This window comes from Zingiber officinale, chromosome 8A, assembly GCF_018446385.1.
Source record: "Zingiber officinale cultivar Zhangliang chromosome 8A, Zo_v1.1, whole genome shotgun sequence".
NCBI classification, from domain to species: domain Eukaryota; kingdom Viridiplantae; phylum Streptophyta; class Magnoliopsida; order Zingiberales; family Zingiberaceae; genus Zingiber; species Zingiber officinale.
The window spans coordinates 137,124,357-137,196,445 of NC_056000.1; the positions used below are offsets into that span (position 1 = coordinate 137,124,357).

Consider the following 72,089-nt stretch of genomic DNA (forward strand, 5'->3'; position numbering starts at 1 on the left):
ACCATAACAAATATACATCATTGTATAATAGGAGATTGGACATAATAAAGTAGAAGAATTCATATAGCTAACCTTATTTATTATTATTATTTTTTGATAATGCAGGTATCTGGGCTATCCAAAAATATCCGAGGAGTAGAATACCTTGTTGATGTACCATATTGGAGGAGCAGCCGATCTTATTTACTACGATAAAGACTTAGTAGTTATTAATGTTAGTTATGTTAACTTCAAATTTGATCACTCGTACGGTAATAAAGGTGGACCCCCAAGAACGAGTTAAAATGGGGAAGACTGGCTGAGATGGTGGTCAAAGTCAAGAAGAAGTCAAAGATATTAATAATATTAGTGGTGTGGCCAAGCTTACCATAGGGACGGTTAGGCGTGAGTGCCCGCCCAGACCTCTCGCCCGGACGAACTTCCTATCTTGACTCATGTATCGAGTGACATGACCGACCATCTCAATTAAGCGGGGAAGATGTCCGATCAGTCACTCATTCCAACGAGCAGACATGGTTTCACCCAGTCTGCCACCTATCCGATCGAAGCTAAGGGTCGATCAGACATATGACTTCTCGATAGAATGAAGGGTCGAGTGAAGAACGAACAGTTGACCGCATTCTGTGGGGCCAAGCAATCGATCCACTAGCCGAGTGGTGGTTGGTCGGCTCAATGTGGACCCTATGGGTCTGCGGTACCGTACTCTTTTGGAAGTTTATGTCGCCGACAACAGAGAATGTCCAGCAGGTAAGTCGTACTTTAGAAACTTCTATCCTGTTATATTATAGGGATTTATGTGCTCGTTTAAGGAAATGTGTCAGACACACTTTTTGCCTTATCTTTTTTTAAGTAGACTTTGGAAAATATGCATATGCTTTGGGATACATGCATAGGCGCTACAGTTACACTATAAAAGGAGATCTCTATTTACATAGACTTGAGAGGGAGGTTTGTGATGCAATGGTAAAGGAGGGGGCCCACCTAATGAGAGTCAAAGAGGACAACAATCGCTAGTGTGGAGGTCAAAGTCAAAAAGAGCAGTTCAGGCGGTCAACAAGCATGGTTATAGCAGCCGAACAGGTTAGCAATGACCTCTTCAAAGAGGCCTGATCAGCATGATGGTGTTACGCTCCGCAAGTGTACGGAAATGTCGCAAGTAATATAAAAGATTATCGTATTCATAGGGACTGGAATAAGCACTAGAAATGTCTCAATGCGAATTAGCTAAACAACTATCCAATCGTTTCAAAAGCAAAGTAAAGGTAAGCAAATCTAATATTAAAGATCAACAAACAAGAGTTTAGTGTTTTGGGTTATGATAAAGGGAGATTCTAGGAGTTTCGGTTTCTTTATAAGATTTCTTGAATGTAAATGGTTCACCAATTCTTATTCCTCAATTACCAAACATGTAGAAAGTTGTCGGTTCCCTCTTGCAATAGACAACCGGCTAAGGACTGAGAAATGTATCTAAATAGGATTAATGAGACATGAACCTACGTTGTCCTTACACAGAAGCGCACCTATTACTATGCCTTCCTCGGATATCAACATAGAAGCCCACAACTTATTAATCTATAAAGATACAAGAAGCTAATCATAGAATCCATCCTACTCTCTTGAATATTCCTATTTCCCCTTCAAGATTATCTCTCAAACGTCCTTACACGGGCTTGCACCTGTCACATGGATCCCTCGGATGATCGAGTGAGAGTTTATCCTTACCAAGTCCATAAGAAATCCAAACAATCAATCAAGAATGAGAATTAAGCACAAACCACCATCAATCATTCAAGATCTAATTGATACAAGCAAGATAATTTCATTGAAGCAAGAAAATGGCAAATCCATAAGAGATTACATCAATTCATCTTACAAATACTCCCTTAATCCTAGAATACAAGATCTACTCCATGAATCGAGGAAGAAAATCCGAAGAAATAGAGATTACAAGCATTCTTTGAATCCCCAATCCAAGAAAACAAGAAGAGGGGGAAAGAGAAAGCTTATCTATGAAGAAGCCTTGTCTTCGGATCCAATCCTCGCTCCGGAGTCGAAATCGTCGAGATCTCCCTTAGAATCGCCCAGAATTCCTCCCAAGAATGGGAGGAAACCACCAAATCTTGCTTTCTCCCAAAGGGGGAGAGATCCCCTTTCAATTCATGAAGAAGGGTTTAAATAGAGGAGGGAATCGGGCGCCACACGGCCCCGTGACACGGCCGTGTGAGATTCACACGCCATGTCCTCTTCAAGCTGCACGGCAGTGTGACTCACACGGCCAGAACCCCTCTCTCGAAATGCTACACGGCCGTGGTGCACACGCCACACCGCTTGGTCTCGGAATGCCGCACGTGTGGTGCACACCCACACCGCTTGGTCTCGGAAGTCTCACACTAGATCCACACGCCATGTAAGGCTTTTGCTCGGTTGGCTTTGACACGGTAGTGTGAGGTTCACGCGCCATGTCATCTTTCTCTCTCGGTGCCAAACCCACACACCCGAGCTCCATACAACGCAGGCCGTGTGAGGTACACTACCGGTGCTTTCTCCCTTTGTTTCCAAGGCTTGCCCAAAGATATAAATTCTTCACCAAATCGACTCCTGCGTACAGTACAAAAAGCGATCTCCGAACCAAAAGAGTAAATATGCTAAAAGGAAAGTGAAGTATACAAATGCATAGATCAAGCATGCTCAAAGTATGTAAATGTGCGTAAAAACATGCATAAAAGAGTATATAATCTACGCACATCACACCCCCAGACTTAAACCTTTGCTTGTCCTCAAGCAAAATGCTGCAGTCTAAATTCATATGTTCTACAACACATTCATAAAACCCAGTGCACTTTCCTAACTCTATCAAAAAGTTTCATTAACAAGCTTGATCATGGAAACAAGTAAAGTATGGTTCAAGCATAAGAATCCTGTGCGCAGTGTAAAAGTAACTCAACACCCTTCAAGTTTCAATCCATGTCCTAGTCAAGTCGTCATCAAATTTGAATTCCTAGTGTTCCCAGTGAAAGACAAGTAACCAGTGATAGGCACTTACTCACCATTCACTTGGTTCATATTTCTCAACTAACCCAAGGTCTCAAAGGTGTGCTCAATCTCAAGGGAAGCTAAGCAGTCATTTCCCCAGTAACCTAACTCGGTCTCAAAGGGGTGACTTGCTAGATTCCACTCATGATAACTGTTTTTTATATCCCTTATTGTTCATTTTTTTCATTTTTTTTTTAATAAGTGTTTGCATTGTGCAAAACTTATTCACAAATGTACTTTTAGCACACATATTGGGATATTTTGATTTTTCCAAATGAGCTTTAATGATTTGAGCCTCATCTAGTAACCAAAATGAAAGTTGAGAAATCACCATGGAAACCAAGTACTAAGCAAACAAGATGAATCATGACTATTTCAATGACATCAACTATTCAAGCATCAAGCACAAGTGTAGTGTAAGTAAGATTCTTAAGGTCAAGCCAAGACTAAAATTCATCTCCATATGATTCTTAACTTGTTTCATGCTACCCAAGATAGAGAAAAGAACTACATAAAGTTTACTACTCGCATCATTCGAACATCATGAATCAAGACAATAATCGTGCTAACATTTCACTTGAATCCAAGAAAGCATATAAGTGAAGATTTGATGTTCTCAAAAATTTTTTTGCCATGATTATTTCAAAAACAAGCAAAATAAGGCAACAAGCAATGAAAATAAGAACCAACATGAAAAACTAATCAAAAACTAAAACTGAAAACCAAACTAAACAATACATGACACCCCCCCAGACTTAAACTTTTCATCGTCTCGATGAAATCAGTATGGTGGAGGAGGTGGAGGTGGACGAGGGAAAGGAGGTCTACGACGTGGTTGGCCAATAGGAAAACTAGGAAAACCTGGAATCTCACCCAAGGATCTATGATACTCATATAAAGCATCAACTTGTTGGCTAGTAAGCGTCATACTCTGCATAAAATCTCTCATCCTAGCCTGATCAGTATCATAATCCTGCACAAACTCGGCCACTTGACCTTGAAAATTCCTCGTAAACTGAAAATGATTTTGTACCTCCCTAAACTGATCATCAGATAAAGAGAAGCGCCCCTCCAACATTTTTCGTTGGGAATCTTGCTTCTCATGAAGTGATTCTAGAGACGTACGAAAATCTGAAAAATCGAACCTAGAAGATCCCGTGCCATATGCAAAAGAATGCCTAGCAGGCTCCATAAAACTAGAAGGTTGCGTATGTCCAGATGACGAGGGTTCATAATGTGGCTCAGTGTCTCCAGGTATAGAAGGGTTATCCTCAAAATCTAACTCAGAAATTATCCAATTAGCCTGGTTGCGAATAGTAGTTCGTTCAGGAAAAGGAAGGGGTAAAGGAGAACCACTCCTCCTAGGAAACGCGAAACCATTCTCATCCCGAACGATCATTTTCATAGCAAGACATGTATCAATGTCAATCATGTCATTACCATGAATTATTTCCAACCCATCAACATCAAGATTTAAATTACAAGCTATTCGGGTAATCAAACCACCAAAAACAATTGATCCCGATGATGCCCTAGCTGATCGCAATAAGGTTTGAACAAAATGAAAACCAGAGTCAAATTCAACCTTGTAAAGCATATCCCATAAAGCATAAAGCTCTATCTTCTTAACTACTCCATCACTCTCTCCCCTACCAAAAATAGTTTTACTCATGACTCTATGTAGATACCTAAAGATGGGGTTTTGCATATGGGAGGCCTTAGCTCTTGAAGGCTCATAAGGTTGATCTAACCCAGTTATTGCATTCCAAAAATGATTCCAATTAAACCTTGGGTCAAACCTACGAGGGCTACCGGTGGTTATTCCAAAACAAGAATTAAAGTCACTAAATGCCCATAGAAATTCTTGATTCATTAATCTAAAAGAGATTTTTCCAAAATAATCATCTTCATTAGTAAAATGGACATCCAATGAACTTAAAAATTCCAAAACAAGACGAGGATATGTAGGCAAATGTGTGTACATAATATCACTCCAATCCAAAAATCCAATCATCAAATCTACATCTTCCCTAATTCCAAGCATATCAAGAACAGTTGGGTCCATATATCTAGTACACACTATCTTTCTATTGACAAGAATTGCAAATCTAGTTACTTGATCATCATTTCTGAACACAATATTGAATTCATTGTCATTACCTTCGTTGCGTGAAGTCCTTTTGCCTTTGCCCTTCACTGGTTGTTTTCCTTTGTCTCTTGATGGCTCCTTCTCTTTGTCTCCACTAGATCCACCACCTCCTTTGCGTAATCTCTTCAAAATATTGGACATCTTGATGAGTTTAGATAGGGGAAGAATTATTTAGAGTTGTGGAACTTCAAAGAACAAAACTTCAAAGAACAAAAGATCTTAGGTTAAGAGAATGAAAAGTCCAAGTCTTAGAGAGGAGGAGAATCGGATCTAAGAGATCTTGAGAGATTAGAGAGGAGTTTTTAAGAAATTGGGAGAGAAAGATATGTTTTGGAGAGTTGGGGGTGTGCGGAACAGGGCCAAGATCTGGCCGTGTGAGGTACGAGGTAAACTTTAGTAGTTCTCCTACACGGGCCGTGTAGATCTACACGGCCTCCCCATCTTTCCTCTCGGGATTCTTTGTACGGGCCGTGTAGATCCACACGGCCTCCCCCTCTTCCTTCTCTGGATTCTTCGCACGGCCGTGTCTGGGACACGGCCTCTCCATCTTTCCTCTCGGGATTCTTTGCACGGCCGTGTCTATGACACGGCCTATTCCTTTTTCCTCTCGGGAGATCCCACACGGCCGTGTCTGGATGACACGGCCCAAACACTTCCCTTCTCTGCAACCTTTGCCTGGCCGTGTATAGCACACGGCCCGACTCTGTTTTGCACCTAACCTGAAAACAGAATCAAAAGAATGCATCAAACTAAAAGAAATTACAACACAAATCAAAACTAACTAAAAGAACCCTTGGGTTGCCTCCCAAGAAGCGCTTGTTTAAGGTCTTTAGCTCGACCAAACTTAATCATTCGCTCCTTTTCCTCGCCCTTGGAGGACAGATATACTTTTCGTTTCCGTTGGGAGATCTTCTCCCAACATCTTCCACCACATTGTCTCCTTCATTTGGTGGCCTTCCATGAGGATGGAAATTCCATTCCTCAAGTTTATAAATGCTTGTCCTGCTACAAGCATTTAAAAGAGACGAGACATGGTTAGAGATATTAGATAAATCATATTCCAACTTTTCCTTACCAATTACCAAAGAAAGCTTATGATTTTTGACATCAATTATAGCTCCAGCTGTAGCAAGGAAAGGTCTTCCTAATATGATAGGAATCCTAGGGTCCTCTCCCATGTCCAACACGACAAAATCTGTGGGAATTACATTCCCATCCACCTCTACCGGCACATCCTCTATAATACCCAAAGGGTACCTGCAGGAATGATCGGCAAGTTGAAGTGTCATGGTAGTAAGTTTAATGTTTTTGAGACCTAATTTATTACAAATTGAATAGGGAATGAGGCTAACACTCGCCCCCAAATCACAAAAAGCTTTTTCAAAAAATTCCTTCCCTATGTTGCAAGGAATATAAAAGCTTCCTGGGTCCTTCAGTTTTGGAGAAGTGTTCTTCTCAAAAATAGCACTACACTCCTCACTAAGCGCAATGGTCTCGACCTCTCCTCTTCTTCTCTTATTTGACATGAGATCCTTCAGGAATTTGGCAAATCTAGGCATTTGTAGAATGTCATCAATAAGAGGTACCTCTACACAAATTTCCTTAACTTTTTCTAGGAACTTGCCAAATTCTTCATCCTTCTTGAGCATTGTAAGTCTCTGAGGAAAAGGGACAGCTTTGCTCTGATGGTTCAGTGGAAGAGTCTCTTCAACCTCAATGGTACTCTCCTCATTAGCTTGAATCTGATTTGGTATAGGAGGAGAGAGCTCTTCTTCTTTTTGTTTCCCTTTTGAAGCAGTCACTTGGGAGTCTCCCAAGGTCCGTCCGCTCCTAAGCTCAATCCTATTACAATGCTCCATAGGATTCACATCAGGTTTTCCTGGAAGCTGTCCTGGTGCTCTGGATGATGAGGAAGCTAGTTGGGCAATTTGACTGTTCTGGATCTTTTGATGCTTTTCAGAATTATCCATTCTCTGAATGAGCTTTGCTAAATCTTGCTTCATTTCATTCTGATTTGAGATAATTTCTTTAAGCATCTTTTCAACATTTGACTTTGGTAAGCCTTGAGAAGATAAATGTTGAAAATTTTGTTGCCCAGCTTGAAAATTTGGTCTTGCCCCCATAGATGGTCCTTGATCTTGATTGTTTCTGTAAGAAAAATTTGGATGACTCTTCCATCCAGGGTTATAAGTATTTGAGTATGGGTTGTTCTGCCTTTGATTGTAGCTCATGATTGCATCGCATTGTTCAAGTTGATTGATTTGTGCAGTGATAGCCCCCAATGGACATGAGTCATTCGAATGCTCTGAACTCCCACATACTTCACAAGATGTACTAATAGCATTGACCATATTAGCATTAGTCCCCATGTTCTCAAATTTCTTTGTAAGAGCATCCAATTTTGCAGACAAAAGAGTGGCTGCATCTACATCAAACTTCCCTGATGCTTTAATTGTTGGGTTTACAGAGGAGTAGCCACCACTTCTTTCATTTGCCCATTGATGATGATTTTGTGCTACACTTTCAATGATTTCTTCGGCTTCATCTAAATTTTTATTCATAAGTGCCCCTCCAGCAGCTGAATCAAGGGACACTTTGGTATGATAATTGATACCATTATAAAAAGTGTGCAACACTAACCATCTTTCCAACCCATGATGTGGGCATTGTCTGAGCATACTATTATATCTATCCCATGCTTCAAAAAGAGATTCTGAGTCAGTTTGCTTGAAGCTTGCAATTAAATTCCTCATATGAGCTGTTTTGCTTGGTGGGTAGAACTTATCAAGAAACTGTTGCTCGCACTGCTCCCAAGTGGTGATGCTATTAGGGGCCAAAGAATTCAGCCATTGCTTTGCCCTATCTCTTAGAGAAAACCCAAATAACAGTAATCTAACTGCATCTGAAGGAACTCCATTCATTTTCATGGTCCCACATATTTCATAAAAGACCTCTAAATGTTGATTGGGGTCTTCATGAGGTCCTCCACAAAATTGGTTCTGCTGCACCATAGATATGATTGCGGGTTTGATCTCAAAGTTATTAGCCTCCATTGAAGGTCTTGAAATACTAGATCGGAAACCTCTTGCATAGGGTGCTGCATAGTCCTTGAGTGGTCTATTTGCCATGTTCAAATGTTCCTGTTCTTCAATTTGCCTTTGCAGAATTCTTCTTTTATGGAAAGTTCTATCAATCTCAGGGTCAAAAGGAAAGAATTCCCCTGCAAAGTTAGATTTTCGCATACACAAGAACAAGATAGCAGATAGCAATTCGACACAAAAAGGAAAATAGAAGAATCAAAAATGCAGAATTGAGTTTGTACAAAAAGAAATTAACAAGAAGTGAAAGTTATACAAGTAAGTAAAAAAAAATAGAAATCTAATGATTAGTTACAACTATGCAATATGAAAGGAAAACAAATGTTATGTTTAGTCTAGCTCAATTGATAATTCCTAATGTTATAGCGCAGTCCCCGGCAACGGCGCCAAAAACTTGTTACGGAAATGTCGCAAGTAATATAAAAAATTATCGTATCCACAGGGACTGGAATAAGCACTAAAAATGTCTCAATGCGAATTAGCTAAACAACTATCCAATCGTTTCAAAAGCAAAGTAAAGGTAAGCAAATCTAATATTAAAGATCAACAAACAAGAGTTTAGTATTTTGGGTTATGATAAAGGGAGATTCTAGGAGTTTCGGTTTCTTTATAAGATTTCTTGAATGTAAATGGTTCACCAATTCTTATTCCTCAATTACCAAACATGTAGAAAGTTGCCGGTTCCCTCTTGCAATAGACAACCGGCTAAGGACTGAGAAATGTATCTAAATAGGATTAATGAGACATGAACCTACGTTGTCCTTACACAGAAGCGCACCTATTACTATGCCTTCCTCGGATATCAACATAGAAGCCCACAACTTATTAATCTATAAAGATACAAGAAGCTAATCATACCATCCTACTCTCTTGAATATTCCTATTTCCCCTTCAAGATTATCTCTCAAACGTCCTTACACGGTCTTGCACCTGTCACATGGATCCCTCGGATGATCGAGTGAGAGTTTATCCTTACCAAGTCCATAAGAAATCCAAACAATCAATCAAGAATGAGAATTAAGCACAAACCACCATCAATCATTCAAGATCTAATTGATACAAGCAAGATAATGTCATTGAAGCAAGAAAATGGCAAATCCATAAGAGATTACATCAATCCATCTTACAAATACTCCCTTAATCCTAGAATACAAGATCTACTCCATGAATCGAGGAAGAAAATCCGAAGAAATAGAGATTACAAGCATTCTTTGAATCCCCAATCCAAGAAAACAAGAAGAGGGGGAAAGAGAAAGCTTATCTACGAAGAAGCCTTGTCTTCGGATCCAATCCTCGCTCCGGAGTCAAAATCGTCGAGATCTCCCATAGAATCGCCCAGAATTCCTCCCAAGAATGGGAGGAAACCACCAAATCTTGCTTTCTCCCAAAGGGGGAGAGATCCCCTTTCAATTCATGAAGAAGGGTTTAAATAGAGGAGGGAATCGGGCGCCACACGGCCCCGTGACACGGCCGTGTGAGATTCACACGGCCATGTCCAGTTCCCTCTCTGCCAAACCTGCACGGCCGGCCAGAACCCTTCTGCTCTCTGGAAATGCTACACGGTCGTGTGGTGCACACGGCCACAGCCTGCTTGGTCTCTGGAAATGCTGCACGGCCGTGTGGTGCACACGGCCACAGCCTGCTTGGTCTCTGGAAGTCTCACACGGCCGTGTAGATCCACACGGCTATGTAAGTGTTGGTGCAATATCCCTCAGGTCAAGGTTGACCTGGGTAACCAAGCTGAGTCTTGGTTTGTGTTTAGATGTTTGACAATAAGATATTGATTGAAGAAGAGTCAAGTAGGTCAAGGTTGACTGGATACTTGACTGGGAAGTCCTAACTGGGATGTTAGGCAAAATGAAAGTCCTAGTGAGTGAAGCTAGGCAGATGGAAAACCCTAGTGAGTGAAGCTAGGTGAAAGCCCTGGTGAGTGAAGCCAGGTGAAAGTCCTAGTGAGTGAAGCTAGGCAGATGGAAACCCTGGTGAGTGAAGCCAGGTGAAAGTCCTAGTGAGTGAAGCTAGGTGAAAGCCCTGGTGAGTGAAGCCAGGTGAAAGTCCTAGTGAGTGAAGCTAGGCAGATGGAAACCCTGGTGAGTGAAGCCAGGTGAAAGTCCTAGTGAGTGAAGCTAGGCAGATGGAAAACCCTAGTGAGTGAAGCTAGGTGAAAGCCCTGGTGAGTGAAGCCAGGCAAGGGAAAATCCAGATGGATCAAGGATGATCGGACATCTGGTGCTGGGAAGTCCAAGTAGGTCAAAGGATTGACTGGATACTTGGCAAGGAAGGAAGTCCAGATGGGTCAAGGTTGACCAGACATCTGGTGGAAGTCCAAGTAGGTCAATGGAGTGACCGGATACTTGGCACGACGAGTAAAAGTCCAAGTGGGTCAAAGGGATTGACCGGACACTTGGTGGGGAGTCCTGGCAGGTCAATGGAGGGACCAGATGCGAGGCATGATGTACCAACAGGTCAAGGTTGACCGGATGTTGGTTAGGGAGGTTTGGAACTTGGTTTTGGGCAAAAACCAAGTGCTGGATCGATCCGTGGATCGATCCAGGCTGTGGATCGATCAGTGGATCGATCTAGATTCTTCCCAGCGAACAGAAAGCTTCTGGATCGATCCGTGGATCGATCCAGAGGTCCCGATCGATCGGCCGATCGATCGGGACGATGCTGCTTCGCGCGATAAGCGCTGGATCGATCCGTGGATCGATCCAGGCACATTTCCTGAGCACAGAGGCGCTCTGGATCGATCCGTGGATCGATCCAAAGCCTCCCCGATCGATTCGGAACATTCGAATCGATCGGGATCCGACCGTTGCGTCGGGTTTAAAGCCGCAGGCGAGCGTGGTCTTCGGTATCTCTTTACGAGCTCTTCTCAGATTCATTCCAGCTCCTCCACAGCTCTCTACAAGCACGTGATCGCCAGTTCTTGAAGGTTCTTGGAGGCTTTCCAAGTCAAGAGGCGGATCTATTGCAAGAGGAAGAAGTTAGGGTTAGGGTTTTTACGGCATATCTTGTAAGCTTTTGCTTAACTTGTATTTCCCTTTCTTCTTCTTGTATTGAGAGTATTGTAGGGCTTCTCCGCCTTTGGTAGTTACCATAAAGGAGTGTTATTCATAGTGGAGGGTGTGTGCGTTGGTGTGGATCCTTGGATTAGTCACCTCTTGTGAGGTGGATACCAAGTAAAATCCTAGTGTTAGCGTGTTTGTGTTTGTTTCTGTATTTTCCGCTGCACATCTTGAAGAAACAAGCAACACCGAGCAACGAGCACGCGACGAGCTATTCACCCCCCCCCCCCTCTAGCTACTTTTGGTCCTAACAAGTGGTATCAGAGCGAGGCCGCTCTTCACCGGAATCATCGCCGGAAGGGTCAAGCATATCAAGAAAAGCTAGAGGGTGAAGAAGTTCGAGCAAATTCTTCAAGTTCAAGACTTTATCAAGCTCAACTTCAAGATGCAATTCCAAGATGGACTTGGATTTGACACAAGGGTGGCTCCACCATACACATCCACAAGCTTCGATTCTTGGAAATCAAGAATTGAAAATTTTCTTATGATGGAGATAGAGCAATGGTTTGCTCTAATGGAAGGCTTCAAAGCTCCAACAAACTCCAAGGGCAAGCCTCTCAAGAAAAGCAAATGGAGCTTGGAGCAAATTCAAAGGAGCAAGGCAAATGATAAAGTGACCAAGCTTTTGGTCAACCTATTGCCTAGCCACATTTTGGCTCAAATCGGAGAATTCAACGATGCCAAGGAGCTTTGGAGCAAATTGGCAACAATCCATGAAGAACCCTCCACTGTACCGAATCAAGAGGAATCCAAAGAGGGCGACTCATTGGAGCAAGATCAAGAGGAGGACTCCGAAGTTGAGAGATGCTCAACTTTCGAAGAAGAGGAAGTCCAAGAAGCTTCATCCTCAAAGGAGTGCAATCAAAAGAGCAAGGAAGGAGCATATTCCTTGTTTCATCTTCAAGAGGATGAGGAAGAACGTGAAGCCTCCACCTCTAGGATTGAGGGGGAGCAATCTTCATTGACACCGGAGCAAGAGCAAGAAGAATCCTCCACATCCGGGTCAAGAGAAGATGAGGATGAAGAAGCTTCCACCTTCGCAAGTCAAGCAAAATCGAATGGAGGAATATCTTCGGATCAAGAGGAAGCTTCTACCTCTGGATCAAAAGGAGAAGATGTCACCCCTACAAGCAAAGGTATAAACATTTCAATTAATAATAAAAATCATATCATATGCTTTGAATGTAGGGAACATGGGCATTACAAAAGTAAATGCCCTAAATTGGCCAAGAAGAAGGGCCAAGTGGCACAAAAGGGCAAGGTGAAGCCCAAGGAGACCATCCCCAATACAAAGAAGAGCAAGGAGCATATTATATGCTTCTCTTGCAATCAAAAGGGGCATTACCGAAGTCAATGCCCCAAGGGGAAGAAGATGGTCAAGGCTCAAGGAGGAAGCTCAATTCAAGGGGGAGCCTCCAAGGTAAAAAGAAAGGTAACTTTTATTGAGCCTACTCCTCTACATTATGGTAAAAAGCATGATAGTTCAAATTTATATCATTTTAATGCTATTTACCATGAAAATAGAAAGCATGATAGTGTTAAAGAAAAACATATAGCTTTTCATGCTAAAACTACTACACCTAAGGCTAGGATTGTAGGTAAAAATCTAGGCGAAAACTCTAAGGATTTTAGATACAAGCCTAGAAACAAAAATGCTCATGGGTCAAATACTAAGGACTTGGAGAGAGAAAATCAAGTCTTGAGGTCAAGACTTGATAAAATGGAAAAGACCCTAAAAAGGATGGAAAATATCCTATTAGGGCAAAATGAGCATAACCTAGGTTTAGGGGTACAAAAGCCATCCAATGGCCATAGAGGTTTGGGATACAAACCAAAGGCTAAGAAGGATGTGCCCTCTTACCATAGAGTTCCATATAGTTATGGAACAAACCCTAGGTCTAGTGGTCAAGCCAAAAATACTAGGGAAGTCATCCCTAAGAGTATTTTTGCAATAAATGTGACTAAGACTTCTAAGAAGTCTAAGAAAGTCACAAACAAGGTCACAAGGGAGGTTATCCCTAGAGTTGACCTAGAAAATGTGACCAAGGCTTCTAAGAAGTCCAACAAGGTCACTAGGAAGGTATCTAGGGAAGTTATCCCTAGTGAGTACCTAGAGCATCCAAGGAGCACCAATAGGTGTTGGGTTCCTAGGAGCATCTTCTCTACCCCATAGATGGGTTAGAGAGTGTCAACTCCGATTAGAAGGGTAGTTAACCCAACTTTGAGGAAATTGACACTCAAGGAGCATTTTCAAGGTTTTAGTTAACCTTTGAAAATGAAATGGAATTAATGATTACTCCTTGAAAGAGTAAATGTGCCAAATTGGAGAAGTATTGATTTTATCTTAAATGGCACATATTGGAAAATTAATAAGAACTATCAAGTTGGGTTTATGGTATGTTCTTAGGCAATTTAAGGCAATCCGGGCCTTAAATTTAAAAGTGCTACTCTTGAGGAAAAATGAAATATGCCAACATTTGAGGACATGTTTATTTTAATTGGCATAAATTAATCAAGGGAATAAGAAATGCAAACTTAGGCTTTGGCATTTTCTTGAAGCACTTTAGGGCAATCTAGGGTTTAAGTTTTAGGATTAGCTAAGATTAATGATACTTAGATAGGTAATCTAGGTATATTTTATTTATGCTAAACCATGCCATGATTGTTTGCTCATAATATGCCATGACATCATATTTTATCTTATTTGGATTTTGCATTCATGACTTATCATGAAAAATACAAAAATACCATGTCATGCCATACATACATCATGTAGTTATAGAAATCTTTCTTTTGAAAGCTATTTTATTTTGATGTATGCCATAACATAATCATGCATTAAGTTTAATTCCTTGTAATTAAGGACGAATGGCATTAACAACACTTATTAACAAGTGACATCCTAGGTGGATGTCTAATATCTCTAAAATGCCTAGATAGATATGCATGATCCCTAGATTAGGGCAAAACCAAAATCTACATCTCACAAAGACTATAAGGTGACTTATATGTGTTTTAGTGCACATTAGATACAAGTGAGATGTTAGGATGATGAACAAAACTCAAGATGCTGATTTAGTGCATTCTTTTGAGTTTTAAGTTCATCAAAACACATAGTTATGTGTTTTCCCATCATTGGGAAAGCTAATGTACAAGTCATGTGCATTATGCCCAAGGAACATGATGGGATATTGGTTTTGAAAATGTTTTTAAAATGTTTTTGGAAAACCTTGGTGAAGGCTATCTTTTGATAGTAATCACCATTGAATAGTTAGACACAAACTTGAAGAAAAACACTAAAGTTTTTACAAGTTTTCAAGTTTGTGTCAATCTTTGAAAATATGATGTATTTTCATAGAAAACTATTTTTCCATGATTAAGTATGCCCTAAATAATGTCTACACGAAATTTCATAATTTTTGAATTTTTGTAGAATTTTCTAGGGTTTCTGAAGAAATGGAATTTCAGCAACTATCAGAGCTCCGATCGATCCATGGATCGATTGGAGTTCCTGAATCGATCCATGGATCGATTCAAACGGCAATTCCCGCGAGCAGAAGCTCGCTGGATCGATCAGCCGATCGATCCAGGGAGTCTGAATCGATCCGTGGATCGATTCAGAAAGGTTCAATCGATTGGAACCCAACTCCAATCGATCCAAGTTGCTGATTTTGGCTGGGAAGGCCTGATTTCAGCATCTTTGAACCTATTTTAGTCTAGGTAACCATTCCAAACCCCTTAAATACATTTGTATACATACAAAGGGTGTTTTCATGTTGAAAACAAGGATGGATTGGTTAACGAAGACTAAGTAGAAGTTTCGGTTGAGGTTGTTTCAAATTTTGAATATTTGAACCTCAAAACTTCTAAATTTGGGTTTCCTAAAGGTTTAGGGATTCCAAGTCATTGTTGGTGCAATGACAGAAGTTACCACCATGTCTTTAGGGGGAGGGACTCTTTAAAGACATGAAAATTATTTTTCATGAACCTTGGAAGGTGGTTAACCTTCTGTTGTGAACTTGCTCAAGGTTGAGCATTTAAACTTGAAATGGGGAGAAATGGGGAGTGGATATCCTCATTATTTCAAGTGGACACTCATGTGGTAGATAATGCTCAAGGTTGGGTAGTTGTCTACATTGAGGGAGAAGTTAAGGATAAATGAAGGGTATGGGACCTTCATTATCGTGTTGATCACAACGAGTGATGTTGTGAACAACGATGAGCAACTCTTCAGGGGGAGAGTCTTCAACAAATGGATTTGTTGAAGTGTGCCCAGAATTGGAGCATAGGTTGATGTGTGTCCAACGATGGGTTGATGTGTGCCAATAGGGGGAGAATGTATGGTTAAGCTTAGTCCTTCATTACCTATGGGAAGGTCATAGGGGGAGAATGAAAGGACTCATGAAAGGGAGTAAGTTAGGCTTTCATTACCTAGAGGGAGTTTGCCCTCTTAGGGGGAGAATGAAGAGCTTAATTTATGCTTTCATTACCTAGTGGCATGAAGAAGGAGGCTATGGGATTAGCCTAACTTACATATGGGATTGTAAGTGTTATTGTGGTATTGTCAAACATCAAAAAGGGGGAGATTGTTGGTGCAATATCCCTCAGGTCAAGGTTGACCTGGGTAACCAAGCTGAGTCTTGGTTTGGGTTTAGATGTTTGACAATAAGATATTGATTGAAGAAGAGTCAAGTAGGTCAAGGTTGACTGGATACTTGACTGGGAAGTCCTAACTGGGATGTTAGGCAAAATGAAAGTCCTAGTGAGTGAAGCTAGGCAGATGGAAAACCCTAGTGAGTGAAGCTAGGTGAAAGCCCTGGTGAGTGAAGCCAGGTGAAAGTCCTAGTGAGTGAAGCTAGGCAGATGGAAACCCTGGTGAGTGAAGCCAGGTGAAAGTCCTAGTGAGTGAAGCTAGATGAAAGCCCTGGTGAGTGAAGCCAGGTGAAAGTCCTAGTGAGTGAAGCTAGGCAGATGGAAACCCTGGTGAGTGAAGCCAGGTGAAAGTCCTAGTGAGTGAAGCTAGGCAGATGGAAAACCCTAGTGAGTGAAGCTAGGTGAAAGCCCTGGTGAGTGAAGCCAGGCAAGGGAAAATCCAGATGGATCAAGGATGATCGGACATCTGGTGCTGGGAAGTCCAAGTAAGTCAAAGGATTGACTGGATACTTGGCAAGGAAGGAAGTCCAGATGGGTCAAGGTTGACCAGACATCTGGTGGAAGTCCAAGTAGGTCAATGGAGTGACCGGATACTTGGCACGACGAGTAAAAGTCCAAGTGGGTCAAAGGGATTGACCGGACACTTGGTGGGGAGTCCTGGCAGGTCAATGGAGGGACCAGATGCGAGGCATGATGTACCAACAGTCAAGGTTGACCGGATGTTGGTTAGGGAGGTTGGAACTTGGTTTTGGGCAAAATCCAGCTTTGGATCGATCCGTGGATCGATCCAGCCGTGGATCGATCGGTGGATCGATCTAGATTCTTCAGTGATCGAAGCTCGGATCGATCCGTGGATCGATCGGAGGTCCCGATCGATCGGCCGATCGATCGGGACGATGCTGCTGCGATCCGGATCGATCCGTAGATCGATCCGGGCACATTCTGTTCGAGGCGCTCGGATCGATCCGTGGATCGATCAGCAACCCCGATCGATCGAACATTCGATCGATCGAAACACGTCTTTAAAGCCGCAGGCGAGCGTGGTCTTCGGTATCTCTTCACGAGCTCTTCTCGATTCATTCCAGCTCCTCCACTCTCTACAAGCACGTGATCGCCATTCTTGAAGGTTCTTGGAGGCTTTCCAAGTCAAGAGGCGGATCTATTGCAAGAGGAAGAAGTTAGGGTTAGGGTTTTTACGGCATATCTTGTAAGCTTTTGCTTAACTTGTATTTCCCTTTCTTCTTCTTGTATTGAGAGTATTGTAGGGCTTCTCCGCCTTTGGTAGTTACCATAAAGGAGTGTTATTCATAGTGGAGGGTGTGTGCGTTGGTGTGGATCCTTGGATTAGTCACCTCTTGTGAGGTGGATACCAAGTAAAATCCTAGTGTTAGCGTGTTTGTGTTTGTTTCTGTATTTTCCGCTGCACATCTTGAAGAAACAAGCAACACCGAGCAACGAGCACGCGACGAGCTATTCACCCCCCCCCCTCTAGCTACTTTTGGTCCTAACAGTAAGGCTTTTGCTCTGGTTGGCTTCAAATCTTGACACGGCCGTGTGAGGTTCACACGGCCATGTCATCTTTCTCTTCTGCTGGTGCCAAACCCCACACGGCCCGAGCTCCATACCAATGCAGGGCCGTGTGAGGTACACGGCCTGGTGCTTTCTCCCTTTGTTTCCTCCAAGGCTTGCCCAAAGATATAAATTCTTCACCAAATCGACTCCTGCGTACAGTAAATGCATAAAAAGCAGATCTCCGAACCAAAAGAGTAAATATGCTAAAAGGAAAGCTGGAAGTATACAAATGCATAGATCAAGCATGCTCAAAGTATGTAAATGTGCGTAAAAACATGCATAAAAGAGTATATAATCTACGCACATCAGATGGTCGGCTGAGCGGCGGCCCAGCTCGGTAGGTAGTGGACTCTTACGAAACAGACCAACATCGTGTCGAGCTGCTACCCCCGCTCGGCCGTTTACTGGATGATATGGGCGGCTTAAGCTCCGCCGGGCGGCTACCCCACTCGGCTGAATAACTATCCCACTCGGCCAAACAGTGGATCACTCTCACATCCTTTTGGGAGTAAGTGCCGCCGATATCAGAAAATTTAGCAAGCGGATCGTATGGTGGATGCTTCCACTGTCCTATCAGAAGATATGCACACCCTGTTAAGGTGCGGTGTCAAGAACACTTTACTGTCTATGTTTGTCTTGGGAAGCAAGCTTGCGAGCTACAGGAGCTCTATATAAAAGGAGGTCTAAGCACCGGTGGTGGTACGTGTTATTCACTATATACGCTTGTGCTTACTGTTGCTCTGTCTCTCTACATTTTTCGATGACTGACTTGAGCGTCAGAGGGCCATCGTCGGGGACCCCTTCCCTGGTTCAACACTAACGTTTGCTATGTTGCAGAGCGGAGAATGGTCTATGTGCGGTCAACCCAGCGGCCACATCCTCGGTAGACCATCCTCACCAGGATCTGTTATCAAGCATAACTCCTAACCAAATGCACCCTTAGAGGTATGAGAAAAAAATGGAAAGGGAAAGTTTTTTTTTTTTTTGCATGCTTGTTTGTCTTGATTGAGAAAGATAGATGCATGAGGTTTAAATTTTGTAATTGAAAAAGGGTACATGTGTTATTTTTAGGGTATATGGTGTAATTTTGTGAGTTAAAAAGGGTACATACGTCATTTTTTATACGATGTAATTTTATGGATGAAAAAAAGGTATATGCATTATTTTTTTCCATTCGTTGTTTTTCATCCGATTGTGAGGTGATTGATTTTGGTTCTAAAATTATCCGCTAATGAATTGTGTTTCTTTTTGCTCTTAAAATTTTAATAAAGTAAATGATAAAAAAAATCACTATAAATTTTTTCCCCAAAATAACAAAGTAAAGCAGCAACAGAATTGACTGATACCAAATGGAGTTATTGAAGTTAGTTGCGGATGAGGACAAATACTACGCTAATCAAGCTCCAAACGACAGGTGGCATTAAATGTTAACTTGTATTAATGCAATGTAACTAGTGGACCTTATCTTTGAGCTCTCTCCGCTTTGTTTACTCTAAAGCGTGGAGGAGGAAGAGAAAGAAATTTTTGATGAAAAATTATCCACCGAGTAAGAGAAGAAAAAGAGTGAAAAAATATATTTCTTTACCTGCTTGTTTACTTTGATAGAGAAAGATGGATACATACAACGTAATTTTATAAATAAAAAAGGCTACATGCATTATTTTTTTTGGCATATGATGTAATTTTGTGAGTCAAAAGGTTACATGCGTCATTTTTTAGATATATGATATAATTTTATGAATGAAAAAGAGTACATATGTTATTTTTTCCATCCGCTATTTTCCGTCCAATTTTGAGATGATCAATTTTAACTCTAAAATTTTTCATTGATGGATTGCGCTTCTCTTTTATCTGAAAATTTCAATGAAGTAGATGACGAACACTTTTCCACTACAAAAATCTTTCCTTAATTTTACTTTCCGTTCTTCCAAGTAAACTAAGTATCAGAGTTCTATATAACGAGGGCTAAAGAGAGCTTGAAGATCAATCCATCCCACAACAAAACTCAAGTATTTTCTCAATTTTTTTAATGCTCTAATTGTTTTTATTTCACTTTTTATTTTTGAAGCTTAAGGTTTTTATCTTCAAACTCCTTAGTTTATTAGTTTTTATTGTATTTATTTTATCATCTATTGAAAAAGCAGTATAAAAAGTTTTTTTTTGAAAGATTTTTTAGGAGGAAAAAAAGATTTCGCACACATATGGTAATTAAATTACTAGTAAAGATAGGGGTCATGTCAAAAGTTACTGTATTTCCTAAATTTACTCAGTGGATTGAATATGAAATTGAACAGTCTATCAGAAGATAGTAATGGTCGAGATGATCGTCGATTATTATTAATTCTTAGATATTGAATGATCATTACTCGTTGTTCAATGCTGGTAAGGGATGATGCTCCTATATAAAGGGAGATTATGATCTTGATCAATACACACATGGAAATGTTGCAAATAAAAAGAATCCATGTAAAATGATAAAGGATGGTGTGGTGTTTGTTGTGAGCGTAAAATACTTTTAAAATTTAAAAGAAAATTTTATAAAATGATTGTTAAACTTGATATTTTATATAGAGCTAAATGTTGACTATGAATCGATCACAAGCGAAAAATTAGAGTTGCATAAATGAGAATGTTAAGATGAATATGCAAATGTATTAGGATAGATAAGATAACAAATGAGAACATTAAATAGAAAGTCGAATTGCGCCTATTGTGAAAATTTTCTAAAAGACACATTTAAAATGATATAAACATATACTTAGGTGGCTAATAAATATCCAAATAAAAGTGTGAGACCATAACAAATATACATCATTGTATAATAGGAGATTGGACATAATAAAGTAGAAGAATTCATATAGCCAACCTTATTTATTATTATTATTTTTTGATAATGCAGGTATCTGGGCTATCAAAAAATATCCGAGGAGTAGAATACCTTGTTGATGTACCATATTGGAGGAGCAGCCGATCTTATTTACTACGATAAAGACTTAGTAGTTATTAATGTTAGTTATGTTAACTTCAAATTTGATCACTCGTACGGTAATAAAGGTGGACCCCCAAGAACGAGTCAAAATGGGGAAGACTGGCTGAGATGGTGGTCAAAGTCAAGAAGAAGTCAAAGATATTAATAATATTAGTGGTGTGGCCAAGCTTACCATAGGGTCGGTTAGGCGTGAGTGCCCGCCCGGACCTCTCGCCCGGACGAACTTCCTATCTTGATTCATGTATCGAGTGACATGACCGACCATCTCAGTTAAGCGGGGAAGATGTCCGATCAGCCACTCATTCCAACGAGCAGACATGGTTTCACCCAGTCTTCCACCTATCCGATCGAAGCTAAGGGTCGATCAGACATATGACTTCTCGATAGAATGAAGGGTCGAGTGAAGAACGAACAGTTGACCGCATTCTGTGGGGCCAAGCAATCGATCCACTAGCCGAGTGGTGGTTGGTCGGCTCAATGTGGACCCTATGGGTCTGCGGCACCGTACTCTTTTGGAAGTTTATGCCGTCGACAACAGAGAATGTCCAACAGGTAAGTTGTACTTTAGAAGCTTCTATTCTGTCATATTACAGGGATTTGTGTGCTCGCTTAAGGAAATGTGTCAGAGAAACTTTTTCCCTTGTCTTTTTTTTAAGTAGACTTTGGAAAATGTGCATATACTTTGGGATGCATGTATAGACGCTACAGTCACACTATAAAAGGAGATCTCTATCTACATACGGAGATATGTGATGCTCCATTATTCTACACGCTCTTTGCCATTGCTTGTTGTTCTATTCTTTTCTATTGAACCGAGTACTGACTTGAGCATCTGAGGATCAACGTCGAGGACTCCTCCTCTAGTTCTACACTGACACTCCTTGTGTTGCAGGACAACATGGAGTCTTCATCCAGTCAACCACAGAGTCATATTCCCAACTAATCGTCTTCTTAGCTTTCGAACAGGACCAATCACTTTATATAAAAAAAATTTATCCTAAGATGAACTATGAATTCTCCAATTTTTAATATCAATAATTGCCCATTTTATCTAATAATTTCATCTAATAGTGTCCTCGAAGACAATTATTTTACTGGGAGGAGCGAATAACGGATAACTAATAATTGCCCAATTTATCTAATAATGGCTTTTTCTGGGGACCGCTGGCACTTGCTGACGTCGGGGGCAAGAACGCGTAATAAAGGAAAAGTGGGAGGGTGCTCGCCACACGCGAGTCCGTGTGGATACTTGATTCGTCTTCCCCAAGTCTTCTCTTCCGCCCTTCGCCCCAACTTCGCTATAAAATCTCCTCTCTCTCTCTCTCACCCAACGACGGCCATTTGCCACCCTAAATCCCAATCCAAATCCACTCCGGCGACGGCAATTCAACCCATCCTCCTCTCCCCAGGCCGCCGAGGTGATCCCGGATGCCGCTCTCTCTTTAATCTATTCTCGCCCAACTCTTCTGTTTCTCGTTGGGTTTTGATTTGATCTGTAAGGTTGGGTCAAGCAATTTAACCGATTGCAACCCTTGTTGCACTGATTTTTTTATTTTATTTTTATTTTTTTATCATGGTTATATGATCTGACTGGAAGTAATAATTTCGCAGTATCGGGGAAAGCATCCCGGAGGATGGTCTCGGAAAATATTCCTACTACGGGTAATGAGTCGAATGTTGTTGCAGTAGAGTCACAAGGGTTCGTTCATTTGCTATTTCCCTTTATCACTGTTTTTCATCTGTTCTTTCAAGATTTTTTTTATATATATATATTTCCTTTTTCCTACATTAGAATTTGTTTAATAGTAGGCGCTTTAGAGTAATATATGTTGGCTCACTATCTCATCTGGCAGTGCATCGAAATTTATCTTACTGATTTGCCTTTTGTCCCGAGTGAAAAGTAATGGATAATGGAATAGTATATATGTTCATGTTGATTGGTCATTTTTTTGAAAACATTTAGTCTGTTATCTGAAGATACTGTGTATACTAACTCACTACACTCTGGACCACATTAGACATTCCTTTTGCTGGATGCAGTGACTGGACAAGTTTGGTTATGGAGGCAGTATTTGGTTTTAAATATTAGTTAGTGAACTTATTGACCTTTTCAATTGGTGGATGTCTGATCTTGATTTGTCAAAATTCAAGAACTGCATCATCTGCTGAGATGAGTCAGATTGTAAGGCGAATGCGATTAGCTTCACAATGTCATTATCATGCATCTTCCTGTTAAAAATAAAATAAAATAAACCTATTCAGGGAATAGGTATAGCATATGCATGCCGAATAAGATATAAGCCAGTATAAACTTGAGTTTCTGATCCTTGACTGAATGAGTTTAATTAGACCTAACTGCTTGCAACTTGTATAATCTCATGCTGATAATATAGGCCGTGCATGCAAAAGCTGATTAATTAGCATTTTGTGACTAGTTTCAATTGACCAAGTTCAAATTGTTGCTATGTAGCAAAAGGATTTGTCATGCCAAAATTGCTGAATCCTCTTGATCAGATTTCTGTTTTCCTCGATCTTATTATCTTTTCTTTACTCTTTCCCACTTTGAATTTTTATGATGGCTTCAGTTTTTATTTCCTGTCACTTTAATCTTTGTCCTTTTATATTTTGAGGTTCATATTTTGTTCATAAGCTCATAGAATAGTGCTTCTTGATTATAACTTGAAACCCATGTGTCGCCCTTCTTCCTGTGACTATTGGTTTCTCAGCTATACCTTCTTTTCTAGGGCTAATATATTTCTCAAGTATTTTCTTAGCCAATTGGATGCTGATTGGATTAATGCTATACCTCAAGTAGGAAAGCACATGTGTTCTTTTTATTTGTTGTCTTCCTTTTGCTCTATGTAATGTTTGGGACATTTGACCTGGACTAAAAGTTGACAGTTCTGGTTCTTCAATAGTTTTGCAGGGCACATATTATTTGTATTTGCATTAAGTAACCACTTCCTCAATTTTTGTACTTGGACATTACGAAAGTTTACCATTTGAAATATATGCGCTGTTTTTGTATGTTTTACCAAACTAATATGCATTATGTTATGCTATGAACCATAAATTAGATTAATTCTGATTCTATATATTGTGATGAAAATTTTTTAAGCTGGTCAAATGATCATACTGTCGAGTATTAGAGCTCTGTACTTTTGTTCACCTTCTTTGTTCCTATCCAGGAAAATTAATTCTATTTTGTACCAACTTATTTTTGTGTTGCTAGATTTTTGACTTGAGACTTTTCTAGGAAAACCATTGTGTTAATATGATTACCATAAATCAAATTGAAGTAAATCTGGATAAGTATCTCACATGGAGAAATTCTGATCTCACACAAACAATTGTAAGGGGACTTTATTAATTGAAAAAGTGTACTCATACATGTGATCCTAACTTCTTTCTATAAAAATAAGACTCATTCTTCGTAATATAATGACTTAGATTTTCCCAATAAAAAACCTAATTGATTTTTCTAAAAGAAATAAAATTATAAAATTCTCAAACTATTTTCCTAGAACAAACTATTCACATTTTAAATGACTTAAACAACTTTAAAATTTTCAATAATTTAAAATTGGATTTAAAAACCCTGAATATGTTATTCCCTCCCACTGAGGAGAATTTACTTTTTGGTGAATTGTAGTTCCTCTCTTGGTTTGTTGCTTCCAATCATAGGAAACAACTACTTCACTAACTTTGTCTAGCAATGGTTCGTTATTATTTTTTCTAGGACATCCCTTCCAATAGGTAAGAAATCAATGTGCTTTGTTTTTTTTTTTTTTTTTATGTTGTCTTTGTGATATTCGTTTTTGGTTACCCTTTCAATGAATAAGAAAACATGTCACTTTGTTACAGGGTGAGAATTTTGTTAGGTCTTCATTAGAATCATGGTACATGAAGGTGGTGATAGTGAATTCATACAACCTATAACAAAGTTAATATACCAAATAGGTGCTTGAATTTCTCCTAACAAATTAACATATCCTCTGATTTAAATATTAAACTTGTGTTTAGATTAGTTTTTCAAATTAGTTGTAAAGAAAAATAAAAACATTGCAATCAAATTTTCTCACAATATGACTAATAAAGTAGATATGATAGATATGAATGTTATGAGAAAAATTTAAATTTCTAAATGTAATATGAAAGTTGACGCCGGGCAGGATGACGATTATCCTGCGGGCTATTGAGAAAGGAGATTAAGGAGAAAACAAGAAGAGGATCCTCCTAAAACGAAGAGAAATACACCGCTCTCTGAGTTTTACCCTAATAAGAAATTTTATTATGAATAAAGAATAATTTTTCAATATCTAAACATGACTCTTATATCGACCACAACCTAAAACCCAAATAAAGAAAAGAAATTACAATTCACATATCTTAATTTCAATTTTGTAAAGAAAAGAAATAAATCTTTTACCTGAAAGGAAAGTAGATAACTAAACGATCTTAACTCAAAATATGACGCGGATCAAGACAAATCCTATCCTATAAATACCAGGAATATCAAAATTACCCTAAATACCCTAAAAACAAAAATTACCAAAAAAATCTCCGAAAATGGTTTAATGGTGGAATTTGGGACTGAAATTTGGCGGTTACGGTTTCGTCGATAACAAATGTAGATTTTCGAATTCTGTACGCGTGACCACTGACAGAGTCTGATTCCGAGCCCCGAGTCAAAAGTTATGCCCCTTTGATGAAGGGTCATATTGGGCTTCATCATGGGTTGGACCTCATCAAAATTTAACCATATCAGTTTTTTTTTTATGATAATCATTAGTCAATACAATTTTATTCCTAATATTGGTAGCAATAATTGGTTGGTGGATGGAAGTAAATAATGAAACAAACTCTAATGAGCATTAAGGTCATAAATAATTATGGATGTAATTATGCCAAGAGATTTGCAAATATTTAAGTTGTATCATGCATTACTAATTTATTTTCTCTAGTTTTTGATGGTGCGATCGACCTTTAAGTGGTTCAATGTAATCTTGGGTTTTGATATTTGGGAAAAGAGTTTAAATTATCGGTAAATTAGAGAAAAATCCCCAATCATAACTTTAACTTTGCATGCAGTCCCTATGTCTAAAAAGCTTTGTTTTCACTCCCTGCATGCAAAGATTTATTTGCTTCAACTCCCTCATGCAAATATCATTACCTAATTGCCCTTTAGATTTTTTAGGTACAAAAAGTCCAAAAATGAGTATAATTCCTCTTAAATTCAGCACTTTAAACTAGGATCCAGTATATTTCTATCAAAATTCAACACTTAAAATAAGAATCCAGTATATTTCTATCAAAATTGGCCCCTCATATTTTTTTAGGTATAAAAAATCTAAAAATAAATATAATTCCTCTTAAATTCGACACTTTAAACTAGATTTCAGTATATTTTCTATCAAATTGAACATGACTTTTTTTCCTACTTAATATAATTCCTTCTAAATTCAGCACAATTAAAAAAAAATCTAGTATATTTTCTATCTAATTGAGTATCATTTAAAGAAAATTTAGTATATTTTTCATCTAATTAAAGTGGAAAAAGAGTCATGCTCAATTTGATAGAAAATATACTGAATTCTAGTTTAATGTGCTGAATTTAAGAAAAATTATACTCATTTTTGGACTTTTTATACCTGAAAATATCAAAGACAATTAGGTAAATTAGTGTCTATTATTTTGGATTAGGGAGTGGAAATAAAAATTTTGGTCAATGGGAATTGCATGCAAAGTTGAGTTTATGATTGGGGACTGCATGCAAATTTACCCAATTACTTAAATTATGTTTTACTTTGTTTTTTAATTTGATGTATATTTGAGTGTGTAAAGACTTGGTGAATACATACATGGGCACTACTCGGCGCGGCCAAGGTCGTGGTTACCTGATGGCTCAAGGTCCATTGAGAACATAGAAGGGTAGTATAACACATCCAAAAATCTGCAAGACGAGGAGCATTAAACAAACTACATAAGTAGCGCTTGAAGGATGACATAGGAAGAGAGCTGTGGGCTCGATGCATCGAAGGAATGAGAAACTTATCGAGAGATGGCTAAAAGGTAGTCTACATAAGTGAAGAAGTATGAAGGATGGAATAGGGAGAGAGCCCCGGGCTCCATGCATCTAAGAGATGAGAAGTTTGATAGGAAATATCTGAGAGTCGGACTATGTGAGAAGCGTTAAGGATGACACAAGGAGAGAACCGAGTGTTCGGTGCATCTAAGGGATAAGAAGCTAGATGAGAGATAACCAGGTGGCGAAAACAAATATATGGTGAGCTAAGAGTTGAAAGAAAATGTGTTTGGGTGAAGGTAGTACTAAATTTATACGGACTTGGTCATTAAATTGGTTGTAGTTAATATACTAGTCGACTGAAGGGGTTCTTCAGTCGGTTGGAGGTTGAATCAACTGGGTAGTCAACTCGAGCAATGAATAAAATGATCTATTTTGGAGACTAGTCAATTTGTAATGGTTTAGTCTACTGAGACCTATGAGCAGTACAGAGCATGAATGATATAGACGCTAAAGGAAATGGTCGTGATCCAAAGGAAATGATCCAAGTTGATCAAGACCAGTCTATTGATGCTACTGAGTAGTTGACTGATACTACAGGAATATGATTTTAACAAGGCATACCAGATGGATCAGATAACGACTTGAGAGGATCATTCAACTGATCGGTGCGCCAACAACAAGATCTTGTCAAAGATTCATTTCAAGGAAATGACTATGTAATAGGTTCTAAAGGCCATGAATTAACACTATAATAGATCTACTTTTACACGCTAATATCTTGTTATTTCATTAAACCTTATTGTAGACCCTAACACCTCTATTGCAACTCTCTTGTGTGAATTTTGTGAACATCTTGTAAGAGGTTTCCCCACCTCTAGTGCCAGCGTGAAGGAGAAAGTATAGAAGATTCTGGAAGTGATCCACCAAAATGTTAATAGGATATGGAGTAGGAGTTTGAGGGATGTATACCATGTTAAAACATGTGTTTGCAACGTGTATGTGTTTGAGCTTTTGTTTAATTTTCGCTACTGACATTTTATGTGACCTTGCTAAGATCGCAACAAGAGTAAATTGGATTTTTGACTTGCAAGCATACGAACGGTATTCACCCTCCTTTACCGACCGTCCTTTTAATTTACTTACTCCAACAAGTGGTATTATAGCCAAGTTTTCTTTTCTACAATTAACCACCTAGAAAAACATCAAAAGGGATGGTCAGATAAAACATTCATCTACTTAAATTCAATGGGACATTTTGCATGTGGAGTGCAAAATGAAGGCATTCTTTAAAACTGATTTTGAATCCACCTAGAAAAACATCAAAAGGGATGGTCGGATGAAACATTCATCTACTTAAATTCAAAGGGACATTTTGCATGTGGAGTGCAAAATGAAGGCATTCTTTAAAACTGATTTTGAATTAATGCTAATCATAAAATACAGGTTTGAGATGTCCATGGACATAGATGTAGATGATCTAGAGGAACACTAATGGATCAAGAAACAAATAAATGAACATATGGTAAATTGCAAAGCTTAATTAGTAGAGTTGTATGAAAGCACTTCGGAGGCACACTTGACAAACGGGATCTTATAAAAAATCACATAAAGTACCTGAAATAGAATCCTTGGAGAAGCTCCATGCCTGACTAAAATAATTGATCAATGGATTGGTAAGTATCAGGGAAATAATGTCTAACCAAGATATGTTAAAGAGTGCTATAAATGCATTCTCGAAGATGGCTCAATTAGTCTCCATGGTATATCCTTTTTATATGCTAAAGGACTTTGAGGTAACTAGTTTACATAATTCTTTTCTACCATGAAATTACACGAGTCTACACTTACAGGGTTGGCAAAAAAAAAAGAAGAAAGTTTCAAGAGAGATAATTTAGCTCTTATAGCAACACAAGAGGACAAAGGGAAGATGAAAGGGGTTCTTTATTAGAATTTTCTTCCATGGACAATAATGAAGAAACTTTTTTTTGCAAGGAAAATGAGAAAAGTTTATTGAAAGTAATTTTAAGTGGAAAAATGTCAAGAGAATGCTAAAAAAAGGCCAACAGAAGAGTAAATATTTCAATATTGCAATGAAGAAGGGCATATGAAGGATCAATGCTCATAATTAAGAAAAAATAAGTAGAAAAATAAAGAAAAAGGAAAAAAAAAAACCGAGCAAAAGCTCAAAGGAGTAATTTAAAAGTCACATGGGATGACACAACCTTCTCATCAAAATACGAAAGTAACTATCGGGCAAACATTGCCTTTCTGACATTTAATGATAAAGTTTGCATTGCATCTAAAAATGAAAGCCATGGGAGCCTTAGTGAAGGGAAAGCTACACCCTATGAGTTAGACGGGGGTAAAGAAATTATTCTATGAAGAATTATTTAATGCCATTTTTTCATTGATTTTAGATTTGCAAACTTAGAAATAAAATTTGCAATAAAAGTAATGTGTAGGAATATTAAGAAGGAAGACTAGAAAATTCATCATCCCAATGTTGATTTGAAAAATTAGAGATTGAACACAGAACTAAGGGAACAAGTAAAAAATCTAAAAGCTGCCAAAAATTTTCAAATAATTTGAGTACGATCATTGGAATCAAAAGACAAATTCTAGCATAGAAGAATTAGGATATGGGAACCTAAGGATAAATTTGGGGCAATCCATGATAAGGTATGTATAAAATTCTTTTACTCAGTTTAGTTTACTCTAATTTATTTTAAGTTCCAAAATCCATCAATAACCCTTAGAGTATCTTAGGATTGTCAACCATCATGAACTACTTGGTTGACTTGGTATTTTAGCTTTGGGTAACATTGCATGATTGCATAGGTATGTAGGAATACCTATACTTTCACATCTCATAAAACTACTGGAAAAACTCGGATTTTGTTCTAAAGAACCTAGGCACATAGTGATATGTTAGGATATTTATGCTTTACATTATTTGTTGAACTATAGTCATCATTGACCAATGTATGTATGATCATCTGTTTTGAAAATTGAATAAATTACTATCTTAAAGTTTTTGTAAACAATTAGTTTTTTTTTTTTCAAAATTGAAGAATTCAAAACAGTTGCATTAAGAAATGTATGAACATTTTTTTTTTGTAACCTTTGAAAAAATTTGGTCGGAAAAATAAATGTTTTTTCAAGTAAAATTAATTTTCTAGTTTAAATTGGCATTTATAATTTTTGAATAAGTGTAGTGGAGCTCCTTTCTGAAGTCCAGTTGATTGCTAGTTTATCATTAGACTAATTGACAACTATGATTTGTTGACTGTCACAGTGCATGAGTCAACTGATTCAAAGAAACATCCAATTTTAAGTAAAAAACCCCAGATTATCATTGTGTCAATCAGTTTAATGTTGTCAAAGGGGAGAAGGATATGGCTTAAATTAGGAGACATATTATTCTTCTGGTTGGCAAAGTTTTAAGATGGGGAAGAAGGATGTTGGTATTTTTGAAATTCTTGGTGCTAGGGGAGCTTAGGTGAAGGAAGAGCATAGGTTTAGGGCTCATTTTGTACTCATCGAATTTCGTTGGTATTGTTAAATATAAAAAGGGTGAGATTGTGATGTGATTGACTCCAAATGGTCTGGTGCAACCTTGGGTTTTGATATTTAGGCAAAAGGTTCAAGTTAGGTCTTTCTTTGCTTTATAATGATGTGTATGGGTGTGCAGAGACTTGGACTTGGTGAATACACATGTGGAGATGACTTGGTGCAACCAAGTTTATGGTTACTCAATGGATTAAGGTCCATTGAGATTAGAGAATGGTGGTATGAGATATTCAAGGGAACATAGAATGGGGAACATTAGAGTGTAGCTGTGTCTCAATAAGGGACTATGTAAGTGAGAGTGAAGAATGACACTGTAAGAGAGTCGAGGGCTCATTGCATCTGAGAGACGAGAAGCTTAACGGAGATTATTAAAATTGGACTATGTAAGTGAAGCATAAATGATGGCATAGGGAGAGTCAAGGGCTTGGTGCATCCAAGCGGCGAGAAGCTTGATGGGAGATGACCGAGAGACATAAATGATGGCATAGGGAGAGCCGAGGGCTCGATGCATCCTAGAGATAAAAAGCTTATGGGAGGTCCCGGTGGCAATGACAACTGTATAGTGAGTTAAGAGTTGAGAGCAAATGTACTCAAGCTAGGGTAGCGCACAATTTATCCCAACTCAGTGGTCATAGTCAACATACCTGTCAGTTGAAGAAGTCTTTTAGCTGATTGAATGGTTGGTTCAAGAGACTAGTCAACTTGTCATGCCTATAAGTTGTTAATGGTGTAGTATAGATGATGCAATCACCAAAGGGAACGATCATGATCCGAGGAAAACGGTCCAAGTTGATCAAGAATAATGAATTGATGCTAATGAGCAGTTGATTGATGCTTTACATGAAGATTATTTCAATAAGCCGAATGAATGGATCATATAACAACTCAAGAGGATTAGTTGACTAATGGTGTAAACCATGGTTTGCAAAATCGCGATCCAGATCATAAGATTGCACAATCCAGAAGTACCAAATTGCTCCTGGATTGTTTGGAATGGTCTTTTGCGGTGGAGTTGGAGCAGAATCATTGGGATCGCTTAGGATCGATAGAATCAGTATGGTCCTATGTTACAAATGATTTTATGTATTTTTTATTAGGGGGTTGCTTTGTTGACCTTTAAACTAAGCCATCTTGTAGCCCTTTTTTTTTGGCCCAGAGGACCGGACCCTAAAGTGTTTTTTATAGTCTTTCATTTTGTGATGTGAAAGTATAAATATTATTGAGTACTATTATGCTATATTGGTAGTTAAATTACTAGTTAATTTAAACTTGTATTGGTAGTAGTGTTATCTATGGTGTCGACGATTACATATGTATGCAAAATTATTAATCTATTGATATGCAAATGACCCTTTTAGTCATTCTTTCTAATTATTAATCATGTACAATTAAAATAATATTTAACCATAAAATTTCAAGGGTTTTTGATAGGATTATATGATTTTACCATCTGAATCTGCCAGTCTGATCTTGACCCTAAATCGATCTTGCATAGGATCATGATCCTATGAACTATGGTGTAAACCAACAGACTAATGGGCGCCACATGTATTTATGGGTTACAAGGATCATAATTTAGTAATAATACAACAGATCTATTTTTACAAGCTAGTATGCAATTACACTATGTCTTATTGTAAACCCTAACATCTTTGTTGGAACCCTATGCCAATTAAAATAATTTTCAATATCATTGAACCAATCAAAAAATAGAAACTATATTTGGCATTTGTCATAACATGCATTGGGTTACAACGATTATCTAATTTTTCCCTAGACAAGTGATAATGTGATTAGGTGACAAGTCTGCATGTTATTTATTCATGAAACTATGTGTAGAAATAATTATTAAATGGTTTGTTCTAGTTCTCATGAAATTAAGCTCTTCATTTTCATGAGTATAGGTTTGTTGATTCCTAAACTATGTATCTCATATATTTTGTGATCATTAGGGTTGTTCTTCACATCATATGGATCTAAGTATTGACAAGCAATAATGGTTATAAATTAAAAGAATATAATAAATTAAATGAGATGAAAAAGAATATAATAAAAAATTAAAAACTAACATGCAGAAATAGGAAACAATATCACAATTTTTTTAGGGGTGTATATCTAATATGTGTGATGATATATGGTAGATTGTGTGAAAGTTAATTAAATGCAATAAATTAAATTAACCAACTAGATAAATTTAAAAGGAGGAAATGTGATTATATTGAGATCATGCAACCTTGAGATGAAATTATTTCATCAAACAACCCCTTTTTTCTCTTTTTGTTACTGTTGTGGTAACAAACTCTTTTAAAAAAATTGTTTTTGTTCCTACAGTAACAATTTTTTTTTCTTGCATTGGAAGTGGGTTGCTGTGATCAAAGGAGAGCAATTGTGGGACGAGTCATAGACAAAGGTGGCACCGAAGCTTGAGGATGATGGAGAACAAAGGGTGCAATTTAGCACCAAGAGTGGAGCATTCGACTTCCTGATAAATTGAACCTTTGAATCACATAAACAATCACACACAAACATTAGGAAAAAAATTGAAGTAAAGAGAATAACTATCTTAGAAATTTTAATCTTATACAGAGAATCTAAAGGGAATTTCTTTATTAACTAAGAAAATTGGATCCTAACTCCTTTTTATGTACTTATAATAATAAGACATTTTTCGGAAAATAATGTCTTAGTTTATCTTAATAAAACCCAATTTTTTCTAAAAAAAATAAACTTTTAATTTTTTTTAACTATTTTAAAAAAATATTACAAACAATAAAAATTTTAAATGACCTAGACAACTTTAAAAGTTTCAATAATTTTAAAAAGGAATCCTGATTTCATTATAAGACTTGCATTTACTTGCCTAGTGGTTTTGTTTGAATTTTGTTGGAAAATAACTGAACTATTAGGTGAATTCTTTCTATCATTTTCCTTTCTGTTGTCTTTGATTTATATATGTCTGATTCTGACATGATAAATATGGCAGGTCTCCTCCTTATAAAAAAGGTCTAGCTAGAGTTCCAAAGAAGATACACAAAGCTGAGAGGGAGAAACTTAAACGTGACCAACTGAATGAACACTTTGTTGAGCTCGGACATGTGCTTGGTAAATGTCTCTTCTTTTGTTTAATTATCTTGGTTTTATTATTACCCACCATAACCACAACAAAGTCAAATTTGTTGAGCTAGATAGCTGGATTACTAAAAAACAAGAAGCCAAATTTGATTAGCGAAATCTGGTTGATTGTTCTCCTAGACCAACTTCCCGTTCATTATATAAAGTCTTTCTTGTGTATGCTTTAGCATAAGTTTGTAACCAGGCTAGAGTTTTTATTTTCTAAATTTAATCAAAATATCCTTAGTTTACATTTTATGTCCTTATAAAGATATCTTATATTCAAAAGGGAGCATTGACATAACGATAAAGTTGTTGTCATGTGACCTTGAGATCACGGGTTCGAGTTGCAGAAACAACCTCTTGCAAAATGCAAGCTACGTACAATAGATCCAATGTGGTCCGACCCTTCCTTGAGATCCTACACTGGTAAGAGTTTTGTGCATCGGGCTGCCCTTTATAAAGATATCTTATATTTGGAAAATACAATCCAAGGTTGGTGCTATTAATTCTGGATCAGATGTGTTATTTGAATGCAGTTATTTTTCATTCAGAAATCACCTTGTTTTTGTATGCCAAAAGGATCTACCTAATACTTTTGAAGAATTTCCCTTACACTCAAAGAAGTTGTGAGCTTGTAAAAACTAGATTAATGCACGTTTAAATTCTGTATAATTGTGAGCAATTCTTATTAACAAATTGATGATAGTATTTATGCATGCAGATGAGGTTGAAGTTTGTCTATTTCAAGGGATACCTTTTCTAGTCTAAAAAATGCTTTGTTTCTATCTTTTTTTATGTTATTTTTTCTACAAAATGACATATCTATGTAAATATTTGACTATTTTTTTTTTTAAATTTTGAGGAACTTATTCCCATATTATTGTCTATGTACAGAACCAGATCGTCAAAATAATTGTAAAGCTTCCATATTAGGAGATACTACCCGAGTACTTCGTGATCTATTTGCTCAAGTAAATTCTCTCGGGAAGGAAAATGCTGCTTTGCTATCTGAATCTCGCTATGTGAGTTTCTGATTCACTGATCTATTTTTCTCTTCTTAATCTTTGCAAGTCAATACTTCGAATTAATATCATCACAAGTAATAATCAGAGACCATATATGCACATTGATTTATTAAGTTTACATTGATTTGGAACCTCTAGTAATTCTCTTTTCATACTCAATCTATTTCCTTTTATGTGTTGCGTGCTTGCTAACTTCTTTACAATTACTCGTTACCCAAAGTTCACTCTGATTAATCTTTCATAACAGCAGTGATTCTGACAGATGGCTACCTTTTCTAAAGCATTCTGCTAGAAGATGGCCTATAATTTTATGCTGGCTTATATGCTTTATTAGCTGAAGTAAACTGATTGATGAAAATAATTTTGTTTTTGTGCTCTTTTCAATCTTTTATACAATGCATATAATTAGAAACAATTTTGCATATAATATGTGCTTTAGTTGATTGATGAATTAAATGGATTTGCCATTATACAACTTTAGCCTGCATCATGATGTTTGGTTGCCTTTACTGGACCTTCTTGTCAAGTTCTTTGCACCTTATGGCACTTAGGCATTAGGATTGTGCGCCAGGGGAATAACTATTCTATGATTCAATCTCACGATGGTATATAATTTTCTTCGGTGTGGGACATATAACAGGTTACGGTGGAGAGGAATGAGTTGAAAGATGAGAATAATGCCTTGCAATCTGAAATATCACTGCTCCAAAATGAACTACAGAGGAAAACACAGTCTGTTTCTGTCTGGAATGACACCCCTAGTGCAAATCCCCTGATTCAACCACAACCAACTACTACTGTTCTTTCGATGCAGCATCCACCATTCATTATTGGATCCAATCCAGCTGCCCGTGTTCAGGAGCTCCAACTTTTTCCAGTGGAAAGAACACCACCATCTACGCAGCCAGGACCGCCACCTCAGGTGACAAGGCCTCATGCTAGATACCCTGCGCCATTGGACTTGTGGTCAGGTCAGCTGCTTTCTACTCTTCCACAGACATCACAACGAGAGATATATGACGATAGTAGTACAAGCACCACTAGCAAGGAAGGATGTGATAAACCATGAGCCTAAAATTTGATCTTGAATTCAGAATTGTACATCACAAATTTGACAAAATTTTTCCCCACATGCTAAGAGTCTAAATGAAGCATTAGAAGAATTCTAGTCGGTATATTACCTAGGTAAAAACTTGAGCAAGCGGGAAAGTAGCTAGCTTGAATCATATATATATTCTGTTATGAAGAAATAAATTCATGCTTTACCCATTTCTCTTGAATAGTTTCAGCCTGGTTTCCAAGAGCAAAGATCTGTTATTGAGTGAGCGAATAAAATTTCATCATTGTTATACGTCGGTTATCCGACACATGAAATTGATTGTAATTCTCAGTTTGCCTATTTTTCTTAATTTTTTTTAGTCGTGACCATTTGCAATGTTAGTTATACTATGAAATGAGTTTTCCCCTTTGAATGCTATTACTATGATCAAATTTCGGATGGGATGAAGTTGACTGCTTTTTCAACCTTCTAAATATAAATATTATATCATTTTAGAATTTTGAACATAAATTTGATGGATTGAATGCTAGCATGAGTGTGGGTTGAGCAGGTGTGGTAGGAGAACCAAGTGGGTTGGACTTGGTTGGACCATCTAGTTTGAGTTAGATGAATTAAATGGGCTGAAAGGATAGGATAGGCTTGGCGGATTGTTTGGATCATCTTGATGGTAGAATCGATTTGACGGCTAGAGGGGGTGGGGGATGAATAGCCTTAATCTAAAATTAAGTCATTGAAAATTTGAGAGCAGGCTTAGTTAGATTCTAGTTGCACAACAGGCAAGATATGCAACAATGAAAACTAGTGAAACATGATTTCTTTTATATGGTTTCAAACTCTCAAGTTTTAACTATACATCATGTTTTGTAAGGTGAGTCAACCCTTGCACTTTACTATCTTTTCCCCTTCCTGAAAGCGGAGAAGTTGTAGGTAAGAATCGACTATGGTAGGGGAGGGGGATGAATAACAATTGCCATGCAAATACAATTTTATACTCTCACTACTACCTTAGTAAGGTCATATTATCACAATTAAGCAGCAAAAATAAAAATATAAAGTAAGGCAATGGATATCAACACTAACAAGGCAATGTAATGTGGTTTAGAATCCTTGTTTCTACTCTATAGCCTATAACTTTTCAATTAGTGACTCCTATAAGTTCACTATCTTTGTTGGACCAGTATAGTAATGTTGGAGTAGCTAGAGGAGAGAAAGGGGTGAATAGTGATATTCCTATCAAATTGTACTTAATGAAAGATATGCAATATAATTTAAATAAAAGAAGAAATACAACGGCTAACAATTAATGATTTAACTTGGTTTGAAACTCTTGTTCTTATTTCATGATGTATGATCCTTCGATGGATCACTACTGATTGTACTACTATACTTTCTTCTTCTCAAACAATTTTCAGAGACGGATAAATCTCTTGCAAGCACTTGAAATGATTAATTAAAGCTCAAATATAAAGGGAGAGTACAATGAGGCTTAGATTATCAACAATTTGGTATTGAAATATTAGCCTTTGAATCTTCTCTTTGAAGGCACCCATTGTTTTATTCCTAATTACGACATATTTATGGAGATTTTTTTCTCTAAATGAGACTTGTAATCAGGGGATGTTGAGTTTTTGGGCTGCCTACTGTAAGTATTTCTCGATTTACCTTGATGGTCGGTGAAAAATTTTAGTAGAACTGAGCCAATCACCTAGGCTTAACATTATCCAGTCTGATTAATCATATTTCTTTGACCCCTTTTATAACATTCGTGTAGTTTCTCTTATTCTTGTCCCTTCGGGATAGACTAGTGGTTAGTACATGGAGTGTTGTTACAATGAGGTTTGGAGGTCAAATCCCGGCTAGTAGCCGGGTTCCTGCCCTCCCCAATGCACTAGTCATTGTTCGGGCTAGTAGCTCTCGTGATTTTACCTCTTCTGTGTTGACCTAGGGACAGATTGATGGAGGCACTGGGGACGAGTGAATCGCTTTTGTCAGTAATTTCTCTTATTCTTGATCATTTTGTTGGGCTGACGCTGAATATTTGATCCGAATGCACCATTAGTTAATTGATGTGATTGATGTGCTATAGCCATTAGTTCTCTCAACTATTGTTGTCTCAACGGCTCTCTCTACCTTTTTTTTGTGTAGCATTAGTGGACTAAATCCTGTTATCACTCGACTAATCACAGATTAATCGACTGTTCTGTCCACTCAACTACGAATCAAAATATTGACTTAGCTACCATCAGTTGATTGAATTATAACATAGGTTGACAACTCCAATCTCAACCACAAATAAAAATATTTTATTCGCTAGCTAATTCACTTAAGTCGACCCCTTGTTTGACTCAACCACGAGTCAATTGAGAAACTCTTCAGCTAACTAGATCACCAACTATGGCCATTCTAAAGGTTAAGTTTGTCTAAGTTGAGATATAGTCTTCCCAAGGTATCTCTCAACTTTCATCTCACCATGGAGTTTTGCCTTGCTTCAAGATCATTACCTTAGGTGATTTGTCCATCGGATGCACGTAAGCCCTTGACTCACTCCGCATATCATCTTTCACATTTCACCTATGTAGTTCGCCTCTTCCAGCTCCGCTGCCCTTGCGGTCCTTTGACCGTCCCATGCCCCATGCCCCATGCCTTCTCCCATTTCCATGAACCTCAAGCCATTGATCAATAACTTTAGCGACACAAGTCTTCAGGTGTATCTTGATAACTCTTGCATAACTTTATACACATATCAAACACACATATGATCCTCATTTAAACTATTTGTCAAACATCATGGGTCTTTATCATAAAGTTTTACAATTGCATCAACATTTATCTTCTTTGCAAATAACTTTTAAAGGTTGAGATGCTTCTTACAACAACTAACTTTACAAAAAGAGCTTGAAGGATTGAACCAAGAGTATAAGAGACAAAACTAAGACCGTAAATGAATCAAATATTTGTGTCTGTTCAATATTCATTAAGTAAATTAAATAAGTAAGCTTGAATAATTTATTAAACTAAATAAATAATCTTGAACATATATGTGTTCAATTTATTAATGTTTATAAATAAAGATTATGAACTGTTTGTGAAAAAAAATATGAACTGTCCATTTTTTATGTTACTTAAAAAGTCTCTTATCAAACTTGTAAATAAACCATGAAAATCTTAAAACAAACAAATAGATTTTATAATATCAAACTTATTAATCAATCAAATAAATTTAAAAATATATAAATTTCAAACAATTAAATAAGTTCAAAATAAGAGTTTGATAACATTTAAATTAATCAAACTCAAGTAACTAAACTCAAGTATGATAAAAAAAATCAAGCCAAATTTAAATAATCATTTTAGCAGCTTGACTCATTTTAAGCTTAGCTTAATATGACTTATTTATCTTACCAAGGAAACTTAAAACTTAAACAGCTTATTTCACTTGTTTACAACCCTAGACCAGACATATTGATTATGCAATCTATATTTCACCCATCTTCAAATGCTCCCTTGATTCTACAACTTTACTTATTATTATATTATTTTTTCTAATGATATGTCAATTGGATCCACTAGCAAGCGACTATGTTCCTAATTAGTTATGCTTACAGTTTTGTTCCTTTGGGACGGTCTAGTGACTAGTACATGAAAGATGTTATCATCATGAGATTTGGGATTTGAATCTTGATATAACCAAGGTAATATCTTCCTCACGCGCTAATCACTATTCCAAAAATTAGTAATCACATATTTTGATAATGGAAAATCTTCCAAGCAAGTTATCAAATGATGTAATTTAAAATAAGTCAAGATAGATCAAATTGTTGCAATCAATCCATGTTCACATTAATCAAGAAGTATGTTTTGATATTTAAAATGAAAAGGACAAAATGAGTCATTTGAGAAAGCAGCTGTAAGTAAATAATATTTAACCTAATTTATAAGAATAACAATCCAGTTAATTATACTTGACAAAAAAAAAAAAATCAAGCTCGGCTTAAACTTTGTTTAATTTTTAATAAATAAATTTAAATAAATTAATTTTAACACTTAATGTTGATCAAAAATGTATATTGTAACACTTTCCTTTTCAATAATAGGAATCCATGGCAATTGTGCTGAGCCCAGCTTCCTTTTTCTCCACCGGCTCCCCTGCCGTCGATTCCAGCAGCGTAGCATCCACCCGTCTCCCTGCCACCGCGTAGGCGCCGGAAAGGAGTATCACGTTGCTCGGGTGTTCGTCGCCCAGCGCCGCCAAATTCTTCTGCGCCAATTCTCCAACCTCCACGTTTCCATGAATCCTGCAGCCCGCAAGCAGAGACTGCCACGCCAAGGCGCATCCTCTGACCACCGGCAACCTCTCGATCAGCTCGTAAGCTTCCTCCAACATCCCCGCGCGCCCGAACAGATCGATCAAACATCCATAGTGTTCCTTTCCCGGTACGAGCCCGTATCTCCCCACCATTCTCTCCAAGCATTGCTTCCCTGCCTCCACCAGTCCTCCATGGCCACACGCGCTGAGCACCGACAAGAAGGTGACCGCGTTGGGTTCCGCGCCGCTCGCTTCCATCTCGCCGAACAGCTCCAGCGCCTCTTCTGCCCGGCCGTTAACTCCGAGGCCCATGATCATCGCCGTCCAGGCTTGGACGTCTCTCTCAGACATTTTGGCGAACACCTCGAGGGCCTCGTCGAGGCAGCCGGTCTTCGAGTACATATCGACCAAAGCGGTCCCGAGGACAGCATCCAGCGTCACCTTCTCGGTCTCTATGCGCTCGTGGATGCGCCGGCCGACCATGAGTGCGCCGGACGACGCGCAGGCTTCGAGCAGACCGGCGAATGTTGACGACGCCGGTTTGATTCCCTCGTCCTTCATCTTTGCGACTACCGCGAAGGCTTCTTCGATGGCTCCGGCTTTGGCGTAGCCGGCGACGATGCAATTGTACAAGACCAAGTCTTTTCTCTTCACTGCGTCGAACACCTTCGCCGCGGAGTCAATGCGCTTGGATTTCGCGTACATGTCTGCGATGGCGGTAGCTACGTTCAAGTTGGAGTCGAAGCTAGACTTGACGCAGTAGGCGTGAAGCGTTTCGCCACCCGAGCAACAAGATAAATCCACCAAGGCTGAGAAAGTGTTCACCAGCGCCGCCGCGTTGATCTCCGAGAAGCAGCGATGCATATCGAGGAACAAAGCGACCACCTTCTCGGGCTCCGACTGCTGCAGGTATCCACTCATCAACGCGCTCCAGGAGACGGCGTCATTTCGAAGGGGCATTTCGTCGAACAGATAGAGTCCGTCGTCGGAAACACGGCCGCAGCGGCAGTAGAGATGGATCAAGGTGTTCCTGACGTTGACGTAGAGGAGAAAGCCGAGTTTGAGCGCCAGGGCGTGGAGCTGCCTCCCGAGCTGGAGGCGGAGGCCTTGGGCGAGAACCTTGAGGGTGGGAATGAAAGCGAACTGGTTCAGCGCCAGGCCGGGGGAGGCGTGGAGGGAGCGGAAGAGGGCGACGGCGTCGACCACGGAGCGAGCGCCGGGGGCGGAGGAGAGGCTCCGAAGGACTGCAGTGTGATGGAAAAGGCAGGGGGAGGCGATGCAGTCGAAGATGGAGCGGGCGTAGGCGGGTTCGGCGAGGGAGGATGCGGCGGCGAGGAGCTTGCTGACGGGGAAGGGGAGGAGGTGGAGGCCGGTCTTGAGCATGCAGGCGTGGGCCTGCCGGAGCTGCAAGGGCGTCAGGCGGGAAGTGCGGAGAAGGCGCGAGAGGAGAGGGAAGCGATGGGCGGCGTCGATGAAGTTGGATGGCGCCGGCATCTAACAACTAGTATTAATCAATTGATTGACGACGTTGATCCTTCAAAATTTGATCGATTATACGCACCGAATAATTCGACATTTTCAAAATTGTATTTATTTATTTAAAAAAAAACATTGGAAAAAAATAATCAAAAGGACGTTCCAAATTAAGAGATGGGTCTTAGTGTAGGAAGCATCAGACGATCAAATTTAAATTTTAATAATAGTAAAGTGTTATAAGTTAAGGATTATTATTATTCTAATAAATTGAACTAAGTGTGCAGGGAAGTCCTAAGTGATGTTAGGTAAAAGAAAATCCTAATTGAGGTTATACAGGTGGAAAGTCCTAACTGCGATTAGACAACGAAGTCCTGGTCCTGGGGATTGGGCAAAGTCTTGGCGGGTCGAGGACGTTGGACGAAATCCTAGGATTGAAGACGCTCGGTGAAAATCCTAGGGTCGAAGACACTAGGTGAAAGTCCTGAGGGTCGTGGACACAAGGCGGAAGACTGGATGGATCGAAGATCGGACGCCCAACAGAAAGTCTTGATGTCTCAGACGTTGAGCAAAAGTCCATACAGTCTGGAGGACCGATCTAGCAAAAGATTAATTCTCCTAAGAGGAGTAGGTGATGATACATTCCCCGTTGAGAAAACAGTAAATATTGGTTCGACCTAGGATTTTCAAGAAATCCGAAAATTAAAATCGGGCAGTCTGGAGACTATCAAACATTTTATTACCATATTATTTATTGTATCAACTCTGTTTCGCAGGGTATCGTTGTGTATTTGGACTAACGTGTTTTGCAGAAGTTGAAACACACAAATTGATTTCGGATGAACAGTGCTCAAAACGCCTCCCATAGTGCTAAAGGCGCCTTGAGCACCTTGGTCAAAGGCTTCACGTAGGAGGGTGTGGAGGCGCCTTCTAAGTAGCTGGAGGCGCCTTCTAAGCAGCTGAAGGCGCCTTGGAGCTGGGAGCGAAGGCGCCTTCGAGTGCCTTGAAGGCGCATTCAAATGGATGAACTTCGCAGAATGTGAAGGTTAGCGAGTCCGAGGCTTTGGAGATAACTTCTACAGTTGGAAGCGCCTTCAATAGTCTATAAAAGATTGGTTCAAGTAGCTGTTCAATTACAACTCACTTTTACGATCTTTCTCTTGCGCGTTGCTTCAAAGATGATCTTACGACTCTGCAAATCTTTAAGTTTTGGTATAATCTTTCTTTATAGAGCACTTGAATTATAATTCTCTTGTAATCATCTTTTGTACTTGTAATTTATGAACGATTGTAAATTGCCCAAAGTAAATACTCAATGAGTGTTGGTTTTGAAGTATGAATCGTCACAGACTTTAAACCAAGTAAAATCAACACTTATTAGCACTTGTTTTATTTTACTTTCTATTTCCGCTGCATTGTTACTCTCGAATGTTTTCTGAAAACGTAAAAAGTCATGAGCGTTATTCACCCCCTCCCCCGCCCCCCTCAGCACTTTCAATCCTACAATTGGTATCAGAGCAGGGCCGCTTTGAATCAGTGAAATCATCGTTTAAGCACTTTTTCATGGTATTTTTTTGAGTTTTTCAGAGTTAATCAAAATCGGTGCTTTCATCCCTTCTGATAATTTTTCTCGATCGAGTTTATTGTTTTTCGAAGTTCAACACCACTCGAGTTCTTTAGTTTTTTTCTTCCCACACTACTAATCCAAGACCCAGTCTTGGAATATTTTTTTTTTTTTGTGTGCGAGGTTTTCTATTAAAGGCCCACTAAGAAGGTTACAGTACTGCTCGTCCGCCTCTTTTCTCTGGCGAGGACTTCTATTACTGAAAAGGTCAGATGGAGTACCACTTGAAGACAAGTCAAAATATGAATCATCATCCAAATTGGCTTCTTACTACCACTCGATGGCACTAGAATCAATAACATGCGAAAACTGGGACCAAAGCATAATGAAGAAAATTGAGGCCGACGTGAAAGCTACTCTAACTCTGCAATGCAAAATAATCAAAGAAGAGCTGAACCAAGTTGACATATTCTCAAGCACAAAAGACTTATGGGAGAAACTGATTGAACTACACGAAGGGACCTTCGATACTAAGATAAGTAAAAGAGACCTAATTTTAAATAAATTATATAATATAAAAATGCAAGAGGGTGAGACGACGAATCAGTTACATGCACGCATCCAAAACCTTCTTAACAGCCTCCACGCGATTGGACAAAAAAATGAAGAACCGCAACGTTATCAGGTACACGCTAAATGCTTTTCGTAGAAACATTTTATGGGCATCCATGATAGATGTTTACAAAGTTTCCAAGGATTTTTCTCTAATTAGATTAAACGAGTTATTTTTAGAATTCGAACTTCATAAACAGACTAATGCACTGTCGGTCGAGAAAAATATTGCTTTGGTTGTAGGTACAAGCAAAACTCGGGAACTAAAAACCAAGCATCGGACCGAACCTGAGTCTGAAATTGAATCGAACTCAGAAGACGATGATGAAATCATCATTGAGATCGTGAACTTGGTATAAAAATTGTACAAGAAGAAGAAGGGTTTCACAAAATGCAAGATTGGGAAGGTGATTCAATCAAAGACGAAACAGTCAAGTCTGAACCTTAACACAAAGGCCAAGTCTGAAGTCACTTGCTTCGGCTGCAACAAGAAGGGACATATCAATGCAAACTGTCTAAACTAGAAGGAAACGAAGAAGCAACAAAAGAAGAAGACACTATAAATAATGTGGGATGAATCTTCATCAGAAGACTCCGACGAAGATCTTGAACAAACAAGCTTCCTCGCACTTTCAACCTGAGAACAAGTCATTGAGTCCGAAACTTAGAGCAAATAGCAAGCTGAATCTGAGAGAAACCATGGATCCGTATCATTTTTCGAAGGGCCTAACAACACTATAAGTTCTTCTCAAGTGGATAAGTTACATAACTTGATAAATTATTTGATGTGTAAACCAAGAAAATCCAATATCTAGGTAAAGTCACTCCAAAAGGAGGTAGCAATCCTTAAGGAAGTGATCAACCTAAGTCCCTTGACCGAACCTGTTCAAGCTGGAACTTTAATTCAAGTCCAATAACTTGAGGAAAAAAATTTTCAACTTGAAAAGTTAAGTCAAGGAACTTAGGGACTCGTTGGAATAATTTATCTTGGGTTCCAAGAATCTTGATATGATCCTTAGAAAATAAAGAGCCATATACAATCGATCCGGACTTGGATATAAGGTGAAATACAAAATTAAATTTCACTTGTCCTTAGTTAATCGAACCAATAGAAAATTGGTCTAAGCATAGGTCCTTAAGTCTAACCTAATTGATCAAGTTGGACTTAATCAATATTAGATCCCCAAAGATCAAATTCACTACCTGGATAGAACTTATCTAGGCTTTGCTATAAGGGAGTCAATAAAAAGACTATTTTGATTAGATAAAATTGTGTGATGTTTGATTTACTGGTTTCATTATCCATGCTTAGATTAAGAAGTATAGATAAGGACATAGACTTGATCGACACTTGATTAGTATTAGACCAATGATTCTCAGAAAGAAATTTAAATATTTAATTTCTTTAAAAGATTTTGTCTAGAAGTGGTTGTTGCTCTAATACCCAAGAAAGCCTAATGACTCGCCACAGCCTGGAAGCCAATTATTGAAATGGATGTTTAATTGACTAACCGTTAAACTTTAGTCTAACTCAAATGTAAATCAATCCTTAATTTTTAATTTAAATTGAAGATAAAATTAACCATCTCACAAAACTTATAAGATTCCCTATTGACAATCTAAAAAAGGGTGAGATGAATTTAGGTTTAAAATAAAAAAATAGTTAATTAAAACAACAAAAAAATTAAACCTAATCAAACTTAATTAAGCTTAAACCTAATTAAAACTTAACCAAAAATTAAAACTTAATCAAACTTAACAAAAAATTAAACTTAATCAAACTTAACTAAAATTAAACTTAACTAAACTTAAACCTAATTCAAATTTAACCAAAAATTAAACTTAATCAAACTTAATAAAAATTAAACTTAACTAAAAAGTAAACTTAATCAAACTTAACTAAACTTAAACCCAATCAAAATTAACTAAACTTAAACCTAATCAAACTTTACTAAAATTAATCAACAAACTTAAGTCAAAATTATTAACCATCTCACAAATACCCATAGAAATAACATGATTGACAGTATAAATTGGACGAGATGGAACATAAGGAGTTGAATTCAATCAATCTATCTTATAATCCATTTAAATTAGATCCAAATCAAGCACTTTATGTATAGGAACATAATGATTTAGACCAATAGATATTGGATAGTGAATGCTCCTGATACATAACTAGAGACAGATTGAAGTTCACGAACTTAAAACTCAAGAATATAGGATCAGTTGCATTCAGCAACGACTGAAAACTTAAGGTAATCAGAACAGGTAATATTGAACTGAGTTTCGATTTCATTATTTGAAAAGTTTTATTTGTTGATAAATTTAAGTTTGACTTACTTAGCATAAGTCAACTGTGTGACTTGGGCTACCTAGTAACCTTTTCGAACTCTGAATGTGTAATTAAAAATATTAAAAATTCTAAAATTACACTTAAGGGAATTAGGAAAAATAACATTTACACAATTGACCTACCAACCTTCTCACTCAAGTGTCTATTGACATAACAAGAGGAAAACAAACTGTGACACAGAAAACTGGGTCATACTTATATCAGACGTATCTTAAAAATAAGTTAAAATAGTTTAGTTAGAGGTATACCAAAATTAAGAAATTTAGAAACTCAATTTGTAATACTTGTCAATAAGGTAAATAAAATAAATCAACCCACAAACTAACAAACACAAATTGAACCAACTCAATACTTGAGCTCCTATATTTAGACCTATTTGATTCACACGAAGCCAAGTCACTAAGCAGAAATCAATACTATTTAGTAATAATCGATGAATACTCAAAATTCACTTGGGTAAAATTTCTAAAAACCAAAGATGAAACATTTGAAATCTTTAATAATTTTTACAAATTAATAGAAAAATAAAAAAATAAAAAAAATACCAAAATCAAAAGAATTAGAAGTGATTGGGGGGGGGGGGGATTTGAAAATCATAAATTTACTGAATTTTGCCAAACTAATGAATATCACTATGAATTTTCTTGTCCTAGAACCCCTCAACAAAATGGACTAGTGGAAAAAAATAGAACATTACAAAAAGCCACTAGAACCATATTAAATGAATACAATCTAAGTAATCAATTTTGGATAGAAGCAATAAATACAACTTATTGCATTCAAAATAGAATCTTAATAAATAAATATTATAATAAAACTCCTTATGAAATATATTATAATAAATTACTCATCCTAAGTTATCTTAAAATTTTTGGATGTAAAGTACACATATTAAACATTAAAGATTATTTAGGTAAATTTACATCCAAATCAACATCTGACATATTTTAGGGTACTCCACAACTATTACGACTTATAGGGTATATATTAAAAATATCCTAAAAGTTGAAGAAACAACTAATATAATATTTAATGAAGAAAATAATTTATCTAACTTAATCAATGAAAATAATAATCAAAATTTAAGAAACATAGAAGATGAGGAAAATAATGAAATTAGACCTAAATCAAGAGAACCAGAAGAACCAAGTGTTGACCCAACATAAGATCATCTAGGGTAAGATCCAATCACCCATCTAACCAAATTTTGGATGACCCAAACCTAGAAATTCAAACTAGATCATCCTATAGAAATTTAAGTCAAATAGACTTTATCTCTAAAATTAAACCCCAAGATTATAAAAGAAGCCCTATCTGACCTAGATTGGATAGTTGCAATGCAAGAAAAACTAGCTCAATTTGAAAGAAACCAAGTTTGGGAACTAGTACTTAAACCCACAAATAAATATGTAATTGATACCAAGTGAGTCTTTAGAAATCAACTAGATGATAAAGAAGAAATAGTAAAAAATAAAGTTAGACTAGTAGAAAAGGAGTTTAGTCAAGTAGAAGGGTTAGATTATGATGAAACCTATGCACCTGTAGCCAGACTTGAATCTATTAGGATGCTACTAGCTTATGCAGCACATAAGGGATTTAAGTTATTTCAAATGGATGTAAAGTCCGTATTTCTGAATAGATTTGTCAAAAAAGAGGTTTATGTAAATTAACCCCAAAGATTTGAAGACTTAGACCACCCAAACTATATCCTTAGGTTAAAGAAAGCCTTATATGGATTAAAACAAGCATGTAGAACTTGGTATGAACGACTATCAATATACCTAATATCTAAAGGGTTTAACCAAGGTCAAATAGACCAAATTTTATTTGTTAAAATCTTAGAAAAAGATATTTCATAGCCCAAATCTACGTAGATGACATAATTTTTAGCTCAACAAATATAAAATTTTTAAAAGAATTCATTAAATTAATGAAAAATAAATTTCAAATGAGTCTGATAAGAGAACTTAATTTTCTTAGGATTACAAATAAAATAAACTAAAAAATGCATTTATGTCTACCAAACAAAATACATTAAAGAGTTAATTAATAAATTTAGAATAGAAAACTATAAAAATATTAATACCTTTGATGCGGTTAAGAGATAAGAGAGGAGGGCATTTTGGACATTGGACATTAATTAGGTTTTGGCTTTAAAGGTGGGCACTGTTCACCATCAGAGGGGGTCGGTTTAGGTTCTTCCGTCGCCAGCCAAGGGGGAGCCTTCTCCCTCTCACACCCTTCACCGGTGTCGGAGGAAGCGGCCGGTGTTGCCCTCCTCCTCTCCTCTACCTCCTCTTCACTCCGACTCCGTCATCTGGAGGAAGAAGATTGGGTTCGTTACCTTGAGTCACCGCCAACACGAAGAGGGTTTTCTCCCTCCTTATCTCATGCTGCCGTCGACGCCATCACCGGCCGACACCGCCTCTCTGTTCTTCCTCCTCTCTCCTTTGACGCTGAGCCTCCTATCCAGCGCCCATCACCTCTGGCCAGCAGGGACAGTCCCCGCTCTTCTCGCCCTTCTTCTCGTCCCCGATCCGGGCCACAATCGGCTGGGGCAGGTGGCGTGCCACCTCCTCCTTCCTTACTAGATGTGCTGCACCGCCGCCTCCTCCTCCTTTCTCCAGTGTCGACGCTGTCGAGGGGCATCATCGTCATCTCCCGTAGTTGTCACAGCCGCCTCCCACAGTAGCCGTTTCCGGCAACCAGCGTTGTCGTCTCGGGCGACCACCACCACAGCGGCCAGTGCCTCCGGCGTCCAGCGCCTCTGGCGTCCAGCATCGTCACCTCTGGCAGCCACTGCTGCAGTCGTCGACACATCCAGGCAGCCGTCGGCACCTTCCGAGCAGCCGCCGTCCGAGGGCTCAGGTATCGTACTATGCCTATATGTCGGCCTGCGAGCTAAGAGTGTATTGGGCCTCCGTATCGTTATTGTATCCCGGCCTGCAAGCCGATGGAGTGTTCAACCTTCGTGCCACTGTGGCGTTCCGACCTTCAAGCCGAGGTTGTAGTCGGACCGTGCGTCGTCGTACGGATCCATATCATGTCTGACTTTGAGCCGCAGGAGCCAGTTATTCATCCAGTGGACGTCTATCTACTCTTCTCGGCCGCGACGACTCGATCAGCGCCGCAGCCAGCTCATCAATCTATCCGGGGGGGCCCCCCCCCCCCCCCCGGGGCCAAGGTACGTTCTCATACTCATTACTTATTTTATTGCTCTATTTTAGGCGACTACTTTTATATTCGTGGGACCCACCTCGAGCATCGAGGTACCAGGGATCAGGGCAACCCGGTCGCTGGCTGCAGGTATTGTTGACCAGAGGACTTCGGACGACTTGGTCAACGTAGAGGACAGCTCGCCACCAGGTCAGGGGGATGTGGTCAACCTTCCAGACACATCATACCGACAGGTCTATCTTCTCAGCTTCCCGACAGGATCAAATTGGCGCTGTCTGTGGGAATGCACCTGAAATGGAACGTGAAGATGGACAATGCCGAAAAATTCCACCATCCTCATAACCTCGGTCAGTTTTTGCATTATCTTTTCCCTTTCAGTTATATGATTTGCCCTAGTTCCTCGGTCGAGAACCCCCGCGCCCGTGCCAATCGGCCGGGCATATATTATCCGAGCCCCCGGCTCGATGTCGAAGACCCTGTGCCGATCGGTCGGGCGTATATTATCCGAGACCCTGGTTCGATGTCAAAGACCCCATGTCGATCGGCCAGGCGAATATTATCCGACCCACGGGCTCGATGTCGAAGACCCCGTGCCGATCGGCCGGGCGTATATCATCCGAGCCCTCGGCTCAATGTCGAAGACCCCGTGTCGATCGACCGAGCGTATATTATCCGAGCCACGGGCTCGATGTCGAAGACCCCGTGCCGATCAGCCGGGTGTATATTATCCGAGCCCCCGGCTCGATGTCGAAGACCCCGTGCCGATCGGCCGAGCGTATATTATCCGAGCCCCCGGTTTGATGTCGAAGACCCTATGCCGATCGGTCGGGCATATATTATCCGAGCCACGGGCTCGATGTCGAAGACCCCGTGCTGATTGACCGGGTGTATGTTATTTGAGCCACGAGATCATTGGCGAAGACTCCCACGCCGATCGGTCGGGTTTGAGTTATATTCGAAGACCGTCGAGCGACGACGTTAAACTCTAGAATTGAACCGGCGACTATAAAAATCCCGGCATGAAGACCGTCGAGCAACAACGTTAAAACCTAGAGTCGAATCGGCGACTATAAAAACCCCAACTTGAAGACCGTCAAGCGGCGACGTTAAACTCTAAAGTTGAACCGGTGACTATAAAAACCTCAGCTTGAAGACCGTCGAGCGGCGACCTTAAACTCTAGAGTCGAACCGGCGATTATAAAAACCCCGGCTTGAAGACCATCGAGCGGCGACGTTAAACTCGGGAGTCGAACCGGCGACTATAAAAATCTCGGCTTGAAGACCGTCGAGCGACGATGTTAAACTCTAGAGTCGAACTAGCGACTATAAAAACCCTGGCTTGAAGACCGTCAAGTGGCGACGTTAAACACTAGAGTCGAACCGGCGACTATAACAACCCCGGCTTGAAGACCACTTCATGGACCAATTCATCGTATATTCTTTCTCCACCGTTCGGGGTTGAGCGGTCGTCACTGGTCACGGACCAGCTTATCGGATATTCCATCTCCCCCATTCGGGGTCGAGCAGTCTTCACGAGCATCTATCTCCCCCGTTCGGGGTTGAGTGGTCGTCACTGGTCGCGGACCAGCTTATCGGATATTTTAGCCTCGCCGTTCGAGGTCGAGTAGTTTTCGTGAGCATTTATCTCCCCCTTTCGGGGTCGAGCAGTCTTCGACAGCTTATCGGATATTCTATCTCCCCCGTTCGGGGTCGAGCAGTCTTCACGAGCATCTATCACCCCCGTTCGGTGTTGAGTGGTCGTCACTGGTCGCGGACTAGCTTATCGGATATTCTAGCCTCCCCGTTCGGGTTCGAGTAGTTTTCATGAGCATTTATCTCCCCCGTTCGGGGTCGAGCAGTCTTCGACAGCTTATCGGATATTCTATCCCCCCCGTTCGGGGTCGAGTAGTTTTCGTGAGCATTTATCTCCCCCGTTCGGGGTCGAGCAGTCTTCAACAGCATATCGGATATTATTATCTCCCCCATTCGAGGTTGAGCAGGCGTCATTGGTCTCAAACCAGGTTATTAGATTTCCTATCTCCCCCGTTCAGGGTCAAGTGGTCTTCACTGGTCTCGATCCAACTTATCAGTTATTTTATCTCCCTCGTTCGGGGTTGAGTGGTCTTCACTGATCTCGGATCAACTTATCAGCGCATCATATTTCTTATCTCCCCCGTTCAGGGTCGAGCTATCTCCGATGGTCGCGGAGAAGAGTATCTCCAGTGGTTTCAGAATAGAATATCTCGTAGCCTATGCGTCCGTTCGGCTCACGACTTTCGCTTCCATGCGCCTTCGACTCACATGTTACACTCCAGTTCAGTTCACGTGCGATGCGCCCATTCGGTCCACGATTTTCGTCTCCGTCGCATTCAATTTCATGGTTTGTGCTCCCGTTCGATTTTTGGGCTCCACTTTTGCCCGGCTCTGATTCGTCTCTCACTCAGTATTCGCCTATACGCTCACTTGGCGTTCTTCCAAGAGCTTGCCTGCTAGTCGCCCGACATCGGTCCAGTGGCCGACTTGGTACTATTTCTCATAGTTCGCTCAACATTGCTACTGTCTCTCGTGCGACGCTCTCTCAATTACTTAGTTCATAATTTTTCCGGTTGTCTGATCGGTATATTCTCAATCGCGCGTGTGGCTCGATCGCTCGTCTTTCTATCTGATTAGTATTATCTCCGTTGCTTGGATTGTGTTATTTCTGGTCGCTCGCTCGACACTACTTGAGTCACTTGCTCGGCATTGCCATGGCTACTCGGTCGATGTGATAAGATGAGTCCGATGATCTGATTTCGTGTTCGGTAGCGATTCTATTTTGGGCTTGGTCTACTCAGTCGGACTCACGCCTCCTTCGACTAGACTTAAAGGGGAGGCTTGTGATGCGGTTAAGAGATAAGAGAAGAGGGCATTTTGGACATTGGACATTAATTAGGTTTTGGCTTTAAAGGTGGGCATTGTTCACCATCAGAGGGGGCCGGTTCAGGTTCTTCCGCCGCAAGCCAAGGGGGAGCCTTCTCCCTCTCACACCCTTCACCGGTGTCGAAGGAAGCAGTCGGTGTTGCCCTCCTCCTCTCCTCTACCTCCTCTTCACTCCGGCTTCGTCATCAGGAGGAAGAAGACTGGGTTCGTTACCTTGAGTCACGGCCAACACGAAGAGGGTTTTCTCCCTCCTTATCTCATGCTGCCCGCTGGCGCCATCGCCGGCCGACACCGCCTCTATGCTCTTCCTCCTCTCTCCTTTGACGCCAAGCCTCCTATCCGGCGCCCATCACCTCCGCCCAGGAAGGACAGTCCCCGCTCTTCTCGCCCTTCTTCTCGTCCCCGATCCGGGCCACAGTCGGCTGGGGAAGGTGTCGTGCCACCTCCTCCTTCCTTACTAGATGTGCTGCACTGCCGCCTCCTCCTCCTTTCTTCGGTGTCGACGCTGTCGAGGGGCATCATCGTCATCTCCCATAGTTGTCACAGCTGCCTCCCACAGCAGTCGTCTCCAGCAACCAGTGTTGTCGTCTTGGGCGACCACCGCCACAGCTGCCTTTGGCGGCCAGCGCTTCCGGCGTCCAGCGCCTCGGGCATCCAGCGCCGTCACCTCTGACAGCCACTGCCGTAGTCGCCGACACATCCGGGCAGCCGTCGCCACCTTCCAAGCAGTTGCCGCCCAAGGGCTCAGGTATTGTACTATGCCTATATGCCGGCCTGCGAGCCGAGAGTGTATTCGGCCTCCATGCCATTATTGTATCCCGGCCTGCAAGCCGATGGAGTGTTCGGCCTTCGTGCTGCTGTGGCGTTCCGGCCTTCGAGCCGAGGCTATAGTCGAACCATGCGTCAACGTACGGATCCATATCGTGTCCGACTTTGAGATGCGGGAGCTAGTTATTCATCCGATGGACGTCTATCTACTCTTCCCGGCCGCGACGACTCGATCAGCGCTGTAACCAGCTCATCCATCCATTCGAGGGCACCCCCTCGGGGCTAGGGTACGTTCTCGTACTCGTTACTTATTTTATTGCGCTATTTTAGGTGGCTATTTATATATTCGTGGGACCCACCTCGAGCATCGAGGTACCAGGGATCGAGGAAACTCGATCGCTGGTTGCAAGTATTGTTGACCAGAGGACTTCGAAGGACTTGGTCAACGTAGAGGACAGCTCGCCACCAGGTCTGGGGCATGCGGTCAACCTTCCATACATGTCACACCGGTAGGTCTGTCTTCTCAGCTTCCCGACAGGATCAAATTGGCGCCGTCTGTGGGAACGCACTTGATCTGGAACGTGAAGATGGACAACGCCGGAAAATTCTACCATCCTCATGACCTCGGTCAGTTTTTACATTATCTTTTCCCTTTCAGTTATATGATTTGCCCTAGTTCCTCGGTCGTGGACCCCCGCGCCCGTGCCGATCGGTCGGGCGTATATTATCGGAGCCCTCGGCTTGATGTCGAAGATCCGGTGTCGATCGGCCGAGCGTATATTATCTGAGCCCCCGGCACGATGTCAAAGACCCCGTGCCGATCGACCGGACGAATATTATCCGAGCCACGGGCTCGATGTCGAAGACCCCGTGCCGATCGACCGGGCGTATATCATCTGAGCCCCTAGCTCAGTGTCGAAGACCCCGTGTCGAAGACCCCGTGTCGAAGACCGTCGAGCGGCGACGTTAAACTCTAGAGTCAAACCGGCGACTATAAAAATCCCGGCTTGAAGACCGTCGAGTGGCGACGTTAAACCCTAGAGTCGAACTGGTGACTATAAAAACCTCAGCTTGAAGACCGTCGAGCGGCGACGTAAAACTCTAAAGTCGAACTGGCAAATATAAAAACCTCGGCTTGAAGACCGTCGAGCGACGACGTTAAACTCTAGAGTCTAACCGGCGACAATAAAAACCTCGGCTTGAAGACCGTCGAGCGGCGACGTTAAACTCGAGAGTCGAATCAGCGACTATAAAAACCCCGGCTTGAAGACCGTCGAGCGACGACGTTAAACTTTAGAGTCGAACCGGTGACTATAAAAACCCCGGCTTGATGACCGTCGAGCGGCGACGTTAAACTCTAGAGTCGAACCGGCGACTATAAAACCCCCGGCTTGAAGACCACTTCATGGACCAGTTCATCGGATATTCTTTATCCCTCGTTCGGGGTTGAGCGGTCGTCACTGGTCGCGGACCAACTTATCAGATATTCTATCTCCCCCATTCGGGGTCGAGCAGTCTTCACGAGCATTTATCTCCCCCGTTCAGGGTTGAGTGGTCGTCACTGGTCGCGGACAAGCTTATCGGATATTCTAGCCCCCCCCCCCCCCCCGTTCGGGGTCGAGTAGTTTTCGTGAGCATTTATCTCCCCCGTTCGGGGTCGAGCAGTCTTCGACAGCTTATCGGATATTCTATCTCCCCCATTCGGGGTTGAGTGGTCGTCACTGGTCGCGGATCAGCTTATCGGATATTTTAGTCCCGCCCCTTAGGGGTCAAGTAGTTTTTGTGAGCATTTATCTCCCCCGTTTGGGGTCGAGCAGTCTTCGACAGCTTATCGGATATTCTATCCCCCCCGTTCGGGGTCGAGTAGTTTTCGTGAGCATTTATCTCCCCCGTTCGGGGTCGAGCAGTCTTCGACAGCATATCGGATATTATTATCTCCCCCATTCGATGTTGAGCGGGCGTCGTTGGTCTCAAACCAGGTTATTAGATTTCCTATCTCCCCCGTTCGAGGTCGAGTTGTCTTCACTGGTCTTGGACCAGCTTATTAGTTATTTCATCTCCCCCGTTCGGGGTCGAGTGGTCTTCACTGATCTCGGATCAAGTTATCAACGCATCGTATTTCTTATCTCCCCCGTTCGGGGTTGAGCTATCTCCGATGATTGCGAACAAGAGTATCTCCACTGGTTTCATAATAGAATATCTCGTAGGCTATGCGTCCGTTCGGCTCACGACTTTTACTTCCATGCGCCTTCGACTCACGTGTTACATTCCAGTTCAGTTCATGTACGATGCACCCGTTTGGTCCACGATTTTCATCTCCGTCGCATTCGATTTCATGGGTTGTGCTCCCATTCGATTATCGGGCTCCACTTTTGCCCGGCTCTGCTTCGTCTCTCACTCGGTATTCGCCTATACGCTCACTTGGCGTTCTGCCAAGAGCTTGCTTGCTAGTCACCCGACATCGGTCCAGTGGCCGACTTGGTACTATTTCTCATAGTTTGCTCGGCATTGCTACCATCTCTTGCGCGACGCTCTCTCGATTACTCAGTTCGTATTTTTTTGATTGCCTGATTGGTATATTCTCGATCGCGCGTCCGGCTCGATCGCTCGTCTTTCTATCTGATTAGTATTATCTCCGTTGCTTGGATCACATTATTTCTCGTCGCTCGCTTGACAATACTTGAGTCACTTGCTCGGCATTGCCATGACTACTCGGTCGATGTGATAAGACGACTCCGATGATCTGATTTCATGTTCGGTTGCTATTTTATTTTGGGCTTAGTCTAGTCAGTCGGACTCACACCTCCTTCGACTAGACTTAAGGGGAGGCTTGTGATGCGGTTAAGAGATAAGAGAGGAGGGCATTTTGGACATTGGACATTAATTAAGTTTTGGCTTTAAAGGTGGGCACTGTTCACCATCAGAGGGGGTCGGTTCAAGTTCTTCCGCCTCTAGTCAAGGGGGAGGCTTCTCCCTCTCACACCCTTCACCGGTGCCGGACGAAGAGGCTGGTGTTGCCCTCCTCCTCTCCTCTTCCTCCTCTTCACTCCGGCTCTGTCATCAGGAGGAAGAAGATTGGGTTCGTTACCTTGAGTCGCTGCCAACACGAAGAGGGTTTTCTCCCTCCTTATCTCATGTTGCCCGCCAGCGCCATCGCCGGCCGACACCGCCTCTCTGCTCTTCCTCCTCTCTCCTTTGACATCAAGCCTCCTATCCGGTGCCCATCACCTCTGGCCAGCAGGGACAGCCCTCGCTCTTCTTGCCCTTCTTCTCGTCCCCGATCCGGGCCACAGTCGACTGGGGCAAGTGGTGTACCACCTCCTCCTTCCGTACTAGATGTGCTGCACCGCTGCCTCCTCCTCCTTTCTCCGGCACTGACGCTATTGAGGGGCATCATTGTCATCTCCCATAGTTGTCACAGCCGCCTCCCACAGCAGCCGTCTCCGACAACCAATGTTGTCATCTCGGGCGACCACCGCCACAGTCGCCTTTGGCTGCCAACGCCTCCGGCGTCCAGCGCTATCACCTCTGGCAGGCTCTGCCACAGTCACTGACACCTCCGGGCAGCCGTCGCCACCTTCAGAGCAGCTGCAGTCCGAGGGCTCAGGTATCGTACTATGCCTATATGCCAGCCTGTGAGCCGAGAGTGTATTCGACCTCCGTGCCGTTATTGTATCCCAGCCTGCGAGCCGATGGAGTGATCGACCTTCGTGCCGCTGTGACATTCCGGCCTTTGAGCGGAGGCTGTAGTCGGACTGTGCATCGTCGTACAGATCCATATCGTGTCCGACTTTGAGCCACAGGAGCTAGTTATTCATCCGGTGGATGTCTATCTACTATTCCCGGCAGTGACGACTCGATCAGCGCCGCAGTCAACTCATCCATCCATCCGAGGGCACCCCCTGGGGCCAGGGTACGTTCTCGTACTCATTACTTATTTTATTGCTCTATTTTAGGCAGCTACTTATATATTCGTGGGACCCACCTCGAGCATTGAGGTACCAGGGATCGGGGCAACCCAGTCGCTGGCTGCAGGTATTGTTGACTAAAGGACTCCGGACGACTTGGTCAACGTAGAGGACAACTCGCCACCAGGTCAGAGGGATGTGGTCAACCTTCCAGACACGTCACACCAGCAGGTCTGTCTTCTCAGCTTCCCGATAGGATCAAATTGGCGTTGTCTGTGGGAACTCACCTGATCTGGAACGTGAAGATGGAAAACGCCGGAAAATTCTACCATCCTCATGACATCGGTCATTTTTTGCATTATCTTTTCCCTTTTAGTTATATGATTTGCCCTAGTTCCTCGGTTGAGGACCCCCGCGCCCGTGCCGATCGGCCGGGCGTATATTATCCAAGCCCCTGCTCGAAGTCGAAGACCCCGTGCCGATCGGCCGAGTGTATATTATCTGAGCCCTCGGCTCAATGTCAAAGACCCCGTGCCGATCGGTTGGGCGAATATTATCCAAGCTACGGGCTCGATGTCGAAGACCCTATGCCGATTGGTCGGGCGTATATCATCCGAGCCCCCGGTTCATTGTTGAAGACCCCGTGCCGATCGGCCGGGCGTATATTATCCGAGCCACGGGCTCGATGTCGAAGAACCCATGCCAATCGGTCGGGCGTATATTATCCAAGCCCCCGGCTCGATGTCAAAGACCCCATGCAAATCGTTCGACCCCATGCCGATCGGCCGGGCGTATATTATCCGAGCCCCCGGCTCGATGTCGAAGACCCCGTGTCGATCGGCCGAGTGTATGTTATTTGAGCCACGAGCTCTTTGACAAAGACTCCCGCGCCGATCGACCGGGTTTGAGTTATATTCGAAGACCGTCGAGCGGCGACGTTAAATTCTAGAGTCGAATTGGCGACTATAAAAACCCCGGCTTGAAGACCGTCGAGCGGCAACGTTAAACCCTAGAGTCGAACCGGCGAGTATAAAAATCCCGGCTTGAAGACCGTCGAGCGGCGGCGTTAAACTCTAGAGTCGAACTAGTGACTATAAAAACCCCGGCTTGAAGACCGTCGAGTGGCGACGTTAAACTCTAGAGTCGATCTAGCGACTATAAAAACCCCGGCTTGAAGACCGTCGAATGGTGACGTTAAACTCTAGAGTCGAACCGGCGACTATAAAAACCCCGGCTTGAAAACCACTTCATGGACTAGTTCATCGGATATTCTTTCTCCCCCGTTCAGGGTTGGGCGGTCGTCACTGGTCGCGGAGCAGTTTATCGGATATTCTATCTCCCCCGTTCATTGTCGAGCAGTCTTCACGAGAATCTATCTCCCCCGTTCCAGGTTGAGTGGTCGTCACTGGTCGCGGACCATCTTATCGGATATTCTAGCCCCCCCGTTCGGGGTCGAGTAGTTTTCGTGAGCATTTATCTCCCCCATTCGGGGTCGAGCAGTCTTCGACAGCTTATCGGATATTCTATCTCCCCCGTTCGGGGTCGAGTAGTTTTCGTGAGCATTTATCTCCCCCGTTCGGGGTCGAGCAGTCTTCGACAGCATATCAGATATTATTATCTCCCCCATTCGAGGTTGAGCGAGCGTCATTGGTTTCAAACCAGGTTATTAGATTTCCTATCTCCCCCGTTCGGGGTCGAGTGGTCTTCACTGGTCTAGGACCAGCTTATCAGTTTTTTCATCTCCCCCGTTCGGGGTCGAGTGGTCTTCACTGATCTCGGATCAAATTATCAGCGAATCGTATTTCTTATCTCCCCCGTTCGAGGTCGAGCTATCTTCGATGGTCACAGACAAGAATATCTCCATTGGTTTCAGAATAGAATATCTCGTAGGTTATGCGTTCGTTCAGCTCACGACTTTCGCTTCCTTGCGCCTTCGACTCACGTGTTACACTCCAGTTCAGTTCACGTGCGATGCGCCCGTTTGATCCATGATTTTCATCTCCGTCGCATTCAATTTCATGGGTTGTGCTCCCGTTCGATTTTTGGGCTCCACTTTTGCCCGACTCTGCTTCGTCTCTCACTCAGTATTCGCCTATACGCTCACTTGGCGTTCTACCAAGAGCTTGCCTGCTAGTCGCCCGACATCGGTCTAGTGGCCGACTTGGTACTATTTCTCATAGTTCGCTCAGCATTGCTACCGTCTCTCGCGCGACGCTCTCTCGATTACTCAGTTCACATTTTTTTGGTTGCCTGATCGGTATATTCTCGATCGCGCGTCCGGCTCGATCGCTCGTCTTTCTATCTGATTAGTATTATCTCCGTTGCTTGGATCGCGTTATTTCTCGTCGATCGCTCGACACTACTTGAGTCACTTGCTCGGCATTGCCACGGCTACTCAGTCGATGTGATAAGACGAGTCCAATGATCTGATTTCATGTTCGGTAGCGATTCTGTTTTGGGCTTGGTCTAGTCAGTAGGACTCACGCCTCCTTCGACTAGACTTGAAGGGGAGGCTTGTGATACGGTTAAGAGATAAGAGAGGAGGGCATTTTGGACATTGGACATTAATTAGGTTTTGGCTTTAAAGGTGGGCACTGTTCACCATCAGAGGGGGCCGGTTTAGGTTCTTCCGCCACCAGCCAAGGGGGAGCCTTCTCCCTCTCACACCCTTCATCGGTGCTGGAGGAAGCGGCCGGTGTTGCCCTCCTCCTCTCCTCTACCTCCTCTTCATTCCGGCTCCGTCATCAGGAGGAAGAAGACTGTGTTTGTTACCTTGAGTCACCGCCAACACGAAGAGGGTTTTCTCCCTCCTTATCTCATGCTGTCCGTCGGTGCCATCGCCAGCCGACACCGCCTCTCTGCTCTTCCTCCTCTCTCCTTTGACGCCAAGCCTCCTATCTGGCTCCCATCACCTCCGACCAGCAGGGACAACCCCCGCTCTTCTCGCCCTTCTTCTCGTCCCTGATATGGGTCACAGTCGGCTGGGGCAAGTGGCGTGCCACCTCCTCCTTCCTTACTAGATGTGCTGCACCGCCGCCGCCTCCTCCTTTCTCTAGCACCGACACTGTCGAGGGCAATCATCGTCATCTCCTGTAGTTGTCACAGCCGCCTCCCACAGCAGCCGTCTCCGGCAACCAGCGTTGTCGTCTCGGGCGACCACCGCCACAGCCGCCTTTGGTGGCCAGCACCTCCGGCGTCCAGCGTTGTCACCTCTGGCAGCCACTGCTGCAGTCGTTGACACCTCTGGGCAGCCGTCGCCACCTTCCGAGCAGTCGCCGTCCGAGGGCTCAAGTTTCGTACTATGCCTATATGTCGGCCTACGAGCCGAGAGTGTATTCGGCCTCCGTTCCGTTATTGTATCCCGTCCTGTGAGCTGATGGAGTGTTCAACCTTCGTGTCGCTGTGGCGCTTCGGCCTTCGAGCCGAGGTTGTAGTCAGACCGTGCATCGTCGTACGGATCCATATCGTGTCCGACTTTGAGCCGCAGGAGCCAGTTATTCATCTGGTGGACGTCTATCTGCTTTTCCTGGCTGCGACGACTCGATCAGCGCCGCTGCCAGCTCATCCATCCATCCGAGGGCGCCCCCTCGGGGCCAGGGTATGTTCTCGTACTCGTTACTTATTTTATTGCTCTATTTTAGGCGACTACTTATATATTCGTGGGACCCATCTCGAGCATCGAGGTACCAGGGATCGGGGCAACCCGGTCGCTGGCTGCAGGTATTGTTGACCAGAGGACTTCGGACGACTTGGTCAACTTAGAGGACAGCTCGCCACCAGGTCAGGGGGATGCGGTCAACCTTCCAGACACGTCACACCGGCAAGTCTGTCTTCTCAGCTTCCCGACAGGATCAATCTTAATGTCAACCAATATAAAAATTGGCTTCGACTTAAAAGATAAATCAGTAGACTTAAAATATTATAGAAGTACAATAGAAAGTCTACTATACCTAACTACAAGTCAACCTGATATTTTATTTGCAGTTGGTATGTGTGTTAGGTACCAATCATGTGTAAAAGAATAACACTTAACAAATGTTAAACGAATACTTAGATACATTAAGAGCGCATTAAGTGTAGGTCTTTGGTACTCTAGGACTAACATATTTGACTTAGTTAGGTACTCTAACTCAGACTATGCTGGATGCAAATTAGATAGAAAAAGTAATAGTGACAGTTGCCAACTTCTAGGTCAGTGTCTAGTAAGCTGATCTAGTAGAAAGTAAGACTATATTACTTTATCCACTACTGAAGTAGAGTACATAGCTATGGGGGAATGTGTGTCTCAATTCTTAAGGATGATGCACACTTTAAAAAATTATCAATTAGAATATAAAAACATAAAAGTTGCAATTGATAACATAAGTTTAATCAATTTAATAAAAAATCTAATACACTATGCAAGGACTAAACACATAAAAGTCAAATGACACTTTATAAAGAATCATATAGATAGGGGTGATATTGTACTTGACTATGTTAAGTCTAAGTTAAACCTAATAGACATTTTTATAAAACCCTTATCTGAACTTGAGTTCAGTACACTCAGAAGATAATTAAGAATGTGCTTAGTAAAATAGATTCTAATCCTTCTAGAATCATATTTTATTTCTTGCCTTTCAAAAATTATGGTTTTTCAAAATTATATTATCTATTTTTTTTTTCAAAAACCCTATATCCTTAAAAATCAGTTTGGTTTTAAAATTTTAGGATAAATAGTTATGTTTTCTGTAAAACTCCCACTTTTACTAGTCCTTTCAAGTATTGGTCTTAGCCTAGGTTCTTTCCTCCTAGAAAATATGTATCCATAGGTTTCAGTCAAAGTATCTACAAGCATACTAGGATTATCTTGCTTGTGTATGAAAAATACTTAGAAAGATGTGAGATGCATAGAATATTACCTGAACTTCAGAATGCTTATGTTTATGCATCAACATAAGTCTGAGTTATAAATACCAATTTAAATTGATCAAGCTAAGTCATCCTTTTTAGTCTAATTAATTGGATCACTTACTTAACTTGCCTAATCAAGTGAATGCTACTGCCTTATAGTAAACAGCTAGTAGCTAAATGTTAGACATTTCTTCTAAGGAAAATAAAATGACTATTTTTAAGATTTTTGTCACAAAAAATTCTGTTTACTTTAATTTTTTCATACTTGAATTCTAGGATTAACATCGTTCACTTTAACTGTCCCCTCAAACTTAAAGAAGTTAGTTGAAAAGTTTCTTTTAACATTAATTAAGGGGAGTAAAACAAGTTGAGCTAAATATCTTCAAAAAAATTAATATATTTTTCAAAAGGATACACTAAGTATTTTTCAAAGAAAATTCTTTTTAAAACTAAGTAGTTAGCTAAATATTTTTTAAAGAAACTCTATTTAAAGATAAGTATTTAGGAAAAAAAAACTCTTTTTAAAGTTAAGTATTTTTTTAAAAAAGAGTTAACAAGTCAAAATTTTTGGAAATAGATTAAAAGTAAGTTTTTCAAATTTAAGTGCTTTCTCTCTCTACTTAGAACTTTTTTGATATATGCCAAAGGGGAGTAGAAAAAGATAAATTAAGTATTATAAATTTGACATTTCAAAAGTATAATTGAAGCTAAGTATTTTCATAAGCCAAGTGTTTTCAAAGCTAAGTATTTAACTAAGTTTTTTTTTTAAGAATTCACAAGCCAAGTATTTTCAAAGCTAAGCATTTAGCTAAATTTTTTTAAGGAAAAAGAAAAGCTAAGTATCTTTTTGTGTTCAAAGAGAAATCCTTTTCAAAGTTAAGAATTTAACTAAGTTTTTTTAAAAGAAAAAGCTAAGTTTTTTTTAAGGAAAAACTAAGAAAGTGCTATATTTTAGGGGAGTTTAAAATCTTAAACTTAGAAATTTATAAAAAAAAAAAAGTCCTATCTTTTTGAAACAACATTTTCAAATATCTTTGTGAACATATTTACTTGTTTTTAACTTGTTTGAAATATTATGTACTTGCTTAAACTTAACTTTGAATTATGTTGTCATAATAAAAAAAAGGAGATTGTTAGTGCAGAGAGCACCTGATGATCGAACTTGAGTTTTGATAATAGCAAAGGGTTCTATATTAAGAGTTATTGTTGTTCTAACAAGTTGAACTAAATGTATAGGAAAGTCCAAGTGATTTTAGGTAAAGGAAAGTCCTAGTTGAGGCTAGACAGGTGGAAAGCCCTAGCTACGGTTAGGTAATGAAATCCTGATATGGAGGACTGGGCAATGTCTTCATTGGTCGAGGACGTTGGATGAAATCCTAGGGTCGAGGACACTAGGTGAAAGTCCTTGGGGTCGCGGACACCAGGCGAAAGATTAGACGGGTCGAAGATCAGACATTCAGCGAAAAGTCATGATGTCTGGGATACTGAGCAAAAGTTCAGACGGTCTGGAGGACCGGTTTGGCGAAATGTAAATTCTCTTGAGAGAAGTAGATGAGGACACATTCCCTATTGAGAGAACAGTAGGTGTCGGTTCGGCTTAGGGTTTCCGGAAAATTCGAAAGTCAGAACCGGACAGTTCGGAGACTATCAAATATTATTTTACCATATGATTTATTGTATTAACTCTTTTTGTAGAATATCTTTGTGTATTTTGACTAACATATTTTACAGGAAATGAAACACATAAGTTGAGCTTAGATGAACAGTGCTCAAGGCACCTCTCTTGGTGTTGGAGGTGCCTCGAGCACCCTAGTCGAAGGCTTCGCGAGGGAGGGCGCGGAGGAGCTTTCCAAGCAGCTGAAGGAGCCTTGGTGCTGGGAGCGAAAGCTCCTTTCAGTGCCTTGAAGGCGCCTTCAAATGGATGAACTTTACAGAATGCGAAGGTTATCAAGTCCAAGATTTTGGTAATAACTTCTATAGCTGGAGGTGCCTTCCATAGTGTTGAAGACACCTTCAACAGTCTATAAAAGACTGGTTTGAGAAACTTTTCAATTACAACTCACTTTTATGATCATTCTCTTGTGCGTTGCTTTAAAGACAATCCTGTGTCTCTGTGACACGACTCCGATGACTGAAAGTGCGACTCTTCGGATACTTAAGTCGTCGATATAATCTTTCTTTATAGAGCACTTAAATTATAATTCTCTTGTAATCATCTTTTGTACTTGTAATTTCTGAACGATTAGTGAATTGCCCAAAATAAACACTCAACAAGTGTGATCCTTGGAGTAGGAGTCGTCACAAACTTCGAACCATGTAAAACCAATACTACTCTCAAACATTTTCTAAAAATATGAAAAAGTCATGAGTGATATTCACCCCTAGCACTTTTGACCCTATAATGGGCACCTCTTAAAATAAAAATAAAAAATAAATGAACGTCCTTTCAAAAAATAGCCCCATTGATTTAATACTTGAATCTATTGGATGGATACTACAATATGTAAAAATTATCAATAGTTATTATAACATGTTAAAGCTATTCAGTAGTTGCTATAATATTTTTAAGAGTGAGTTTAAGATTTAGCCTTTAGAATTTAACCAATATAGAAGATATCGAGTATTGTTACAATGTGTAGAAATTACCCAGTAGTTGCTATGTATAGAAATTCCTCAGTAGTTGCTATAATGTGTTTAGAGTAAGTTTAGGATTTAGGATTTTAGGATTGTAGCAATTGCATAATAGCTCTTGCAACCGTTGTAAAGTGATTTGATGAATTTTAAATAATTTTGATAAAATTGATAAATAGTATATTGATATAATAGTGTTTAGAGATCTTAAATCCTAAATCTTAGATCCTAAACTCACCTTAAATATGTTGTAACAATTATTGAATAGCTTCTATACAGTGTAAATCCTAAATTCATCCTAACACGTTATAACAACAACTGGGTAACTTCTACACGTTGTAGCATCTATTGAATAATTTTTATATATTATAGCAGTTATTGGACAATTTCTATCCAATATAAATCCTAAATTCTAAACTCACTTTAAATATATTGTAGTAATTACTCTATAATTTCTATATTTTATAGTACCTATCTGATAGCTTTTACAATACTATTGAGTCAATGGATATTTTTAGGATAAAAATATTGAAATGAATCCTTTTGAGTTTTTTTAAAGGGAACGCTTATGATTCCTAAAATTTAGGATGACCTTTTATTTATTTTTTAAAAAAACTTCATATTTTAATTAATCTAATTTATAATAATGAGTTTAAATATGAAGAATAATAGTAAGAATGAAAAATTAAATGACACATTGAATTTAATATGGTTCTGTAATTTCCGATTTTACAACCTAATGAATTGTTGGATGAATCATCTCTTGTCAAAATTTACTATATATTTTCTTTCTGAATATATTTTAGAAATGAAGAAATTATTTTATTAAAATTAATTTGACTAACAAATAATCAAGAAACAATATGTACAGAGCCAAACTAAGGAAGATTAATAATAATATGGACAACTTATGAAAATAATAAACAAAATTTAAATATCGAGCTATCGCAGCATTACGCTGCCTATAGAGATTTTCTAAGCGAATGAAGAGCGATTTAGCAACGTTTGGAGAGTATTAAATTGTTATTGTTAGCGTTGATGATGTCTCCTTGGAAACACTTTGTATAGGTGTTTTTCAGATGCTCTAGTTGACTGCAGTGCTTATTTGGTCGTTGATCTTGTCCGACTGAGTCGACGGATGCTGGGGACGTGACGCTCTCCACTATCCTTTGGTGTAGTGCAAGAATTCATGTCAATACAGGATCTCAGGTAAGGATCTATTGTAAATAATCTTTTTTTACTATACAAGAGGATATCTTGGAGACTTAAATTTGCGACCTATGGATCACATGATCACGGACGGAGCCAAATGAGGGACGATGGTAGTGGTCACCCCCTCTCCCTCACTTAATTTTTTTAATATAAAATATATATGAAATATAAGAATAAGGGATGAAAGAAGGATAAATAAGAGATAATAACATCATATTACATTTCACCCCTTCAATATAAAATTTCTGACTCCGTTAACAAATTTTTTGTTGTGCTAGACTACTCCGGAAGCTACCACGTCGGCCTTACATCTTTTTCATTGAAGAGGAAAAAAATAGAATTACCTTATAATAGAATTCCTGGCTTGCTGCACAAAGAGGGAAGGAGATGAATAAAACGTTAAAGATTTAAGTAAAAAATTAAATCAATTTAAAAATATTAATATATTTAATTAATTAATTAATATATAAGTATGATGACATTAATAAAAAAATTTTGGTAAAACAAAAATAAATGATACAGAAAATATTAATGTCAGTGTTTAAATTTATAACTGTCCAATATAGAAAAGAGATGGAGGCGCCAGTGGTTCTAGCTCGAGGACAAGGTCCTTACTTCAAGATACGACGGTGGGAACTGACCTTAATCCCTATAGACTGAGGCATCCCCCTAATCAGTAGTGTCGTCGCCGCCACTTCTACTGGGTCGTTGTGTGCCAAAAGGCACAAATATTATTTTTCACAGAATAGCAGAAAACTTCTCTTCCATGTAGTGTTTTCATCATTCAATGTATTTTTATCTTAATATTATTTTTATCATTTGAATTTATCTCGAAACGGTTTTCGACCACATGAATTTTCATTGGTTAAATTGATTATCAATGATCTAATAATTTATGTTTGTTATTATGCTCAATTGATTGGACTTAATTGGTGTGTTTCTCAAAGCCACCAATTTAATTATTTATTATCTACTGAATTAGTGATTTTTTTACGATAAGCTCGTTAAATATCAAAAATCAAACATATGAAAATGTTTGTTAAATGGTAGGTAGATAAATTGTAATTTTCTAAAGGGTAGGCATAAAATCAGTGAAAAGATTGATTTTGGGGCACATGGATGGAGCTTTATCATGTGGTAAAAGGCGATTCGCTCGCTCCCAGTGCCCCCGCCAACCCGTCCTTAGGTCAACACGGAGGAGATAAATCACGGGTGGCTACTAGCCATTAGTGCAAATTGGCAAGACATTGGGGAGATTATGCTCGATCACGCAGAGTTTCGACCCCAAGACCTCATGTGGCAACACCCCATGTCTTAACCATCGCACCGCCCCGGGGAAGGTACCACAACACAGGCAAGATGAGATCAAGAGGTATATCGTGCTTGGAAAAAGAATGATGGTCAAGCTAGGGTAATTCTTCTTAGTAGCATGCATAATGAACTGATCCCACTTTATGAGCAGTATACTACATCTGTGTCAGTCTGGAATGTTCTTAAAGAGCATTATGGCATCCCGTCAACTCCTAAGTTGAGGATGCTAACCTATAAGTTCATAACCTATAAGAAGAGGTATGATCATATTATGAAGCAGTATTTAATGCATATGTCGAGCATTATTGCCTCTCTGAAGAATATGGGGGAGCCTATGTCAAATGAGCTTTAAGTATTATGAGTGATACAGTCCTTACCTGACTCCTGGGGATACTATTAAGACCTATCTCACACACACTGAAAGTATTCATACTTTCATGGATGTGAGTAGACATTATGAACTCGTGGAGGAGCACCAAGAGGTGACCAAGTCTGCTTCAGGTTATGCTCACTTTGCGGAGTCAAGTAAGGGCTCCCGGGGTACAAAGCGCAAGTGGAACAAGCATGAGAAGAACACCAAATGTCGTGGAAAGAAGAATCCATTTGTAAATACTGATGAAAAAGGGCATGGACAGCAAGGTAAGAAAAAGGAGCTCGTAAAGAGCAATGTCTGATGCTATGTATGTGGTAAGCTAGGCATTTCGCACGTGAGTGTAACAATCGAAAGGTATATCCTTCTTCTTTACATGGTATGAGTTATGTGTCATCTAGTGTGATGTTCGCTAACTCATCTCCTTTATGGATTGTAGACTTAGGAGTCATAGACCATGCAACTCATGATAGGAGTGCATATGTGGAATTCCGTCGTTTAAGCTTACATGTGAGAAGACTATATATGGGAAATGGGGTATTTATGGAGGTGAGAGAGATTGACATTTGCAAGCTGTTGCTGTAAAATAATCAAATCCTATATTTCCATGACATGTTATATGCTCCAGAAATAAGGTAGAATCTAGTTTCTGTTCATAGTCTAGACCAGTTAGGATATTGTGTTGTAATTGGAAACTCTAAGGTTTCCAACTTATATGACAATACTTTGATATGTTTTGGTTTAATACATGAGAGAATATATGCATTGAACTTGATTTCTTTTCATGAGTTTTATCCTACATCTACCATTTCCTTTACATCTGATAGTATAGTGGATGATGTTAATGTTTGATATAGCAGACTTGGTCATATAGGGTAAGAAAGGATGGGCCGATTAGCAGTATGTGGCGCGTTAGGCGAGCTAACCAAGGTCGAGTTACCCTTATGTCAGTTTTGTCTAGAAGGCAAAACTACAAGAAAACTATTTGGAAAAGCAATAAGGGCTAGGACTCTATTGCAGTTAATTCATTCTGACATTTGTGGACCGATGAATGTGAGAGCTCTAAACGAAGCCACATACTTTATTATCTTTATAGACGATTTCACACATTTTGGTTATGTCTACCTAATCTCACATAAGTCTGAGACACTAGAGTGCTTTAGAAGGTTTATTAACGAGGTAGAAAATCAGCTAGATATGAGAGTGAAAACTCTCAGAACCAATCGAGGGTGCGAGTATTTGTTTGAACAGTTTAGAGAGGTCTGTTTTGAAAAAGACATTACAAGACAGCTGACTATTCCTGCTACTCCTCAACAGAATTGAGTTGTTAAGAAAAGGAATAGGACTGTATTGGAAATGGTGAGGCCCGTAATGGCACATGCCAATTTATCAATCTCTCATTGGGGGGATGCATTATTAACTGCAGTTTATGTCCTTAATCATGTTCCAACAAAGTCTGTGATTAGCACCCCATACGAACTTTGGACAGGGAGGTGGCCTATCCTTAGCCATCTTAGGCAATGGGGTTGTGCTGCGTATGTTAGAGATTCCTTGCACAAGTACGGCAAGTTAGGCCCACGAGGAAAGAAGTGTATCTTCATTAGATACTCTGAATACTCCAAAGAATATGTGTTTCTAGGAGAACATATGGATGATATAATAATTGAAATTGAATCTCATGATGGTATGTTTCTGGAGAATGATTTTCCTAAGAGAGGAGAAATCAATCGAGACTACACCTTCTATGAGATGGATGAGCCTAGTGGTACAGTCGAGCCCAGTAGCGAGATTCAAGACTTGGTTAAGGATCTTGGTTCTAGTGGGACTGGTCCATCTGAAGGTGGGGAGACTCTCTCTCCTCGTAGGAGTGGTCGGGGAAATATACCTCGTTGTCGTTTCCTGATTGAAAATGAGATTCTTATTGTGACTCCAGAGGATGATGATGAACCAAGGACCTTTGGAGAGGTTTTCGAGGGTTCTAAAAAAGTTCAATGGATAATGACTATGCAAGAAAAAATAGAATCAATGAAAGTCAACAAGGTCTAAGACTTAGTTGACTTACCTGAGGGTAGAAAGGTCATTGGGAACAAGTGGGTTCTCAAAATCAAGAGGAAGGTCGATGAATCAATCGAGAGATATAAAGCTCCTCTAGTAGCCAAGGGTTACACACAAACAAAGGGAATTGACTACGAGGAGACTTTCTCCCCAGTAGTCAAGTTTACATCGATCCGTTTACTTTTAGCGATTGTCGCCAGTTTAGATCTAGAGTTACACCAGATGGACATTAAGAACGCTTTCCTTAATGGATGTTTGGATGAGGAGATTTACATGAAACAATTGTTGGTGCGGGTAGCACTAACGGTCTAACCCAGGTTTTGATGAATGACAAATAGGTTAAGTTAGTTGTGTTGTTGTCTGACACTTTGATCAAGTGTGCAGGAAAAGTCCAGCTAGGTCGACGGGCTGACCGGATAGCTGGCGAGAAGTCCAAGCGGGTCGACGGGCTGACCGGACGCTTGGCAAGAAGTCCAGCTAGGTCGACGGGCTGACCGAATAGCTTGCAAGAAGTCCAAGTGGGTCGACGGGCTGACCGGACGCTTGGCGAGAAGTCCAGACGGGTCGACGGGCTGACCGGACGTCTGGCAGGTAAGTGAGGTAAGTCACTGGAGGGGAGTGACTGTGAGGACGCGTTCCCGGGAAGGGGACATTAGGCGTCGATCCGGCTTAGATCCATTTCGGATGTCTAAGTCGAGATCGTGACTAGATTCCGGTCTCAGAAAGACGGAATCTAAGTCATACTCTCTTTATCTACCTGTTGAACTTTAACTGTGCTAACCATTTGTTTTACAGGATATATATTTGCCTCGGACTAACCTTGTTTTGCAGGAAAAAGGAGTCTTTCTGGAACAAGGTGGTCCGGAAGGGATCCGGGCGCCCGGAAGGCGAATTTTATCCAGACACCTCGTCGCTACGTGGAGCATCTTGATTTGAGCAGTTACGTCACACTCCAGGCGCCCGGAAGGGATCCAGGCGCCCGGAACAACATATAAAAGAAGCCCCAGACAGGAGCTTCAGAACTCTTCTGCTGATCTTGCTGCTCGACGTTCAAGTGCGACGTCAACGACGCTCCGACAAAAGTGCTCTTCCGATTTTTGTTTAATTTTTCTTTGTCGGTATTGCTTTATTATTACTAGCATCTCCTGTACTTTTTCTGTAATCATATTTCGATCTGCTAGTGATTGCCCAACGAAAGTGGTCAAGGACCACGGGCCTTCGAGTAGGAGTCGTCACAGGCTCCGAACGAAGTAAAAATATTTGTGTCTACTTTATCTTTTTCTGCTGCGCTTAAACTCTTGTTTTTTCGAATCGATATTCACCCCCCCCCCCCTCTATCGAATCTAACGGTCCTACAAGTAGTATCAGAGCAGGTACCGCTCTGATTTGGTGCAACCACCAATCAGACTGGGGTGAATTTTTTTAATTAATTTTAAAACTGGTGTTTCGATAACTTAATATTTAACTAATCAATTTAAATTAGTGCAACACGAATCTAGTTTTTTTTATCTTTTTCTTCCTGCACTACTAATCCAAGACCAAGTCTTGGGATATTTTTTCTTGGTTATTTATCTGTGCACAGAATGTCCCAACAAGAAGGATTCAGCACAGTGCGACCTCCACTCTTCAACGGGGACGACTTCCCTTACTGGAAGAAGCGCATGGAGGTCTACCTCAAGACAGACTTCGACCAGTGGATGAGTATTACGAAACCTTACAAAATTCCAGTGGACAACGCCGGGAATCTAGTGGATCCTGAAGACTGGACAGCAGATCTCAAGAAAAAAGCATCAACAGAAAATAAAGCGATCAACACTCTACAGTGCGGATTGACAAGAGAAGAACTGAACCGAGTCGGTCCACACAAAAACGCTAAAGAACTATGGGACAAGCTGATCGAACTGCACGAGGGAACAAGCGACGCTAAGGTAACAAAACGAGACCTGCTTCTAAATAAAATTTTTAATATAAAAATGCAGGAAGGAGAAACAGCGAATCAACTACACGCGAGGATCAAGGACATCCTCAACGGGCTTCATGCAATAGGCCATCAAATGGAGAACAGAGACTTAATAAGGTACGCTCTAAACGCTTTTCCACGTAATAGTTTGTGGGCATCAATAGTGGATGCCTACAAAATTTCTAAGAATCTTTCTAAATTAAAATGGGATGAGCTTTTCTGTGAATTAGAATTGCACGAACAAACTAATGCTGGAGCCGAGAAAGGTGTAGCCTTATTTGTAGGTTCCTCCAAGAAAAGCAAGCCTGAAGTTGAAGAAGAATCTGACCAAGACTCCGAAAACGAAGAACACCTGGTGAACTTGGTAAGAAAAATGTTCACCAGGAGAAAGAGGAGCTTCAGCAAAAAGGACCTTCAAAAGATCAGCTCTCCCTCAGAACAAAAGAACGTGACCTGCTACGGCTGCAACAAAAAGGGACATTACAAGAACAAATGTCCAAAACTAAAGTTCGACAAACCAAAGCCAACCAAAAAGAAGGCACTCAAAGCAACGTGGGACGACTCCTCGGACGAATCGGAGGAAGAAGAGCAGAAACATCAGAGCCACATCGCACTGATGGCCCGCGAAGCCGAAACAGATAACGAGTCGGAAGATGAAGACGGGTCTGAACCCGAAACAAGCCACGAGTCCGTACTCGTTTCCGAAGGCCCGAATGAGGTATACTTTAATTTAAACAAAAAAATTTTTAGAATTATTTCCTGTTTAAATAGTAAATTAACTAAATTAGAAAATGAAAACAAATCACTTCTTGAGGAAAATCAAAACCTCAAAGAACAATTAAAGAATTCAAATCCAACTCAAAATCTAACACTTGAGGAGGAGAATTTATCATTAAAAAATGAAATAAACAACTTAAAAGAGATGTTAGAAAAATTTACAACAAAATCAAAACTTAAATTAATGGCCAATAATTCAGGGGGAGGCTCCAGAATAGCTGGCACCTCCAAAACTAACTTACCCGATAGGGTAACCCAAAATTTACCAACCCGGCAGGGTAATTAGGATTAGTTAAAAAGAGACCAAGTTTAACTTGAAACATGGTACTGGTGAAATTTTTGGATGATAGTACGTTAGGGAAACTTGGGCATCACATGTCTAGAAAGATATGGTTTCGATCTGGTGCATTTGGCCAAGTGGAACTGACCGAAGCTACC

At 40.4% G+C, this 72,089-nt stretch overlaps 2 protein-coding genes and 1 non-coding gene across 3 annotated transcripts; 2 read left to right on the plus strand and 1 right to left on the minus strand.

Annotated features, from left to right (window-relative positions):
* Positions 1-7,831: 7,831 nt before the first annotated feature.
* Positions 7,832-7,937, plus strand: LOC122013179. Its single transcript, XR_006120510.1, has one exon. It is a non-coding gene; the product is annotated as a small nucleolar RNA R71 (small nucleolar RNA).
* A 13,769-nt stretch (positions 7,938-21,706) lies between these two features.
* LOC122011322 (transcription factor BHLH062-like) lies at positions 21,707-35,790 on the plus strand. Its single transcript, XM_042567709.1, has 5 exons — positions 21,707-21,980; positions 22,174-22,261; positions 33,144-33,262; positions 34,169-34,296; positions 34,940-35,790. The coding sequence occupies exons 1-5, from the start codon at positions 21,707-21,709 to the stop codon at positions 35,366-35,368; spliced, it is 1,038 nt and encodes a 345-aa protein (XP_042423643.1). The 3' UTR covers positions 35,369-35,790.
* A 3,560-nt stretch (positions 35,791-39,350) lies between these two features.
* On the minus strand, positions 39,351-42,137 carry LOC122010384 (pentatricopeptide repeat-containing protein At1g26900, mitochondrial-like). Its single transcript, XM_042566898.1, has one exon. It carries the CDS (start codon positions 41,157-41,159, stop codon positions 39,444-39,446), a length of 1,716 nt encoding a protein of 571 aa, XP_042422832.1. The 5' UTR covers positions 41,160-42,137; the 3' UTR covers positions 39,351-39,443.
* Positions 42,138-72,089: the final 29,952 nt, after the last annotated feature.

Bases quoted from the DNA above. Each gene is read 5' to 3' on its own strand.
- LOC122011322 (XM_042567709.1), top strand. From the start codon at position 21,707: ATGGCTTTTTCTGGGGACCGCTGGCACTTGCTGACGTCGGGGGCAAGA. The intron at 21,981-22,173 runs GTGATCCCGGAT...ATAATTTCGCAG, and splicing joins CCTCTCCCCAGGCCGCCGAG to TATCGGGGAAAGCATCCCGG. The intron at 33,263-34,168 runs GTAAATGTCTCT...GTCTATGTACAG, and splicing joins TGAGCTCGGACATGTGCTTG to AACCAGATCGTCAAAATAAT.
- LOC122010384 (XM_042566898.1), bottom strand. From the start codon at position 41,159: ATGCCGGCGCCATCCAACTTCATCGACGCCGCCCATCGCTTCCCTCTC.